Genomic DNA, 70,551 nt, shown 5'->3' on the forward strand with positions numbered 1-70,551 from the left:
CCCATGTGCCATAAACCACAGAGCCCATGCACTCTGGAGCCCGCATGCCACAACTACAGAGCCCACGCACCCTGGACCCCACCCGCCACAACTAAGACCCAACACAGCCAAAAATAAGAAATAATTTTTAATAAAATGAAATATAAGAAGCAAAAAATAACAGAACCAAAAAGAAAAGTAGGGCTTCCCTGGTGGCGCAGTGGTTGGGAGTCCGTTTGCCAATGCAGGGGACAAGGGTTCAAGCCCTGGTCCGGGAGGATTCCACATGCCGCAAAGCGGCTAAGCCTGTGCACCACAACTACTGAGCCTGCACTCTGGAGCCTGTGAGCCACAACTACTGAGCCCACGTGCCACAACTACTGAAGCTCGTGTGTCTAGAGCACATGCTCTGCAACGGGAGAGGTCACTGCAATAAGAAGACCGTGCACCACAGCGAGGAGTGGCCCCCGCACGCCGCAACTAGAGAAAGACCGCGCAGCTGCGAAGACCCATCACAGCCAAATATAAATAAATAAAATAAATAAATTTATTAAAAAAAAGAAAAGTAGACAAATCCACAATCATTGTTAGTGACTTGAACACACACACACGCCCCTCAGTAATTGACAGAACTAGTCAAAACTCAGGAAATAGAAGATCTGAATACACTATCAATTACATTGACATAATTGAATATTTATATAACACTATACCCATCAACTGCAAAATACGCATTCTTTTCAAATACAAATGAAATGTTCACGAAATCGACCACATGCTGGGCCGTAAAACAAAACTCAACAGTCTTAAAAAGACTGAAGTCTTATACAGTATGTTCTCTGATCACAATAAATTAAATAAGAAATTAACAAGAAAGCAAGAGAGGAGACTTCCCTGGTGGTCCAGTGGGTAACACTACAAGCTCCCAATGAAGGGGGCCTGGGTTCGATCCCTGGTCAGAGAACTAAGGTTCCACAAGCCACGTGATGTGGACAAAGAATAAAAATCATATAAAGAAAAAAAGACATTAAATTCCCTAGTACCTAAAAAATATCTACTTCATGGAGGATGCTTAATAAATGTTTAATGAATTTAAAAAGTAGGGCAAAATGAAGGATAGAATGAGAAGGTGTAACATACTTCTAATACCATTTACACCAACTAGGTTGGCAAAAGCTAAAGAAGTCGGACAGTACCAAGTGCTGGAGAGAATGAAAATCAATGGAAACTCTTACAGTTTGCTGATGAGAATATAAATTGATACAACCACTTTAGAAAACAATTTGGCATTAGCTTATAAAGTATAACATTCACATACCTTACCACCTGACAATTCAACTCCTAGGTGTGAATGCTAAGAAGCTCCTGCCCAAGTGCCCCAGGAGATAATTATAAGAATGTTAATAGTAGCTCTGCTCACTATAGCAAAAACTGGAAACATCTCAAATGTCCATCAATAGTAGAAAAGATAAGGCAATTATGGTATATCCACACAGTAAAATATTAACCCACAGTGAAAATGAATGAACCATAGTTGCTTGCAACAACATACATCTTAGAAACTTCGTGTTGAATGAAAAAGGAAAATCACAGAAAAAAATACAAACAATATGATACCATGCTTATGAAGCTCAAACACAAAGAAAATTAGGGGGCTTCCGTGGTGGTGCAGTGGTTGAGAGTCCGCCTGCCGATGCAGGGGACACGGGTTCGTGCCCCGGTCCGGGAAGATCCCACATGCCGTGGAGCAGCTGGACCCGTGAGCCATGGCCACTGAGCCTGCGTGTCCAGAGCCTGTGCTCCGCAATGGGAGAGGCCACAACAGTGAGAGGACCGCGTACCGAAAAAAAAAAAAAAAACACAAACAAAATTAAACAATATGTTGTTTAGGCATATACGTAATTTTTTAAATTATTTATTTATTTATTTTTGGCTGCGCCGGGTCTTAGTTGCAGCAGGTGGGATCTTCATTGCGGCACGCAGACTCTTCATTGCGGCATGCAGGTGGGATCTAGTTCCCCGACCAGGGATCAAATCCGGGCCCCTGTATTGGGAGCACGGAGTCTTACCCACTGGACCACCAGGGAAGTCCCTATAATTTTTTTAAAGCAAGGAAATTATAAATACAAAATTCAAAATAATGGTTAGGAAGAGATGGGGTAATAATGTTCTAACTCAGATTGGATGATGACTTCATGAGTGTTCATTATATTTTCATTCTTTATAATTTATATGTAATGTTTTATATGTATTAAATATGAACTTAAAATATTTTTTAAATAAGGAAAAAGCAATAGAAAGGGTGATAGAAGCATGGAGAAATGAGCTGTTTACTTCTTCCTAGAAGAGAGGAGAAGTTAAGGAGAATTTCATCTAGTAGGTGTGTCAGGGGTCCCCAGGTTCAGTGATTCACTAGAAGGTCTCACAGGACTCAGAGTATAATTGCACTCACAGCTATGATATATTATAGCCAAAAGATACAAATAAAAATCAGCGAAGGGAAAGGGGGCATGGGGCAAAGTCCAAAGGAAACCAGGCACAAGCATCCAAGAGTCCCTTCCCAGTGGAGTCACACAGAATATAATTAATTCCTCCAGCATGACTATAATACCACTTGTGAAGTGTTGTCTACCAGGGAAACTTGCCAGAGCCTAGAAATCCAGGGTTTTTATCAGGGGTTAGTCGTGTAGGCACTCTCTGCCTACCATGTACCAAAATTTCAGGCTCCCATAAGGAAAGAAGATGTTTAGCATAAACCATATTGCTAGCACAGTTTAGGCTCAGTGATCCACTCCTATATGTTAGGGTAGTTAGGAACCCTCCTGAAATCCAAATTCCCAGATGCTAGCCAAAGGCCAACCTTGAAAGCAGGACTTTCAAAGGATAGCACTCTCAGTCCTGCTTTTTCAACTTTTTTCTGCATAGTAAGTAATACTGTTGCTGATATTTGAGGTGAAACTTCAAGAAGTATGTCAAATGGACAAGGTAATATGGTGGAAGGGCATTAAAGGTAAAGAGGTATGAAAAGATGCCCCAGTCGGGGAACAAACCACAGCGCTGAGGTCCTTTCAATATGGGTGGAGCACAAGGCACTTGGGAAAATATCAGAAGAAGGAAGTGGAGAGGGAAAGAGTCAGACTATAATGGGCCTCTTACACCACAGTGGGACATTTTAACTTTGTCCTGCAAGCGATGGGGAGTCATTAAAGTACTGTAGGTGAGGGAGTATAGTACAACGCCTGGCTGAAACAGACTGCTTGTGTCCTCCCAAAATTAAGATGCTGAAATCCTAAACCCCACTGTGATGGTATTAAGAGGTGGGCCTGGGCTTCCCTGGTGGTGCAGTGGTTGAGAGTCCGCCTACCGATGCAGGGGACACGGGTTCGTGCCCCGGTCCGGGAGGATCCCACATGCCACGGAGCGGCTGGGCCCGTGAGCCATGGCTGCTGAGCCTGCGCGTCCCGAGCCTGTGCTCCGCAACAGGAGAGGCCACAACAGTGAGAGGCCCGTGTACCGTAAAAAAAAAAAAAAAATAGGTGGGCCCTTTGGGAGGTGAATAGGTGATGAGGGTGATACCCTCATTCATCGGATTAGTGCCCTTATAAAAGAGACCCTAAGAGAGCTCCCTCACCCTCTCTAACGTGTGAGGATGGAGGGAGATGGCTATCTATGAACCAGGAAAAAGGTCCCCACCAGACACCAGCGCTGCCAGCACTTCAATCTTGGACGTTCCAGCCTCCAGAACTATGAGAAATAAATGTTTGTTATTTAATCTACTCAATCTATGGTATTTTGTTATAGCAGCCTAAATGGATTAAGACACTGGCACAAAATGTAGTAGGTCCTAAGTAAATCCTGTTGATTTCATGTGACTTAAACTACTATGCCAGTTCAATATCTATACAGATTTCTTGGCAATTCTTCAGCAGAGATGGTGGAACTTCATCGATCATTTTAGGCCACTCTAGATTTTCTTAGATACATTAAACTAGACTACATCACTCTGATCCATAATCAAATGCACAGATTATTAACTGAAACTGGTTCTAGGAATTGTGGGATCTAAAACTGGTTCTAAAAAAGCAGGATTTAGGGGGCTTCCCTGGTGGTGCAGTGTGGTTAAGAATCCGCCTGCCAATGCAGGGGACACGGGTTCGAGCCCTGGTCTGAGAAGATCCCACATGCCGCAGGGGAACTGAGCCCATGCACCAAAACTACTGAGACTGCACTCTAGAGCCTGCGAGCCACAAGCTCGTGCTCCGCGACAAAAAAAGGCCACCGCAATGAGAAGCTCGCACATTGCAACAAAGAGTAGCCCCCACTCCCCACAATTAGAGAAAGCCCGCATGCAGCAACAAAGACCCAACACAGACAAAAATAAATAAATAAATAAAATAAATTTTTTTTAAAAAAGCAGGATTTAGGTGATAGGGTCTTCACCAAGATGGAGACTAAAACATAGTATCAATTTGTTAAATTACCAGGAAAATGTAGCTTTCAGAATAAACTGGTAACAACTACCACTTATTATGTGCCAGGCAAGGTGCTAAGTAGTTTATGGAGATTGTTTTCGTTAATCTTCACAACCACCATTTAAGATGGGTATCATTTTCTCATTTACAGATGAAGAAGCAGAGTCACAAATGTGAAATAATTTACCTACGGTCACAGAGGTCATGGGTGCAGAATGGAGCAGTTGATGTCAAGCTGAGTACCTCACAGCTTTAACTGACTGCCTGTTTTTTTTCTCAGAGGTTATTGGGGTTAATCCCCATCCTGCTTGCCTCAGACATCATCCGGGTCCAGAACATCATAGCCATCCGTTGCACCTCATATGGCTCTGAATATCCACCCCTCCTTCCCCAAGGCAACTTAGCAGGGCCTAAAATGGTTGAAATCCCTAGACTGCCACTAGAGTGATGAGAAGAAGCAGTCTTATCTGTTTACCCTAAATTGCCATACAGATATGCTCATTTTTTAAGTGGGCTATTACATAGAAAAAGTTGGGAAGCTCTACTTGAATCCAGTCTAATCCTCCTCCTCTCAAAATCCTCTGGAAATCCCAATCTATGATCAGCAAACTCCACTATACCCTCAATCTGTCCTTGGAAAGTCACTTTATTAAAACCTGGCATCCCCTGAAGACACTGCTTCCCTGTATGCAGCCCTGAAGACACTGTAATAAAAATGACCTAGCCTGAGAAATAGACTAGAATTGTAGCAAACGTGTACCCCCGCAGAGTGAAGGCAAGTCATTTTCTACAGGCAACTGTTTTCCACAATTTCCCTCAGGAGCACCCATGCTATTTTGGATTAATCTCAGGTTCGAATCGAATAACACTTGTTCATATCCTGTTAGTAAAACCTAATCTATGGCCACTTGTAACAGCTGGAGATGTGTTTGCAGAGCTGAGAAGTAGAAAGCATCATATGGGGTAACCCAGAAACCATCATGATCCCCACAACTGTGGCTTCTTTGTCCCACCCTATGCACACTAACCTTGGTTGTTGTATTACTCATGTTTTGTTTTGTTTTGTTTTAATTTTCTGTTTTATTTTATGACGCTTTGACATCTTGGGACCTTGCAGACCAGGATGGAACTGCCCCTCTCAGGGTTTGCTAATTCCTAGAGATAGAAAACCACCTGCCTTCAAGCACACCTTTCATATGCAAACCAACCAATCCAAACCAGTATCCCTAACCACCTCCTTTATGGACTCTCATACACCAAACCAATATTCTCACTACCCTAAATCACCCTAGGGCCAGGTACCAGAAAACCAGGGACCACTCCTATGGCCCAGAGCACTGTTGAAATTATTCAAACTAGTCAACCCAACCTCTTACCTTGCCTCACCCATTCCTTCCTGGGGAAACCACAATAAAGGCTCTGGGCAATGCTCTCCCCTCACACCTTCTGCCTCCTGACCAACCTTGGTGCTTCCCCATATGGCCCTGCATGGGCCTCTTGGGAACTGCACATAATAAAACTTTCAATGGCATTGAACTCCTGTGTCATCACTCAGTCACCTCTATAAATTAAGTCCTGGGCACAATCAAAACACTTGTCACTTCCATTACAGCAGTTAACATATACTCTCTGATATCATGTATAAGTAGATACTTTCATCTCCAGAATTTAATCTCCCTGAGAGTAGGAACCATATTTTACTAAAAAGCTCTGTAGGACTTGCCTGGTGGCGCAATGGTTAAGAATCCGCCTGCCAATGCAGAGGACACGGGTTCGAGCCCTGGTCTGCGAAGATCCCACATGCCAAGGAGCAACTACACCCATGTGCCACAACTACTGAGCCTGTGCTCTAGAGCCCACAAGCCACAACTACTGAGCCCGCATGCCACAACTACTGAGCCCACGTGCTGCAACTACTGAGCCCACGTGCTGCAACTACTGAAGCCTGCGCCTAGAACAACAAGAGAAGCCACCACAACGAGAAGCCCGCGCACCGCTACGAAGAGCAGCCCCGGCTCATCGCAACTAGAGAAAAGCCTGCGCACAGCAAAGAAGACCCAACACAGCCAAAAAAAAAAAAAAAAAAGGAATATAAAAAAATAAATAAAATTTTAAAAATAAATAACAAATAAAAAGCTCTGTAGTGTGGGTTTGCATGCCCAAGAACACACACACAATCACTGTTTATTCAACTGAAATGTTTGCTGAACTGTGGCCAATTTCTGTCCCTTCACAAAGCCATTTCCCTGGAATTGTTCTTCTCCCATAGCAACAATACACAGTAGAACATGTTGAGAAGTGGTTCTCATTTTCCACAGGGAAGAAATACAAAAGCCCCACAAATACAAGGCATCACCTGCACTGCTGGATCCCAATAAGGAGTCCAGGCCTGGACCAATATTAGAAGCATTTACACAAAGCAGAGAAATGGTGACACGGGCTGTTCAGACACTCAGTGCTGTAGCTCAGGACTCTGCCTCAGTGACACAGGGGACAAATCGTGACAGCATTCATTGGAGAATAAATGGAAGTTATTTTGAGCATCTAATTGGATTGGGAGTGGGGAACTGGGGATTATTTATTATTATTTCCAATAATGTATAGCATCTTAAGTATCCCATTCTCAAGATTTGCTCCACTGTGCTTAAAAAATACATATGCTTGAGTTCTGGGACTTTGACAAAAATGCCCTCTATCCCTTGGTATTTCTACCTGAACAATTCATGCTATGCAAATATGAATAACTAGAAATCTTCTTTAAGATAAATAAGTAACATATAGTCATCGGTTTTTAGGCTGGTCATCTGGTATTGGCAAAAAGACATGGATTTGCAGTCTGAAGACTGGTGTGTTCAAGCACACCAGTGACTGGGCTCTGTCACTAACTAGCTGTGTGACCCTGATAAAAACCTTCACCTCTCTGTCTTTATCGTCAAATAAGAATCTATCATAAGAGAACCACCCTGAGGATTAAACGTTATAATGTATGTTAGAGGTGCTTCATAAACTATAAAGCACTCACAAACATCAGTCATCTATTGCATTGGAAGCTCCAGAGCCTGGCATGAGGCCTGACACAGAGCTGGTGCTCAGTATTTGTAGTCTAAATGAGTAAATACCACTGATGAGCTGTGTGACCTCAGGCAAGAAAAATCTCTCTCCTCCTCCTCTGATACCACTGTCCCCCTTGTTCACTGGACTACAGCCATACTGTCCTTTTTCCTGTTCCTCCTATACAGCAAGCTCAGTCCTGCCTCAGAGCCTCTGCTATTTCCTCTGCCTGGAACACTCTTCCCCAGCTCTTTGCATGGCCATCCCCTTCTCATCAGTCAGGTCTTAGGTCAAATGTCATTTCTTCAGAGGCTTTCTCTTACCACCCTGACTAATGTTCCTCCCCTATCATTCACCCAATATATATTCCTGTTTTATTTTCTCCTCCTGTTGACTTGTTTATTACACTCTCCTTCACTAGAATAAAAAACACTCTACTAGAGATTCTCTGTCTGTCTTGTTTACCACTGTATTCCAATGCCTAAGACAACATCTAGCTCATAGAAAACTCTCAACAAGTGTTTGAATAAATGAGGTTGGAATAACTTAGTATCAAAAGTTTCATTCATTCAACAAATGTTTTGTATGTACCTATGAGGATTCAGGCTCTATTTCAATGTGCTGGGGATTCAGCTGAGAACAAAACAGACAAAAATTCCTGTTTTCTTGGGGCTTGCCTTCCAGTGGGGAAACAAACAATAAACAAGATAAAAAGCGAAGTACATACTATATCTGATAATAAGTGTTAAGGAGAAAAAAATAAATAAAGCAGTAAAGGAGGATATGAAGTGTGTTTGGAGGGGCATACAGAAATGCTAGACTGAGCCATGAGGCTATATGGGAGAAATACATTCCAGAAGGCCAGGGTAACTGGGACAGGAATGAAGGGATTGGAGGCTAACAAAATAGAGGATGACGTCAGGGAGGTTAAGAGAAGTCAGATTGTATAGGGCCCTGTTGGCTAACCCAAGGACTTTGTCTTTTACAAAGAGTAAGATAGGGGACCTCCCTGGTGGTGCAGTGGTTAAGAATCCGCCTGCTAATGCAGGGTACATGGGTTCGATCCCTGGTCCAGGGAGATCCCACATGCCACAGAGCAACTAAGCCCTTGTGCCACAACTACTGAGCCGGCGCTCTAGAGCTGGCGAGCCACAACTACTGAGCCCACAGGCCACAACTACTGAAGCCCACACACCTAGAGCCCATTCTCCACAACAAGAGAAGCCACCGAGGGCTTCCCTGGTGGCGCAGTGGTTAAGAATCCACCTGCCAATGCAGGGGACACTGGTCCGCGCCCTGGTCCGGGAAGAGCCCACATGCCGCGGAGCAACTAAGCCTGTGCGCCACAACTACTGAGCCTACAATCTACAGCCCACGAGCCACAACTACTGAAGCCCATATGCCTAGAGTCCGTGCTCCGCAACGAGAGACCACCTCAATGAGAAGCCCACGCACCGCAACGAAGAGTAGCCCCCCGCTCGCCACAACTAGAGAAAGCCCACGTGCAGCAACAAAGACCCAACGCAGCCAACAATAAATAAATTAAAAAAAAAAAAAAAAGAGTAAGATGGTAAAGTTTTGGAGAATCTGAGCACCGGGGTGTCATGATATGGCCTGTTATAAGAGGATCGCTGGGGCCGCTGTTTTGGGAATACCTTAAGGGTAAGCGAAGAGACCAGTAAGGATGCTACAATAACCACAGCCAAGACATAGTGGCTCCGGAAGACTGGGGAAGGAGCAGGTGCGGGGTTGGAAGATTAAATTTTGGCTTTTGACAGTTACTTTGGAGTGGAGTTTAGGGGGAGGTCTAGGCTGGGGGTCAGCAGCTGGAACTCAAATGGCAACAAATGTTGCCCTGCTAGTGAAATGAAGAAGATATTCCCACATAACAGAGCCTTCATGCGAAAGAAATGAGGTGTCAAATGCTGACCGGAGCAAGGTGAGAACCCTGAGCCAAGGACTGCACGAGCCTGTCCCGGAGGGAGGGGTATGCGGTGGAACCGGCGACCGACTTCCGAACCCACTGCACAAGCTCCGAAGTCCCAGCAGCGTCGACGAAAAAGCACGGCCAGGGTCAGAACCGCAACGCAGCCTGCAGTACTCAAACCTCGCGAGATTTGTTGGCCGGGCAAAGCTATCCTCCCACCCACATCTCGCGAGACCAAGGTTCATGAGCGGCTATAGCCGGTTAGGGTTTGTGGGGAAGATGGAGTATTCCGCGTTGGGCACCGCGGAGGCCGCGGACAGCGGCGCGGCCCGGCCGTACAACAACTCGGAGGAGCGGGAGGGCCGGGAACCCGACGGGCTGCGCTTCGACCGCGAGAGGGCGCGCCGCCTCTGGGAAGCAGTGTCCGGGGCCCAACCAGTGGGGAGGGAGGAAGGTGAGTCCGGGGACTTCAGAGGCAGGAAGACACTTGCCCGCCTGCTCCTTTCGCGGAGAGTGGCGGAAGCGCGGGGCGGGGACGCGGACCAACCCCCGGGTCTACGGTCACACCCTCTGGCGCCCGGCCCGCCCCCTGGCGTGATGCGACCCGGTACTCCCTGACTCGTGCACCTCACCAAGACCTGGGCGCGTTGTGCCAGCTCCCCTGAAAATCCTGGCTGTACGACACAAGAAGCGCGTGCAAATGGTCAAGGGCCTTCTCACGCTGTGGCCGCGTGGTTCTTTACCCCGCCTTACTCACCCGCGAGAGCTTACTTCTTCCTAAACTTGAGGACTGGAATCCTCCGGGCGTGCCGTCCACGCCGTTTCGGAGACCCTCAGAACCTTCCCCGCCAGCCTCGTAACCCCTTCACCATCCCAGTCTCCAGGTTCCCCCACCCCTAGTGTCTCTTGCCTCCCTTCTCTCATGCCCCACACTTCCGAGGGCTCTAGAAGGCCTTCTCCATACCTCAGTGTTCCTCCTGAACTTGGAGACTGAGCCCTGGCTTACCCCTGTTTCTTGGTGTCACCTGTTTCCACCACTTGAATCCCTTTTCTAATGTGGGAGCCAGAAGCCCGAGAGCCTGGCCGGGTATACTATGGCTCCAGCTTGTATCCCACGCTTGACCCAAGGTTGTGGAGAACAGGATATACAAGACTGTCTAGGGGGGCACTTCTGGGCTGAAGCTTCCCAGCTTGTTCTGCACTTGACCTAGCCCTGGGTAAGATGGAGATAGAAAGAGGAGGATGGAAAGAGCTGCTCTGACCCCGTTTTGTGACCCCTTTCACAGTCCTTAGCAGAGCTAGCTGCTTAACTCTAACCCAGAAGTACACAAACTGGGCTTTTGTGGTAATCCTGTCAGGTAATCTGCAGGGAAATCAGATTTCTCTAAAGGTTTGTTTGCTTGCTGAGCAGACTAATCTTGGAAAGTTAATATGTTGCTTGTGAACTGATTGTCCTGGGATAAAATGGAATTTTTGACCACATCCAAGGAAGATATGTTTAAATTTGGGGTGGTATACATACCTATACCCTGATGTATACTTCTCCAATTTAAAAACTAGTCTAGTCTGACTCCTAAATTAATAAGAGGCTCCTATCCCCCTCACTCTCATACTTTCAAACTTGTTTGGCACAAAGTTGCCTCTCCTCCACCCTCCACCGCCTGCAATTTTCCTTTCATTAATTTGACCAACATTCACTGACGCCTGCTCTGTTCCCAGGATTGGCTGGGCATCAGAGCTACAGAGTTGAGAATAATACTGGCCTTGCCCTGGAGGGGCTTGTAGTCTAATCCAGGAAGCAGACACCAAGACACTTGCAGTATAATGTAGTGGGTGCAGTGAAGTGGGAAGTCTAAGAGTTGAGGGTACACAAAGATGAAGCGCCCTTTGTCCTCAGGGGATACAGAAGGCATGCCTTGGACATTGAAGCAGAGAACACAGCAGCTGTGCTCTGGGAAGTGAACTGTTTATGTGTGTATGAAAGCCCACAGTCATTTAGAACCCAGTTCACTTCCCTGCTCTCCTCACTTTGTCCAATAATTTATTTGAGGTCTAGGTAGATACCTATAACACCAAGTCCTACTCACGTTGGTTTTTTATTTTCTCTTAGTTATAATTTTTGTTTTCTCATTGAGTTATAATTTACATACCATAAAATTCACCCATTGTAACTGTAAAATTCAATTAATTGTAGTAAAAGTATAGAGTTGTATAGCCCTAGTCCAGTTTAGAATATTTCCATCACTCCAATTTGTGCTCCTTTACATTAAATCCCCACTCTTACCTCCTGCCCTCGGCAACCACAAATCTGTTTTCTGTCTCTATAAATTTGCCTTTTCTGGACCTTTCAGTAAATGGAATCCTATAATATATAGTCTTTTTCATTTGGCTTCTCTCACTCAGCATGTTTTTGAGGTTCAGCCAAATTGTAGTGTGTATTAATACGTCATTCCTTTTTATTGCTGAATAGAATTCCATTGTATAAATCTTGCTTTTTTTATTCTCTAATAATCTCTGCCTTTTTTTTTTTTTTTTTTTGCGGTATGTGGGCCTCTCACTGTTGTGGCCTCTCCCGTTGCGAAGCACAGGCTCCGGACGCGCAGGCTCAGCAGCCGTGGCTCACAGGCCTAGCCGCTCCGCAGCATGTGGGATCTTCCCAGACTGGGGCACGAACCCGTGTCCCCTGCATCGGCAGGCGGACTCTCAACCACTGCGCCACCTGGGAAGCCCAATCTCTGCCTTTTGAGTGGGCTGTTTAAACTATTGACATTTAATTTAGTTGTTGATATGGCTAGACTTACTGTCCCTACTTCATGAACCTATGAAAATCAGCCCTCTATGTCACATTCTAGATCTCTCAGCCTCTGCCCCATATCCCTTCTGATTGTCTGTCTACAATATGGATACAAAATAAATCCTGCCAATCAGATGCCTTCTCGTAAGATTTGGAAGGCAGAAATGCAGTGAAGATCATATTTCTACAGCTATTGTTACTGTCAAGAAAGGTCGTGGAACTATAAGATCTTCTTACATCAGTGTTCCAGCATCCATTCTCCAGCTTCATATGTTAAGAGGCATGTTCAATGACAATGGAAGCTTCTTACTTCCAGCAAGGCTGCAGTGGAGGCCTCAGAGATTATAGCTCACCTGTTGGAACAGTTATGCATTGTTCCTAGAGACATTTCTGGAAGGCTCAACCTAGTACCTTCAGCCTTTCCAATGATTTTCTAAGCACCTAATTTCCTGTATCAAACCTGTCCCCTCTGGTAATTGGTAATTGGATTAGAGTTGTATGTGGATATCTGGGAAACAGGGATTCACATTCAGGCCACCTTCTCAGAATTCTGATAATTCATGTAAGTTCTTTTTCCCTCTGTGGACCTTAGCTTCCTGCAACCTCATGAATCTCTCACAGATTTTGTGAGTCAGAAATTCAAGAAAGGTTTGGCTGGACAGTTCTGACTCAAGGTCTCTTATGCAGTTGCAGTCAGGTAGTGGCTAGAGCTGAAACAGCAGTGGGATGGAACTTCTGGAGGCTGGCCGGGCATCTCTTTTTTCACATAGTCTCAGGGTCTCTCCATGTGATTTCATGCATGGAATAGTTAAGGCTTCCTCACAGCTTGGAAGAAAATCGCTTACATGGTAACTGAAGACTTTAAGAGCAAATATTCCCAATTTGGTTCATTTTTATAATTTCTATCTTGCATGTGTCTATATGTTGCTTAGTAGTCAACCAGTGATTCATTGAACACCTGGAGCCAGTAAAGGCCTCGGTTGGATCTGTAGGTAGGTAGGAAATTACATTCAAAGTTCAGGCCATTTTAAAGTCAGCCTTGGCTTTTACTTTCTGTCAGGGCCTTTTGCATCTCTTCTGTGCATGTGTACAACCTCAGAGTTGGCCAGGAGTATGTGGCTAACTTGGGCCCTCTTAGGTCCCCACTGCCACACAGTCTCAGCCACAAACATGACACAGCAAAGGCTATAGTAGAGCCTTTGGCCTTTCCTCCTCACCTACCTCTGAGACCATCACTTCCACCAATATTATCACTAGATAGGGGCGTTGCCCACCACTCCAAATCAAGTGATTTCCTCTTCCACAGGGAAGCTATTGGTTCTCACATCCTACCTCTTCCTGGTAGAACCTCTGCACTGACTGAGTGTGGGAGGGGATGAGAGCAGTCCCACAATACCGCTCCTCTCACCCGAAGTTCAGCAGATGTACAAGCATAAGTGCTTCCCAGATTGTTAAGTGCCTTTGGTCAATTTCCAGGGTACTGAAGGGATTGTTTTTGTCAGTTTTGTTCAGTGTTTTAGTTGCCTTGGGTGAAGAGGATCTCCTCACTCTGCTATAGCCAAAGTCCCACCTCATACTCATTTTATATTCAACTACACTTCCTCTGCCTGACTTCTAAATTTGGAGGGTCCAAGACTCAGTCCCAGGAGTCTCAATTTGTATCCCCAGCTCTGACCTTTCCCTCAAGCTCTAGGCCTGAATGTCTAGCTGACTACTTGATATCTCTACCCATGTATGTGATAGACCACTCATGTTTAATATAGCTGAAGGAAACGTCTTTAATTTCTCCTCCAAGGCTGTCTTCCTCCAGTTCTCATCTGTTAGTTTCTCAAATTCAAAACCTAGGAGTTAACCTTGAATGCTCTCCTACTTCACCCCCTACATCCAATCAAAGAAATTGGATGTCAGATCTACTTCTAGAACATAATTCCAAATCCATCCACTTTTCTCATCTCCATTGACAACCTGCCTAGTCCACATTTCTATCATCTATTGCCTAGAAGACTGCAACAGCCTCTTCCCTGTTCTTCCTGTTTCCATTCCTATTCCCATACAATCTGCTGACACAACGAATAGACTAATCTTTTCAAAACATAAGCCATATCTTGTCACCTCTCATTACACTAAGAATAAAATCTGTAGTTCATACCATGGTTTATGAGGCCTTATACTCATTCCACATGATCTGGTAGGCCTCAAACTCTCTTCAACTTTATTTCCTACCACTATTCTCTCATTCACCATACTCTATCCACACTGTCCTTCTCTTCATTCCTTGCATATGCCAAACTCATCCCTGCCTCAGAGACTTGACAGTGTCTCAGGCTGGAACAGTTTCCCCCAGACCTTCTTGTGGCTAACACCTCCCTAGCATGGTCTTCACTGACTATACTGCCCCAACATTCTCTACCACTTACTTTGTTTGCTTGTTTTCATAATATTTCTCACTCTCTGTCACTATCTTGCTTATTTATTTACTTTGTACTCTCTCTTATTTGTTGACATGGCCCCAGCACTAAACCCATTGCTGGCACGTAGAAGGCATTCTGAATACATAATTGTGAACTGTGTGAATGTATTCTCTGAGGCCAAAGAGGTGTATTTCATTTATTCAGCAGGTATTCACCAAGCCCCTCCTGTGGGTTAGGGATTTTATTTTTAATTTATTTTATTGAAGTATAGTTGATTTACAATGTGTTAATTTCTGCTGTATAGCAAAGTGATTCAGTTTCATATATATACATACATATACATGTATATTCTTTTTCATATTCTTTTCTATTATGGTTTATCACAGTATATTAAATATACTTCCCTGTGCTATACAGTAGGACCTTGTTGTTTAATCCATTCTATATATGATAGTTTGCATCTACTAATCCCAAACTCCCAATCCATCCCTCTCCCACCTCCCCCTTGGCAATGATGAGTCTGTTCTCTATGTCTGTGAGTCTGTTTCTGTTTTGTAGATAAGTTCATTTGTGTCATATGTTAGATTCCACATATAAGTGATATATGGTGTTTGTCTTTCTCTTTCTGACTTCACTTAGTATGATAATCTCTAGGTCCATCCGTGTTGCTGCAAATTACATTATTTCATTCTTTTTTATGGCTGAGTAGTATTCCATTGTATATATGTACCACATCTTCTTTATCCATTCATCTATCAATGAACATTTAGGTTGTTTCCATGTCATGGCTATTGTGAATAGTGCTGCTATGAACATAGGGGTGCATGTATCTTTTTGAATTATAGTTTTGGCTGGATATATGCCCAGGAGTGGGATTGCTGGATCATATGGCAACTCTATTTTTAGTTTTTTGAGGAACCTCCATACTGTTTTCCACAGTGGCTGCACCAATTTACATTCCCACCAACAGCATAGGAGGGTTCCCTTTTCTCCATACCGTCTCCAGCATTTGTTATTTGTAGACTTTTTAATGATGGCCATTCTGGGTCAGGCATTTTATTAGATACTGGGTATACAAAGTCATAAGTGACATGGTCCTTGCCCTGTTTAGTCTTTGGGAGTCAGATTCTGAATATCCTTGAAAGGAAACCCCGTTTCCTTTAATAAAACAAAATCCATCATCTCCATGCGAGGAGAGAATGGCTGGATCCTGACTCCTGGGTAGCATTTTCCCTTTATGGGCTTTGCATTCTGAGGAACCTCTCACCCTCCCTTTTAAAGCTCTGGCCCAGATGTGTTCACAGACCCACTTCTGTTGATTTCTCTGAGCATGGCTGAGGCAGCCACAGTCTTTCACAAAAATTACCAAACACTGTAGGAGAAAAATAGGGAAATAAACAAAAGACCCTCAGGGTCAGAAATATAGCCAGACAACAGCCCTTCTTCCCAAAAGGGCAGGCATAAATAAATAAGCTTTATATCTTGTGGAGTAGGGAGAGGCACCTTAAAAGTTCCCCCCCAAGAACCTCCCTCCAGAGAATCTTGCCCACTTTTTGGTCCAGAGTAGAAGATAAAACACATGAATTTGCCGTCCCCTCACGTTTTCTAGATTCTACCCCTGCCTCAGATTGTCGATGTCATGATAGAACTCATGCCTTGTGTGAGATTTTACTCCCTCCTCAAAAAGTAAAGCTTTGTTTTCCAGGCCCAACAATTAAGCACAGGTTAATACTATAGATTCCTATGGTGTGGAACTTGTGTGACACATTAGGTAATTTTTTTTTTTGGCTGCATTGGGTCTTTGTTGCTGTGAGCAGGCTTTCTCTGGTTGCGGCGAGTGGTGGCTACTCTTCGTTGCAGTGCACGGGCTTCTCATTGCGGTAACTTCTCTTGTTGCGCAACACAGGCTCTAAGCATGCAGGCTTCAGTAGTTGTGGCTCGTGGGCTCAGTAGTTGGGGTGCACGGGCTTAGTTGCTCCGTGGCATGCGGGATCTTCCCGGACCAGGGCTCGAACCTGTGTCCCGTGCACTGGCAGGCGGATTCTTAACCACTGCGCCACCAGGGAAGTCCCTTCTCACTGTTCTTGATCTGATTTTGAAATATCTAAAATTGCCTAACGGAATTCCATTTTGGCTGGCTCAGCTTTAACCTTGTTCCCAGAAGCATCTTTTCCCTTCCCGTCTTCCTCCACATGAAAGCGAAGGTTCTCCAGCAGGATGACAGACCCAGCAGCTAGGTCAACACAAGCTTTCTAGTCCTTCAAGAACAAAACATCCTTGCCCAGCAGAGATTTGAGTTCTACAGCAACTGGCTGCAGGGAGTACTTGTCAGGCATGGGGACACCATCAGTCCAGCCCAGATGGCTCATAAGAACAACTGACTTGGCTCCAGTGTCCAAGCAGAATTTGATGCTTGGAACGGCAGCCTTGATCCTCTGGTTGTTTGTTATCTTGTTGTTCTTCCTAGGAACATTGAAGTCCACTCTCATGATGACCCGCTACCCCTTCACGTCCAGCTTGTCCAGAGTCAGCTTGTTAGAAAGTGACATCTTGGCAATTCAGTGGCAACAAGAGGCCGGGGGAAGAGACTGGGGCAGTGACAGCAGCAGAGACTGCATTTGCCACTCTCTTAATGTTCTTTTTAGAGAGAACTGCAAGCCTCTCACACCAGTATCTGGCTAGAATTGTTTCATTTTTATTGTATTTATTTTTATTGGTATTTACTTAAGTTTATAATTTAAAGATTCCTTTGTAAAAGAATTTACTTAGTAAAGAAAGTTGGCATAGGGACTTCCCTGGTGGTCCAGTGGCCAAGACTCCACACTTCCACTGCAGGGGGCTTGGGTTCCATCCCTGGTCGGGGAACTAAGATCCCACATGCCATGTGGCACAGCCAAAAATAACTAAATAAATAATAATAATCATTTAAAAAGAAAGTTGGCGTACATAAAAGTATAAAGTAAGTTACAGGTGAGGTGGCACGAGAATATAGCGTGAGTCATGAAAGAAGTAGGGGAGGGGTGGCTGAGGTTTGCCGATTTAATAGTATGGCATTCCATTACTCAGTTCATGCGTTTGAGGCAGGGTTCAAAGACAGTGCTGTTGAGGCAGGTTTTTAACTCAAAGATTCTTTATTTTCCTCTCTGTAGTGGAACACATGATCCAGAAGAACCAGTGTCTCTTCACCAGCACCCAGTGTAAGGTTTGCTGCGCCTTGCTAATTTCTGAGTCCCAGAAGCTGGCACACTACCAGGTATGCCCTTGTACCTTTAGTACTGCTTTATTTTTCCAGACCCGGTGTCAAACCCTCACTTCTCCCTGGCTTGTGCAGTGAATTCCTTTTTAGCCACCCAGGTGTTGCCTCCATGCATGTTGGCTGTGACTTGAAGATTGACTTAATTTTTCTGAGTCTCATTTCTTCCATCCAAATCAGGATCATTATACTTACATGTTCCCATGCAGCTTGGTACAGTAGAAAGTACATGCTTTGGCTTTAAATAGACCTGTGTTTGAATCACATCTCTGCTATTCATCTTGGGCAAGAAACCTCACTATCTTCAGCCTCAGTTTCCTCATTTGTAAGATTGAGATGATGATAATTTTCTCATAAGTTATTGTGAAGATTAGATTTGACAGCATTTAAGTACTTTATACAGAGTAGGAACTCAATAAACTAGGTTTCTTCCCCCACCCTCTCCTCCTCAAAAGTGTCTGTGAGGATGAATCAGATGAAAATCTAGTGTTTTTGAGTGCCTTAGATATGAAATGGCATTTAGCTATCTTTGATCTTTTTCCTGGGTTCTTGCAGAGCAAAAAACATGCCAACAAAGTGAAGAGATACCTAGCAATCCATGGAATGGAGACATTAAAGGGGGACACGAAGAAGCTAGACTCAGATCAGGTAATACAGCTGCCATGTTGAGACTGCTCACTTCCTGATGAAGCCAGCAGGCAGGTTGGTGTGGTGGAAAGAACATGGGCTTTGAGTCAGACTGACTTGGCTTCAAATCCTGGCCCTGTCCTGTGATTTGGGCAAGTCTTATTACTTCTCTGAGCCTTGATTTCTTCCTCTATAATAATGAGGATGCTAATGTCAACTACCTTTCAGGATTTTTCCAAACTAAAATGAAGGAAGGTTTATTAAAGCACCCAACACAGAGCCTGGCACATAGTAGGGGCTCAGTAAATGGAGCCATTGTCAGTGGTTTGTTAGAGTAGGACAGCTGTCCATTCCCTACTCAAGAAGAAAAAGTGGAAGAAAGCCAGGTTGCTTGCTTTCTTGAGATCTGGGGGAAAGAGCTGAGTTCAATACTTGAATATTTGGAATAAACGAGTGGAATAAACACTTTTCCAGCATGTTTGCTTTTTGCCTTAGAAATACTGTGAGAATTATGCTGAAACAACCCCAGTCCCTCAGGTGTACCATTATTTTTGTTCCATAGCAGGCTGTGCAAATGTCATGGGATGAAAAGTCAGCAGACTAGGGCCCAATACTAGCTCTACAACTTAACTGGTTGGGTGACTTTGGACAGGTCACTTAACCTCTCTGTACTTCACCCATAAAATGGAGATAATAGTTCCTACCTCTTAAGGGTATTGTGAGGTAAAATTCCAATTCCTAGTGGATGCTCAATGAGTAAGAGCTTACACTACAAACTGTGCCTCCCTGTCATAGGGACCACAGGTTTGGAAGGGCCTTGCTTATCCCTTCTCCAAATTCACTGGCTCATCCCCTGGTTGCCCGTCTTGTGATTTAGAATCCAGAAAGACAAGATCAACTCTGTGACCCTGGGCAAGTCACTTCACCTCTTTATATATCTGATCCTTCTACTCTCGGAGTGGCCCAGTAGTTCTAATGAGATCATGGGCCCCTCCCCGTCCAACAAAGAGTTATCCAGCCCAAAATGACAATAGTACCAAGGTTGAAAAATGCTATATTAGAATGAATACTGTATTCAGAAATCAGACATAAGAGAGAGGCTGGGAACTCTTAATATAGACTTGAAGTACATTGTTTTCTAGCCTAATCATAATCATGAAATAAAACCCAATGATCTGCTTGTTCATCAAACCCTGAACATCTGCTGTGTGCCAGACTCCAGCAGAGTGCTAAGGACAGGAAACAAAGATGAATCCAACAGTCTTTGCCCAAATGTTGCACTTTAGTTCCCAGAAAAGTCTCCTAAGCTGTGACACTGTCAGTTTAGGGTGACAAGCGAGTGGTATGATAGAGGTCTATTTAATGCACTCCAGGAGTACAGAGGAAGAACAAGATTAGTTCTTCCTTCCTGGAATAATCACACAAAGTGGCTTGATAATTGTTTACTGAGTAATTTTCTTGAGTAAAAGTCTCTCAGAAGAGGTAATATTTAATCTGGGCCTTGAAGGCTAAGCAGACATATGCCAGGCAGTAAAGAAAGGAAGATCATTCTAGGCAGCAGGAATGGCCCAAGTAAAACAAGGAAGTAGCAGAGAACAAAATGGGGAATGGTGAGTAGAGCATGGGATGAAGTAGCTGGAAAAGAATCCAGAAAGGTAGGTTGGGGTTAGTGTGTGAAGGGGGCCTTGAATGCTCATTCTCCTATGGGCAGTGGGGAACCAGTGAAGATTTTCTGGCCGGGCAGTGGCGTGATCAGACCTGTGTTCTTTCTCCTAACCAGAAGAGCAGCAGAAGCAAAGACAAGAACCAGTGCTGCCCCATCTGTAACATGACCTTTTCCTCCCCTGTCGTGGCCCAGTCGCACTACCTGGGGAAGACCCACGCAAAGAACTTAAAGCTGAAGCAGCAATCCACTAAGGTGGAAGGTACTGGTTTTCCTGAGTGGTGCTATGTATCGGGACCCCTCCCGTCCTCAAGGCACCAATGCCAGGTGCTCCCAGAAATGCTCACTGGGGCCACAGACTTGAAGAGGTTGAACTGCTTTTGAGAGCCCTTAAAAATATCAAAGTAGACCCAGCTTCAGTGAAATGCATCCTTGGAGTTGTACTCACCTAACCTCCCTTTCTTTGGTTACATCAGTTTTTCTCTATAGAAGCTTCTTAGCCCTGAGCTTTTGTCCTTAAAAATAATTATAAGTCAGGAGTGCCAAAGTCCTCCAGGTTATGCACACCAGGAGAGCATTCCATCTCCTGCCTCTCTCACTTAGATTTTTCCCTCCTAGCATTCACCTGCCCTGTTGCCATGCATTCCAAGTTAAAAAGCTAAATCCTTGTCTTTTTCGTGTGCTCAGGTTATGCCCTGCTCACTTTAATCCTCAAAGCTGCCTGTTCTCCTCAAGACAGGGACTTGCCTTTCGAAGCTGAATACTTCAGTGCTGCCACTACTGCCCAGCAAACTGTATTTGCAACTGCCATGAATTCATTCCCAGTGCAGTGACTTCTAAAATAGCCCCCTTTATCTTGTCGCTACTGGGGCTCAGCCTTCACTTTCATCTCATTAACTAATGACTTTCTGGGATTTTAAACCTCTGCTAACTGCAGTTAGTCAAAACTGAAAGTTCTTTGATCTTTATTTTATTTTTTTCTTGGTAATTTTTGCTTCTATCTTTATTTTGGACCAAGAAGTAGACTATACTATCTATAATACTTGTCCTTTTTTGAATTGCTGTATTATAAAAACAAGACAGTGATGTTTTGGAAGACTTTGAAGAGAGGGTAAAAAAATCACTCATAATTATACTCTCTTATTACACCCCAATCTAGTATTCCTGCTATGAAACAAGAGATAAAGTCATGGATGCCCAAGTTTAAATCCTGCCACTGCTATTTACCATCTGTATGACTGAACTTCTTTGTGCCTGAGTTTTCTCACCTATAAAATGTTGATAATACTACTTCATAGGTTTTGAGGATGAAATAAGGTATACAAGGAACCTAGGATATAATAAATGCTCAGTAAAGGACAATTCTCTTTTTTTTTGGCCAAGTGGCCTGCAGGATCTTAGTTCCCCGACCAGGGATTGAACCCTGGCCCTGGTAGTGAAAGTGCCAAGTCCTAATCACTGGACTGCCAGGGAATTCCCGACAGTTCCTATTGTTAGTATTATCACCATCATCAAGATAGCCAGTGAATGGAATCCCCACATAAAATGCAGTAGTTGATCAGGCATCCACCACCTGGAGCACGTCACTGGCTTTGCTTATGGTTTGTTCGTCATTAAGTTATACTAGTACTAATTGCTTTTGTTTAAAGTCAGTGTTGGTACCATTTATGGTACCAAAAAGATTAAACATTAGACCAAGGGAAATTAGCTTAAGAACAGAACTTTATATGGTCACTTATCTTTAGGTTTATATGAGCTTAACTTTCTATGAATGGGAAAATTCCCTGGAATATGCCCGGTCCAAAGATTCCATATTCAAGGGTTTATGTTTTGTATTTACTTTTGGCCCTTGCCACATAACAGGTATGTTTTTATATAGTTATAATCATAGTGCATGTACCATTTGTATCCTGCTTTAACTTTTAATTTTGTAGTTTAAGCACATTTCCATGTTATTACATGAGTTTATAACTATATTTCTGAAATTAAACATTTTTCTAATGTAAAAGTAATACAAGCATGTTGTAGAAAATATGGAAAATATAGATAAATGGAAAGAAAAATACTCATAATTTTACCATTCAAAGATAACCACTGTTAACATTTTGGAGTACTGTTTCTCCTATAATCTTTTGTTATGTGTATGTGTGTATATCTGTGCGTATATGTGTTTTATGTATGTCTAGATTATGTACATAAACGTAAAATACTTTAACCTTATTGTTTTTATAAAAATAACGCATACTCATTATTGTTATTTCTAGTTCAAACAATGCAAAAGGTACAAAGAGGAAAGTAAAATACCACCCAAATCCTGCCACCAAGAGAGAAACACTGTTAATATGTTGGTAACATTTCAAAATACCAGTATACACATATAGATTGCACGTTATGTCTTTTAATAATGACATGATCGTATCATGTGTATAATTTTCTTTTATGCTCTTTTCACTTAATATAACATTTGTATTTCCCCATGTTATTAAAAACTTTTTCATAAACATTTTTAGTGACAATATCCCATCACAGCACATTTATTTAACCAGTCCTCTAATGGTGAACATTTACGTTTTCCCCCTCACCTTTATTAATGTTTGTAAATAACACTACAGCAAACATTCCTGTAGAATTCTCTTTCCATATTTCAAGTTGTTTCCTGAGAGAAGACTCCTGTAGCTCTCATTTTTACTGGATGTCTATTAAGTGGTTCCTCCAACTTTACTTAACCATTCACCTCTGATGCTTCTCTCCAGTATCTTTTAAAGAAAGACCCTTATGTTTCAGTGGTCATGATTATTTCTTTTCTGATGTCAAGAATCTACATTCATTGTAGAAAAGTTGGAAAAGACTGAAAAGCACACTTTTACTCAATGCTTTTGGTCTTTTTTCCACACATCACCAGTATGGTTTTTGTTGTTTTACAGAACCGAGGACATAAGAACCAGTTTGCTGTATAACCTGCTTTTTTTTTTTTAACTCAACACCACATACTGAATATTTTCTAATATTATTGAATATTCTACAACATGTACCTTACTTTTCCAGTGACTTGCTGAAACAATGGCTAAGGAAAATCAAATAGCCAGGGAAATTGAGATTTCCTATACTGGAAAACCATTGTGGGAAAAGCCAGCAAGTTACTTCTGGCTTGTTGAAAATCCTCAAAACTTCCCCCATTGAAGTAGTACAGAGATGAAAGAACATCTGTCAGTGAGTGCTGCTGAGCCCCACCTCTCCTCCACCATTGGTGGGGGTTCTAGACCACATTTTTAAAGCAGTGGTTACTAGATTGACACCATTCCAGCCACGTGGACTCATTAGTGAGTCATGACATCCACTTTATAAAGCAGCAGTGCAGCCTGCAGTCAGCATCAGGACATTTGTTGGCCCACGGGAGGCTTACATATATGCCCATACCAGGCTCTGATTAACTGAATTCATGGACCACAGCCAGGGATGTTTTCTGAAGGTGAACGCATGGACTGTAGCCTTCAGATCTCCCTGCCGCGCTCTGGCAGCCTGGCATAGAGGAGAGGGCATGGTCTTTAGGGTCACACAGGCCTGTATTCACTCATTAGCTGGGTGATCTTGGGTAAGTCATTTCACCCATCTGAGCCTCGGTTTTTCTCTGTATTGTGGCAAAATGACACCTACCTCATGGCATAGTTCTGAGGACCAAAAGAGAAAATATATATACAAATCTCATAACTAAATGTCAATGTCATCCTCCGCTCCCCCACTCAGCCTAGAAGGCAGTGTAGCCTAAAAGGCCCCCCTAGTATAGTGCCTTTTCTAAATGACCCTCCAGGCCCTCAGGCCCTTTCTACATCTGTGCATTGACTTCCAAATCTATAACTGGGATACTTTGAGGATGGGAGCAAAACACCCAAACTTCTTGTCCCATTTGCTGTGAAGTTCTGGGGAATTCTGAGGGATGAGAAGATTGCAAGCATGTACATATCTAATCTGTTGTAATTTGGCAACTTGATAGTAGATGTGCAGATCCCTCTCTAAATATAAGAAAATCAGGATTCATGTGCCTGAAGTAGTTAAAGCTGCCGAACAAAGTAGGCGGTCTTTGGGCTCCCCATATCTTCTCAATTAGAGAAGATTTTCACTGTGTGATTCACACAGGCAGTGCCACACCTGCAGGTGTGATTAACTAGTGACCCAGCCTTTCTTTGCATTCAGCATACGCGAAAACCTGGCACCTTCTGGGTTTTTTCATTGTTTCTGTTTGAACTCTCTCACCGCAGCTCTGTCGAAACGCCTTACAAACCCTTTCCTTGTGGCCTCCACCTTAGCCTTGCACCAGAATAGAGAGATGATAGACCCAGACAAGTTCTGCAGCCTCTGCCACGCGACTTTCAATGACCCTGTCATGGCTCAGCAACATTATATGGGCAAGAAACACAGGAAACAGGAGACCAAGCTCAAACTTATGGCACACTACGGGCGGCTGGCCGACCCTGCTGTCACGGACTCATCAGGTAAGGGGCTCAGCTCACACCCAGAGCTGGATCGGGGCTTGACTGCTGGGGTTCCCTGGACCACCAAGGCTATGCTTTTCCTCCTTAGGTCTTCTGAAGCAGGCACTGCAAACTCAAATGCCTGCAGAGGCTGGACAGGAAATTTCAATATGTGAAAGAGCCAGTAGGGGATATGATCAGCTGAGGGTATGTGCCTCTCCTAGACAGCTCCAGCCAGTTGTTACCATATCTTCCAGTTTTTCAAAAGAATCTAGAAGCCAGATTTGAATAAGAATTCTCCTGATTTTTAAATGTGCAACTAAATTTTTAAAAGTTTAAACCGTATGTGAGTCAAACCTGCCTGCAAGCCAGATTTGGGGCAAGGGCCACCAATCTGCAACCTCTGATTTAAACTCCCTGTCATCCACATTTCTTGTGTGAGGGCCTCAGCAGCCTCTGCCAGATTTTATAATGTCCTCAGAATCCCTCGTCTCCCAGCAGCTAAGGCCCACCTGTGTCCCTGGGATAGAGTGTTGAAGGAGACCACTCTGACTCAGAACATTAGCTACTGCCCTGACCTCCAGATACCAGTCAGCATCACAAGAGTGAGCATTCATAAAAAGTTAGGAGCCCTTCCCGTCACAGTAACTACTCACAGCTTATAGTAAGGGTGGGGAGGGGGAGGTTATTATTTTTTCTTTCAGTCAGCAAATATTTATTGAAAACCTGCTGCATTCCCTCATTGGGGTATAGTAGTGACCAAATCTGATACAGTCTCTGTCTTGTGGAGCCCACTTAAGCATTGGTGTGTGTCCCCAGGGCTTCTTCCCCAGGCCATGGAGATGCAGCACCAGACAGAGAGCACCATGGCATCCAGGTACAAGGAAGCTCTTGCTCAGAGCCGTCTGTGCTCTTCCCACAATCCTGGAGAGGTGAACACCCAGATGCCATAGATGTTCCAGACCACATATGGGCAAGGGGAACAATCATGCCTCTCTAACAACCCCCCAAACCCCAAAGCACCATACAACACAGGCCGTCCTTGGGCAATACTGACTGATGAGAAGGTGCAAAGTGGTGGCTATGCAGTAAGGGGGAGATTCCTTTAGCAGGGTGCCAAGGATCGCCTTTCCAAAGCCTTTGAAAGACCCTCTTTTAGAAACCTCTTCAAAATCAGAAAGGAATGACTAATGTTTATTTACTGGTCCTACATATAGGTAGTGCCTTTCCCTTTAACAGGATCAATTCCATATGCTGAGGCATCTGGAAACTTCAGAACCAAGCTCCTCAGAGCCCTGCTTCACGACATAGCATCCAGCTAGCACAACCCAGTGTTCTCTTGCAGCTAACCCTCTTTTGCTCCAGTTCCTGCCCCAGCTTTACTTGGTCCTGCCCTGGTCGTTCCCTCATTATCTCTTTTCCACTGGCAGGACTGAGGCACTGCAGTGTTTCAGGCTGCTTATCTTAACTTGTATCCATTCTTTTCTTTTATCTCGAGCCAAAGCCTCCTTCTTGTATTTACCCTCCTCCATTTGTCTAAGCTAAATTACCATATTTAATCCTAGAACTGTATCCTGGATCCTTTTTTCTGGCTTAAATCATTTGACTTCATTACAGATCAACTAAATTCTTTCATGAAAATCTAGGTGCGGGGAAAGGGTATCACATCCTACTTTGATATTAATATATACATTATAATTTGATCCCCACAGCATTCCTATAAAATAGTTGTGATTTTCCCACTTTACAAATAAAGAAGATGAGACTCAGAGTGACTGGCTCAGGTCATACAGCTGATATGACCTGATGTTAATAAGTGACAGCATCAGTAGGGGTCTGTAGCTCTGTCTGGTTCCAAAACGTACACTCCTTCTCCCTGCCTTCAGTTCTGAGTGTACTTGGCTGTAGGCTCTCCGAGTCCTGGATGTCAGCAGAGACACTGAGCTCTCTCTGACCCCCTTCTTACAAAGGTGGGATGTTGACCTAGGGTATGCAAGCAGTGACTTCTGCTGACAGGGGTTCTGCCCTAGCAAAGGATTTAGGTTGTTAGCAGCTTGGCTTTTCCCTGCTGGCTTCAGTCGACCCTTGTTCATTTGTTCTTTCAGACAGTCAGTCATCCTGCACTTACCAATGGCTGCTGTAGTCCAGGCCTTAGGCTAGATGCTCTCACACTTAATTACCTGACTTAATCCACACAACAACTCTGTTGTGCACATTTGATTATCACCATTTCACAAATGAGGACATTAGGATCAGAAAGATGAAATGATTTGTTCTGGGTCCCACACTAGGCTGTGGCAGCCAGCATTGAAACCCAAGTCAGGGTTCTGTGTTAGGTCCAGAGAATAGTTTCCATGGGGCTCCTGGCAAGTGTCTCATGACAAGTATGGGTCAAATGTGAGATGTATCTGATCCAGAGTGTCCAGATCTCTCCCGCCAGGGGTGGATGCAGCATCTACCAAGCAGATTAAACAAGTCTTGGAGTTTGCTTTATACTCCAAGCTCACGTTCCTCTCATTCTCTCAAGAATGTCAAAACTAAAACCTGCATATCATTCAGGTAGCCAAATCCTTCCAGCCGCCAGAGCTCTCAGCATCCCCTCTGGGTTACATAAACAAGACAGGTATTGTCCATATTCTTGTGGAGCTTAGAGTCTAGCAGAGAAAACAGGCATTGAGCAATGAACTACAAGTGTGGCAAGCTTTAGAAAAGGAAACAAACAGGATGCTATGAAGATAACTTAAGATGGGGGACCAGGGACAAGAGAGATAGTATGGGGCAACATGCTGCTGGGGAGATGAGCAAGTATCTAGTCATGGCATTGTGGGTCATGTTAGAGATTTGGACCTTTATCCTAAGAGCATTGGGAAGCTATTCACAGCTTCAGCATTATTAGATCATTCTAGTTACAAAGTGGAGAATGGCTTGCAATTAGGGAGGAAGGGTAGTGGAGAGAGACCAGCAGTGAGACTATTGCAATAATTCATACTGGAGAATATGGGAGGCTGGACTAAGATAGCAGTGGTAGAGGTAGACAGGAATAGATAGATTCAAGAGGTATGTAGGAAGTAGTATTGGCCATCCAGTGTGGGAGATGAAGGAAAGGGAACAGGCAAGGATGGTGCCCAGGTTTAGTCTGAAGCCATTAGGTGAATAACCAGGTTTTGGCAGCTTGAGTTTAAGATGCCCACGAGATATCAAAGTAGAGATGTTCAAGAGGCAATTGGATATATAGGTCTAGGCCTAAAAGAGAGGTCTGGGTTAGAGATATTGCCATTTTGGTAGGTCAGAAACTGTTAAATATTGGTAGTTTCATATGTTTTAAACTAATAAGTGGTCATTGAAGTCAGAGAAATGAAAGAGATCCCTTAGAGTTTAGAGAGAAAGGAGCAAAGGATCTAAGATTGAGCCCCCTGAAAATTCTGGCACATGCTACAAACCTGGATGAATCTTGAGGACATTCTGCACAGTGAAATAAGCCAGTCACAAAAAGACGAATCCTGTATGATTTCATTTGTATGAGATATCAAGAGTAATCACACTCACAGAAACAGAAAGAATGTGGTTTGCCAGGGATTAGGGGGAGGGAGAAATGGGGAGTCTAATGGGTGTAGGTTTTTAGTTTTACAAAATGACAGAGTTCTGGAGATTGGTTACACGACAATGTGAAGATACTTAACATGATGAAAACACAAATTTCTCTAACCCAGAACTGTCCTTTACAATTGCTGAATTGTACACTTAAAATGGATTAGATGGTAAATTTTCTGTTATTTGTATTCTACCACAATTTAAAATAATAAAAAGAAATTTAAAGAGAGAAAGAAAGAAAACCAAGATTGAGCCCTCTGGAACTGCCAGTATTAAATGGTGGAGGTCAAACATGAGACAGCAAAAGAAACTGAGAAGGAGCCACCAGAGAAGAAAAATCAAGAGTGCGGCATGCTGAAAGCCAAGGACGGGGAGACTTTGAAGAAGGAAGGAGTCACCAATTCTGTCAGGTGCTCTTGAGAGGTCAAATATGAAGAGGCCACATAAGCATTCATTTTGTCCATTAAATTCAGATACAGGGAAGCCTCCATTGGCCTCGGAAAGACTGCGTGTGTGTGCGTGTGTGTGTGTGTGTGTGAGTGTGTGTGTGTGTGTGTAGGGGGATAGGTTGCAAAGTAATTGAGAGACAAGGAAATGGAGAAGCAGTTGTAGACAGGGCTTTCAAAAGTCTTGGCAGTAAAGGGGAGGAGATACAGGTGCTTTTCCAAATAAACCAGATGTTTAAAAATCAACTCTAGTGACTTATACTTCATAAAATCACAGGGGTAAACCAGAGTATCAAACATGTAAAATGAAAATGGATTAGTGTGGGTACTGGACAAAGCTGGTTTTTTAGAAGCACCAATGAATTATTCACTTGCCCCAAATGATGATTTGAATCTAGCTTACAGATCAGTAAACTGTGTGCTGAGATGTACCTCGCACAGGAGAGTCCGGAGACCTGTGGTGCAGAGGGAAAAATGGGAGCTTCACAGACCAGAGGGCAAATCCCAGCTCTGACCCCAAGTCAACCACTTAACCTCCCTAAGCCTGTTTCCTGCTCTGAAAAATGGAGCTAATCACCTATCTTGCAGCACTATTGTAAAAATCCAAGGGCATAAGTATCCAGAATTTTGGCATGGTGCTTGGTGCTTAATAGATAAGAGTGGGCTGTTGTAATCTGGGCATCAGTGACCCTTAACTGGTAAGAGTGGGTGGTTGTCACCCCCACACCAGCTTCAGGTTCAACTCTGGACTTTGTGGGGAGGGTGATCCTGCTAGTCCATTATGCATCTTTTCCCTGTTAGTATTGAACCATTAATTCTGGCCTTCAGTGTCTAAAAAAAGACCTGAATTCTGATTGCAGTAATTTTCCCCTTAAATGCTTTAAAGGGATGTGTCTTCCAGGAAATACCTGAAGACACAAGAGAAACAGGTGTAGCTGGGAATGCCTGCTAGTTTATTGGATTAGAGGAGATCGTTGGTGTTCTCAGTAGCTGCAGCTGCCATGGAAGGCTGGTTAAAAGATACTCTCCACTTCTTTGCCAGCATCACGCATGGAACTCGTAAGAGTGATGATAAGCCAAAAGTTCACATTTGTTGGATACTTACTAGGTCCCAGTTGCTTTTATTTGAATCGTTACAATAACCTTATGAGGTTGATACTAGTATTAACCTCATTTTATAGGTAAGGAACCTAAGTCTCAGAGAAGCCCCACTTTTACAAATGAGGAAACCAAATCCCAGAGAGATTAAGTAACTGGCCTGTGGTCCTACAAGTAAGAAATGATAGAGCTGGGATTTGAACCTAGATGATCTCACTCCAGAGCTGTGAGACTTTAGGATGGCAGATGATTCAAAAGGTGTCAGAGGGGGGCTTCCCTGGTGGCGCGGTGGTTAGGAATCTGCCTGCTAATGCAGGGGACATGGGTTCAAGCCCTGGCCGGGGAGGATCCTACATGCCGCAGAGCAACTAAACCCATGCGCCACAACTACTGAGCCTGCGCTCTAGAGCCCGTGAGCCACAACTACGGAAGCCTGCGCGCCTAGAGCCCACGCTCCGCAACAAGAGCAACAAAGAGTAGACCCTGCTCGCCGCAACTAGAGAAAGCCCACGTGCAGCAACAAACACCCAATGCAGCCAAAAATAAATACATTTTTTTTTTTAAAAAAAGGTGTCAGAGGACTCTTGAAGTCATGTGTACAGTTGCCTGTCTCGTGCAGCTAGCACCTGGCATGCTGAATAAGTACAGCCTTGGCAGTCAGCCAAGCCTGCTTGCCATTTACTAACTCTGTGTTCTTGGACATGTAACCATGCCTTATTTTCCTCATCTATAAGAGAATAATGATAATCATTTTCACAGAATCATTATGAGCACCAATCAAAATTATATGAAGTGCATGGCCTATATCAGGCACTTGGTAAACAATGGCTGCTTTTTATTGTAAGTATGATGGTTGTGGTATAGTTGGTTTATTGTTGAGTAAAGCTGAGGATCAGAAAGGGGAAGGGATTTAGCCAAGGTCACGTGAATGCAGAGCCAGGAGTCCAGCCCCATATCTTGGTTCCTGGCCCATGCTCTCTCTGCTAGACCATGTGAAGAAAGGCCACTTTGTCACTGGAGCAGCCCTGGTAGTGAGACAGGGTGTCTGTGAGCCCCACGGTAGAGAGAGAGAGAGATTGATTTTGCTAACAGGCCTCATAAATTACTGTTACTGCAAGCCCAAAGAGAGTGGCACCTTCCCAGAGATCTCTCAGCTAAAGGCATCCTTAATGAGGCTACTTAGCACAGTCAAGGTGGAAAAGACCGTTACACCAAATGTCACCTCTTTGTTCTAGCAATCTTTTATTTACTCAACAGACAGCTACTCTGGACCAGGCTCAGTGCTGGGACTGAGGGCACAGAGGGGAACGAGGAGGTTCCCAGCCCCAGGCATACATGTGCCCCCTGAGCATTGAGGCCACTGGGATTCTTATCAGGGCCAATCACCTAACCTCACCCCACGCATCCATCCTCAGAAGGGCATTTGCACATGCTGTCGAAAGCAGCAGTCACCAGGTCCCTTCTTATTGGATAACTAAGCATCTTGACTTTTATGTGTGTTTCAGCCGGGAAGGGCTACGCCTGCAAGACATGTAAGATAGTGCTGAACTCCATAGAACAGTACCAAGCTCATGTCAGCGGCTTCAAACACAAGAACCAGTGAGTAATCATACTTTGAAATTCAAGAGCCTGCAGCAGGAGCTCAGGGCTTTGGAAGCAGAACAAAGCCAAGGTACTCCTTGGCTAAAAGGGAATCCTGGCAGTCTTTTCTGCCAGTCCACAGAAGCTCAATCCGTTAACAGAAAGTTCTTCTCCCATCAGCTTCTCCCCAGCCTTTAGACCTGTTGGGCTGAAGGTTTTAGTAGAAAAACATAAACAATTCCCTTGGTGGTCTCCTAGATTTTTTGGCTGTCAGCAGTCTGACTAGGGAAGCTCCCCTACCCCCACTCACCACTGGCCTGAAGACCTTAGTCTTCACTGCCATCAATTATGTGGCAAGAGCTCCCTCTACTGGTTATTACCAAATATGACCAGGTTCTTTCATCAAATATTGAACACCCTCTGAGCGGTAGCCAAGACAGACCCAGTCCCTACTCTTGTAACCTAACATTCTGATGGGAGGAGACAAACAGTAAGCATGTAAACAACCAATAATTACAAATTGTGATAAGTTCTTTGAAGGGACGAGATTAGCAGAGTCATCTGTTCATGATAATCTTGAAAATGACTAACGTTCTTTGTTTGAGCTCCTGGTCTGTTGCAGGCCACATGCCAAGCAAATTCTCTCAGGTAATCCTCACAACAATCCTGGGAAGAAGGGGTTACTACTCTGATTTTACAGATATGGCAACCACCGTTCAGAGTGGTATTATGAGGCAGAGCCATAGTTTACAGTGAGGCTTGTCTGGCTCACAGCATGCTGCTCCAGGGCATCATGCTGACAAGGGGGTTGTGGCGCCATATGATATAAACAGGTGAGGTCCTGCCGGGGAGGGCCCACATGGTTCTGTCCCTGCCTCTCAGAAGGGAACTGTGTAGTGTGGGCAGTGTGCCACAACATAACCTTCTGAGATAGGAATTATCCCCGTTTTACAGATGAGGAAACAGTTTCAGTCAGGCAAGTCTGCTAAAATGATTGCTTTGACTTTGGTGATTGGTTCTGCATTGCTTACAGAGCCGAATGAATAAAAGTGGTAGAAGTACAGAGTGTTGGGGTCAAAATATCCCTGGTCCTCTCTGCTCTGCCTGAAGTCTCCTCTCCCACACTGCAGCTTTATTGATAGATATGTCTTTAACTGGGAGGACTCTTGAGGCTCCTCTGAGATACGGACTTAAGACAAGCCCTAGAAACCTGGCCTGCATCTCACTCCTGTTTCAGCATACCTCCCTTGCAGCTTGGCTGGTGGCAATTTTGTCAGATAACGTGGAACCAGTCAGAGCCCTACCCTGGGACTACCCAGACTTGAAAATGCTAGTGTTGTTTACTGTTTTCTTCCTGCACTTCCCAGCTATGTGACCTTAGGTGAGTCAGTAAACCTCTTTGAGTCTCCAATTCCTTTTCTGTAAGATTATAGTACAATTTGTTGGACACCTAATTCAAGCTCGTTAATTTGCACCAGCAGCTCCAAATTAGGACCCCACACACACACTTTACAACCCAAGGAAACCGAATGTCAGGTAGATTAAGTAACTTTGCCCAAAATCTCATAGTTACTTGGAGTCAGACCCAGGATTCAAACCTCTGACTTCAAAGCCCATTCATTTTGCTCTGCTGTTTCCAAATGGAGCTCATTATCCTCACCTTATGGGATGATATAAGGGTTAGAGATAATATATGTGAAGTTCTAGTCCTGATAAGGGGAGCTGTTAGAGATAAGCTTTCACTCATTCAACAAAGATTTATTGTGTATCTATTATGTGCCAAGCCCTGTTTTGAGCACTGGGGCTACAGTAGGAACCAAGACTAATGCTGTTCCCTGATCCTTTGGATCCCCCTCTGGTGGTAGAAGCAGATCCTAAACAAATCCATAAACATATAAGACAATATCAGGTGGTGCTAGTGGGATAGTGATAGAAGAGCCACTTTACATTTCATTCCATGTGTTGGGGAGAATGGTCATTCTGTACCGTCCAGGTCCTGTAGGGCCCTGTAGGCAGAATAAATGATTTGGTATAGAGGAAACACATAGGCTGCAGTCCTGAATCTACCACACTTAAAAAAAACTTACTGTGAGCAGGTCACTTATACTTTCTGAACTTTAGTTTCCTCATAGGTAAAATGGGGGTGCTGGTCCCCCCCTTGCAGAATTAGCATGAGAATGAAATAGGATACTGGAAGCAAGACACCCGGCCTTGTGCCTAGCATGCAGTGGCCCTCAGTAAAGGAGAGCTGCCCTGCTTATTACTCCATGCCCTGGAAGAGCTGTACTACCGTTGGAATAAGCTACCTGGAATACCATCACAACCACTACAAACTAACCCTGTGCCTTTGTTCCTTCTCAAATTACAGGTCACCAAAAACAATGGCATCACCTCTGGGCCAGATTCCCATGCAAAGGCAACCCATTCATAAAGACTCAGCCACCTTGGAAAACTAGAGGTGTTTCTGTCCAGCACCCCAGGTTGAACCAGCCATGAGCCAACTTTCTGTGACTATGGTCAGCCCTTGGCTCCTTCTTCCTCCTTTCTTACACCTGGAGAATACACAGGCCTGAGGCAGGAGTGGACCACAGAGAGCGTCTGATTGGTCCAGGCAAATCCACCCCTGCTCCTCCCCTTTTTGGAACGGGCCCTGTAGGTCAGGATGAGGGAAGCAGAGATCTTGACAGGACTTGGGGTCTCCCAGAATGGTAGTTTGGAGGATGGCCTTTCCCCTTCCCCAGCTCCTCTGGGCTATATGTCATGAGGCCCCAGGCCTGTCTTTCCTTTGCAGGTCAGTTTTGGACCAGCCCCTGCAGCTGAAGAACTGAGCTCTCCCTGGGCTCTAGGTATCTCCAGTGAAACCTGGAGCTTTCACGCCAGACCTTGGCCTAGGCAGGAAAGGGCAGATGGAAGTGGCTGCCGCATGGAAACTTGGAGTTAATATGACATTCCCTCTCCCCCAAAAGAGTGCAAGCTTTCCTGAGCCTGGGATCAGATGCTGGCCAGTTATACAGATTTCTGCCGACTGTGAAGTCTCCTCCTAGAGCAATGACACAGTCCTGGCAGAGCATTGCTATTCCTCTTACCCCCCATTCTCCACAGTTCCTGAATGGTGCTAAGAATCTGCAGCAAGTGAGGACAAGCTAGAGCCGAAGGAGGCCTCAGTACCCAGTGGGATGGGTACTGGAAACCTCCAATAGAGGCCTTTCCCCTCCTCCATCAGAGGTGCTCTGACACAGGGTCATGTGGGAAGGTCCCCACATGCAAATTTCCTTGATGGTTTTGTACCCTTAAAAGGAAACTGCCTTGTGCCAGCCAGCTCAGAGGTTAATTGCTGCCCTTCAGCCCTGCTAGCCCTCTCCTTCCCCTTGTGCAGCAGACCATCTGCCCAGGTTGCTGTGGTGCTAGTCCTCCCCCATCATCCCCCAGGAGATTCTGGGGACCGAGGAGCAGGATGGGCCCCTAAGGGAAGAAAAGAGCTAGTGTAAGTTTCTGCAGTGAGGAAACAGACTTTTCCCTGACCCCACACCTAGATTTCTCTAACACTGCTGTGTTTTATGGCCTGGGACTTCACTGGGAGTGGACTTTACCTTGTAGCTTTCAAACAGGAATTCCAGGGAGAGTTACCATCTGAGGTCCCTCTTCACTGGGTCAAAGAAGCCTGCAGCTGCTCTCGTGATCTCCTCCCCACACTTCCTGTCCCTGCGCCTGTAAATGCCTTTATGTATCGTGTCGGGGGGGGGGGGTGCTTATGCTCTATCTCTTGGTCACTGAAGCATCTAAATAAACAATTTCTCCAATGAGCCAGACTACAACTTAACAGACCTGGGATTTGGATCTAGTATGTGTGTCTTTACCTTTACCCTCACCCTGCTCAGACTTCCCAGCACCCTAAATACTGATTTGAAGACTTGGGACAGAGACAGGCATCCAGTTGCTTGGCAGCTCTGTAGAAAACTTGCAGATGCCCTAAATTCAATACAAGCTCACCTGCTCATCCACCTCCCCCCTGTCCTGGAGGGCCTCATAGAGGTCTTTAGAAGGTTTAAGCTGGGAGTCTACTTTGTTCGAGATGCTCATGTGGCTGCTGTGTGGAGAAGGAATGCAGGGGAGCAGGAAAGGAGACAGACATACAGGGAGGCCAGAATGGCAGCTGTATCCAGGATGGCTCTCTCCAGGCTAACTCCTTCAGGGCAGAGACCTAGCCTCATTCATCTCCATTCCTCTAATGTACAAAGTGGTGTGTCACACAGTTTGTTGAATGAAAGAATGAATGAGGATGCATAAGAAGAGATGGCCTTTTCCCACTCAGCTAATACACAACAGTAGGTTTGTTCCATGGGACTTATCATAGCCCTGGTGATTCTTGGAAGAACCTTTTCCATGACCCAGAAATGAGCTGGGAAAGGAGTGCATGTGATGGAATCAGAAGCCCTTTGTACAACGTTTGTTCCAGACAGCCAAATTTGAGGAAGGTGCCCAGGCAGCCTCAGCTCCCATCCTTCACTCAGCAAGCCGTTCTTGGGCACCTGCTCTTCGCCAGCTGGGAAAGACCCTACACAGCTCTCAGCTTCTAAAGCCTAGACTGCCTTAGCAATTTCCCCAGAGTCCTTCTACCCCACCCAAGATGTCACAATCAGCCCCGTCTACCAGGCAAGGAAGTGAAGGACAGAGAGGTGAGTGAACTGCCATACTATGAGCCCTTGACCTGCAGGACCTCTTAGTCTAATTTTTTTTTTCTTTTTTTTTTTTTGGCCACGCTTCCCATGGCATGTGGGATCTTAGTTCCCCGACAGGGATCGAACCTGCGCCCCCCGCATTGGAAGGGCGTAGTCGTAACCACTGGACAGCCAGGGAAGTCCCAGGACCTCTTAGTCTGGATTCAGGAGTCCCTGCCAGCTGTGTGCCCAGCCCTGTTGGCCTGGGGATGCAGGAATGAACACTCTCTTGCCCTTGGGGAGCTGATACACTGTTAAAGATGATTATGGCAATAATTAGAGGGTTATACAGGGTGCTGTGGGAATGCATAAGATGCAGGCACTAACTTAGCCAAGGGTATGAAAAAACTGAAGAAGTTGGGAAACTAGCATTTGATCTGTATAACAGCATTTTGAGCTAGGTGATGACATTCCATTTTATAGGAAAGGAACAAAGCTCAAAGAGGTATACTGATTTGCCCAAGGTCTTGCTGCTAAGAAGCAACAACATAGTGGAATCTGGTTCTCTAGATTCCTAGTCAAGAGCCCTTTACAGACAAGGACAGAGTACTTCCCACATGACCCCTGGGCCTGCCTCACTCATCTGGCATGGCCATGGTCTCACAGAGCAAGTAGCCACTCGGCAGGGGCAGCAGCAGAACCCACAAAACAGACTGGACAGGGCTCAATGGTTATTCTATATTCCAAGCCCCACACACACCTCTCATAATTTTACCCAAGATTCCTGGTATATTAGACTCTAGTTATAACTGTAAGAAACTTAGGACTATCCTGGTGGCGCAGTGGTTAAGAATCTGCCTGTCAATGCAAGGGACACTGGTTCGAGCCCTGGTCCAGGAACATCCCACATGCTGCAGAGCAGCTAAGCCCGTGCGCCGCAACTACTGACCCTGCGCTCTAGAGCCCAGGAGCCACAACTACTGAGCCCGCGCACCACAACTGCTGAAGCCCACATGCCTAGTGCCTAGAACCCTTGCTCCGCAACAAGAGAAGCCACTGCAATGAGAAGCCCGTGTACCGCAACGAAGAGTAGCCCCCACTCGCTGCAACTAGAGAAAGCCCACGTGCAGCAACAAAGACCCAACACAGCCAAAAATAAATAAAAGAAAAAAAAGATAAACTCTAAAACAAAAAACATATACCAAAAAATAGGCCAAAAGCAGAGCACCAAAACTCAAAGAATATAGAAGAAGAAATATAGTGAATATAACAGAATCTAATAAAATTCAACTCAAAGCTACATATAAGAGACTGTGTTATAATAAAGTGATCCAGAATGGCTGAAAATGAATGGTCTAGAAGATAATGGTAATCACCTAAATCTGAATCTCTCCACATATCATCCCAGAAAAAACCACAAGACCAACAAGGACCAGAAATAACACCATCTATGACCAATGTCTTCAGCATTATGAGGAGACAAAACACCACAAACTTCAAATGACCAGTGAGCAGAGAAATAAACAACAAATTCTAACAGAGCTCCCACTGCTGCTGCAAGTCTGTGAGTACACAGAACAGAGAAAGGGAAGGCTTAAGAGACTCCATGAAAAATAAGAAAAAGATGAAAAATTTAAAGCACAGACAGAATCATCTTCAGAATTAGAATGTCCCATACCAAGTAGCCCCCACTCGCCGCAACTAGAGAAAGCCCGCGCATAGCAATGAAGACCCAACGCAGCCAAAAAAATTTTTTAATTAAAAAAAAAAAACTTAAAGCAGTTACCCAAAAAAGGAAATTTACTGATTCACCTAATGAAAAATCCTTGTACAGGGACGGCTTAGATTCAGGTTCTGACACCATCATCAGGAGGAATTTAATCTCACTCTGCTTTCCTGTGTGGCCTTTTTCCTGGGCAGACTTTCTCCAGAAGGTGGAGATGGCCACTGGCAGCTTCCGGTTTATATCCTGATAGATTGGTAACTGCAGTGGAAAGAACATCTTTCTCTTGGCTCCAACAAAAAATTCTGGAATTGACTCACTAGCTGGTTTGGATCTGTTCCCATCCCTAAACCAATCGCTGCAGCTAGGGGAAATGGTGCTCTGATTTGGGGCCTGGGAAGGAGTATCCTCCACCTAAGACACATTGACTGAAAGAGGGAGAGATGTGCATCCCTAAAAGAAGAAAGTGTGACACATTGACTGAAAGAGGGAGTGATGTGCATCCCTAAAAGAAGAAAGTGTGGAGCTCCTTCTGTACTAGGGGAGAAGAGTGGATGTGGGTGGGAAAAAATAACTGTTGTCAGCCGTACTCAGTGATTATCTTGACCATTTCTTTAATTTTTTGAGATACAGCATACATTCAGTAATGTGAGCCAATTTTTCGAGTACAGTTTGATGAGTATAGTGTATACACCTGGGCAGTCGCCCTCCAGATCAAGATATAAAACATTGTCAGTTCCACAAAAGGTTGCCTTGTTTCCCTTCCTAGTCAGTATCCCACAGAAATAAACACTGTCTTGACCTCTATCACCATAGATTAGTTTTGCTTGCTCTTGAATTTTATAAAAAGGGACTCATACATACATCCACTTTTGCTCAATATTATGTCTGTGAGATTCATCCATGTTGTGTGTATCAGAAGTTCATTTTTTTTTTTTAAAGTTCATTTCAGGGACTTCCCTGGTGGCACAGTGGTTAAGAATCTGTCTGCCAACGAACGGACACGGGTTTGATCCCTGGTCCGGGAAGATCCCACATGCCATGGAGCAACTAAGGCCGTGTGCCCCAACTACTGAGCCTGCGCTCTAGAGCCCGTGAGCCACAGCTACTGAGCCACGTGCCACAACTACTGAAGCCCACGTGCCTAGAGCCCGTGCTCCGCAACAAAAGAAGCCACCACAGCGAGAAGGCCGCACACCACAATGAAGAGTAGCCCCCGCTCGCCGCAACTAGAGAAAGCCCACGCACAGCAATGAAGACCCAGCGCAGCCAAAAAAAAGAAATAAAAAAGTTCATTTCTTTCATGCTGTATAGTGTGCCATTATATGAATATACCACAATTTATCCACTCTACTGTTAATGGACAATTAGGTTGTTTCTAGTTTTGAACTATTATAAATAAAGCTATTGTAAAAAATTTTGTATGCGTCATTTGGTGCGCGTGTGCACGCATATACCCAGGAGTGGAATTGCTGCATCATGGGGTAGGTATGTGTTTAGCTGGACTAGATAATGCTGAATACTTTTCCGAAGTGGTTCTACCAACTTACATTTCCACCTGCAATGTAGGAGAGTTTGTGCTCCACATCCTTGTCAGCTCTCGGTATTGTTGATCTTTCTAATTTTGACAATTCTGGTGGCACCCAGGAATTTGAATCCAAGGGTCTTGTCTTCATATCAGGGCTCCTCTTACTCTGAGCACCCCTGAGATCAGGTTTGAATTTCTGTAGGCTGGAATGTTCTCCAGTGTGGCCCAAGACCCACAATACACAATCCAGAAGGTAAACATCAGAGGAAGCTCCTGCCCATGGTTCTGTGTCCAAGGGAGTTCTCACAGAGGGAAAGGCATCAGCCCTGCAGAGGCAGCCCAGTGCAGTGGCAAAGAACTCAGGCTCTGGAATGGGGCAGCCAAGGTTCAGACCCCAGCTCTGCCACTGCTGGGCTGTGTGATCTTGGTTAATTGATCTGTGCCTCAGGGTAAAACATTAGTACTTACCTACCTTATAGGGTTACTGAGAGAATTAAAAGAATAGGTACATATGAAACAATTACAGTGACACATGAGAGATGCTATGTAAATGATGACTACTGTTTCTGTCATTGGCCTGGGAAGGTAAGTCTATAGGCAGATGTCATCTGGCTCAGCCCCCTGTATTAAGACTCAGTGATTTATGAAATGCCAGAACCTAATTCAGTCTGATTGAGGGAGGAAAAAAGGCAACATGTTGACCAAAGGCAGTTCTTCCCTGGGCTCCAGCAAGAAGTCATCTTCCACTGATACGGAACTTCAACTTATCTCAGGCACCCCAGGTGCTACAGCCAATGACACCTGAGGAGAAGATGAAATGGAATCGTGCAGGTAAAGCTCTTAGCTCAGAGCTGGATGCACAGCAAGTGTTGGCAAGCAACTGCCCCTCAATGCAGACACAGAACTGTGTATGTACCCATATAGCTGCCAGGAGGAATGTCATGGAGGACACTGGTCTGGGATTCTGGATCCCTGAGCATTGGTCTGAGCCCTGTCACCAGCTTCATGTGACCTGAGGCCTAGGTATTTTCTTGTGAACTAGAAATTGGAAGAAATCACAGTTCTCAGCCAAAGTCCTAAAGAGGTGGTGATGGGCAGGGGTTCTTCCCAGAGATGGTAAAGAAGAAAGACCTTCCCTCATAGCAGCCCCTGTCAAATGAGCTGCTCCAACCCCTAACCAGGCCTTCTGATGGGCAGTCAATAGTGTCAAAAGAATAGGAAAAAAATTTCTCCCTCTCACCATCTGTCCACCTAACAACCTCACCTACTCTGCCCTGTGCCAAGCCCATATTACAGAGAGGGCAGACACGGCCCTGCTCTGGCACTCCCAGTCTCGTTGTCCTCCATTAATGCCGCTTCGTCCATCCAGGAGCTTCAAAACCCTGAAGAAACCTTATGGTTCTGTAAATGGGTCAACTCTATAGTGCAATGACCCCACCAGCCACTAGGTGGAGAAAGCTCCTTTTTTTGGTGGGACAAAGTAAACCAGCCTCAGGACCCTACGGTTTGTTTGTTTGTTTATTTTATTTTGGCTGCATTGAGTCTTTGTTGCTGCGCGCGGGCTTTCTCTAGTTGCAGCGAGCGGGGGCTACTCTTCGTTGTGGTGCGCGGGCTTCTCACTGTTGTGGCTTCTTTTGTTGTGGTGCACGGGCTCTAGGCATGCAGGCTTCAGTAGTTGTGGCACGTGGGCTTAGTAGTTGTGGCTTGCGGGCTCTAGAGCTTAGGCTCAGTAGTTGTGGCACACGGGCTTAGTTGCTCCACGGCATGTGGGATCTTCCCGTGCTAGGGCTCAAACCTGTGTCCCCTGCATTGGCAGGCGCATTCTTAACCACTGCACCACCAGGGAAGCCCCAGGACCTGCTGTTTGAATTAATGCCAAAGAGCATAGGATGACTTTTCCTGAGCCCCTGTATTTGATATTTCATTTAGCTCTCAAGACTACTTGGAAAGGTTCAATTTAACAGGAGAAACTCAGAGGCAAAATCTTGCAAAGCTTACACAACTAAGACATAGCATGGCGAGATAATGACCCCCCATACTCCCAAGTCTTAGCATAACTTACCAGGTGTCCCTCTGGAACATACCTCTGAGGACTGTAATTTAGTCACCTGCCTGGGAGTACACCTGATGTCTAGCCAGTTTATCAGCATTTCTTTTACTCTTTTCACTTGAGTAATATCTCTGCTCCATTCTTAGACCCTGTGGTTCTGAGAGACTAAAACTACTCCCTGTTTGCAGGGATGAACCTGTGGCCCAGACCTGGGCAATCAGAATCATAAGTCTGGAGCTGTTAGTAGCCATCTTTGCCAACACATAAGGATAGTCTGCCTGATAATTAAGTCAGCACAGAGGAAAACAGAGCTGAGAGATGAGAAGAGACTGATTTTTAATGAGCACCTGGATCCAACCATGCCTGAAGCTAATACTCTTGGGACTTCTTAGTTATGGGTCAGTCAGTTTAAATTGACTTTCTATCATTACAACCAAGAGTTCTGCCTAATACACGCTCCAGCTCCCCTTATCAACCTAGAGATTTCTACTCATCCTGAGAAGCTTTTTCAACTCACCCCAAGGCTGAGTTGGCTGCCCTTCTGTGCTCCCAGATGCCCTGTGCCCCCTCTAGCATTACTTTTAATATTCTGTGTTATGATCTGTTTAATTCCCTGTCTCCTCTTTTAAACCAGGAACCCTCTGAGGTCAGGAACTGGGTCTTATGCATTACCCTGGGTCCCTGGTGCTCAGCATAGGACTGTGATTATCTTAATAACTGCTTGGTGATTGAGTAAATTAATGGATAAGTGAATAAAAGTGGATATGGGTTGGTGTGGACCATTGCTGGAATTTTCCACAAAATTTTTTTTTTTTTTTTTTTTTTGGCTGTGCTGGGTCTTGCTTGTGGCATGTGGTATCCAGTTCCCTGACCAGGGATCGAACCTGGGCCCCCTGCACTGGGAGCACAGAGACTTAGCTACTGGACACCAGGCAAGTCCCTACACAAAGACTTCTTGAAGGAGCTGAGTCTCTAGTGATTATCAGGGTCAAAGGAACCAGGCTGCTGGGTGGGAAGAAAGTGAAAGAACACAGAAGTTATGGGGTATAGTAGATTGTTTCAATATTGGTCTCTCATGATTCTTTGCCTCCCTGGGTCTGTGCCCTTTTGCAATGTGACTTTGTCACTCTAGGCATCGACATGGGGAGTCCATTTCCCAACCCCTTGAATCTAAGCTGGCCTCGAGACTTGCTTTGCTCAGAGAATGCAGTAATGTGACATTGTGCAACTTTCAAGGCTAGGACTTCGGCCTTGCAGCTTCCACTCCTGCCACCGTGCAAAGAAGTCTGGGCTAGACTGCGTGGAAGTGAGAGACCACGTGGAGAGAGAAGCCAGCAGTCTGTTCCACATATATGAAGGAGACCATCTTAGACTGTCCAGTCTAAGTGGAGTCACCAGCATAGGTGATCTCAGGAGGTACCAGCAGAACTGCCAGGCTGAGCCCAGCTAATCCACAGAATCATGAGGAATAATAATGTTTTAAATCACTAAGTTTTGGGATGGTTTATTGCACAGTAAAGGATCACAGAATCACCAAGTATCCATACCTTGTTTTGCCCTCCTCTATCTATTTATCTGTCTTCCTATAATAGGATTTTCCTGGAGGAGCCTCACCCTCAGCTCCTGTGGTCTGGGTGGGGATGACCTCTACCCTCCTGGCTTCTGCTAGAAGCTTTGGGAAAGAGTTGCCAAATAGGAGGGTCTTGAGCCCAGAGCTGTTGGTAACCTTCTTTGTCACCTCTTGGGGAGCATCTGCTGGAGAAAGGAGCCCTCAGGAAGAAAAGAGAAGAGAGAATGAGTCATGATCTAGCTGTTCCTGAAGACTGTCCACCCCTGGACTTTAAAATGCAAAAGCCAATCAATTCACTATTTTGCTTAAGCCCATTAGAGTTGGGATATCTGTAACTTGCACCTGAGGGCCAGGAAGTTGGATAGGAGCTGAGCAGTTCCTGGCAGAGGGCTGTTAGGGTAGGAGAGAGGTCTCTGGAGTGTATGGGAAAGGGAATTTATTTTTCTTCAGTGCCTACTATATGCCAGGATCCTGGAATGAGACACAGTCCCTGTCCTAGAGGACCTAATGGGTACAAGTGACTCATTACAATTGTGGTAAAATGCTGGGAAGGAAAATGCCCATACAGCCAGAGCATATAATAGGGGGACTGAGCCTGGACTGGGGGTGGGGCAAGGGAGATCTCCCTGAGGAAGTGACATTCACCCTGGATCCATGGCTGGATCCAGGCATACTTCATCTTTTGGCCCTCTTGTTTCCTCTGTTGGCTTCACTCACAGGCAGGCTTACTCAAACAGCTCTAGGCTTCCATATTCATACTTCAGTAACCTCTGAGAGTGTTAGTTTCCCATTAGTTCCAATAAAAGGCCCAGATTGGCTCTTACTGGCCCTGTTTGAGTCGCATGCATGCTCACCCCAACCCAGTCACAATAGGCTGGGATGGAATATTCTCATTGTCCAGGTCCAGGGGCACATGCCCATCACAGGAGCCAGCAAGAAGTGTTGGCTCTACCCAAACATCTCATGAATCCAGAGTAAGAGAGGGCCAGGACCTCGAAGAAAATTAAGAGGCTGTTTCCAAAGAGAAGAAAAGGGTTTAAATGTCCAGATCAGCATGGTCAGGAAATGTCTCAGAGAAGAAGGAATGCTTGAGAGGAGTTCAGAAAGCTGAATGGCAGGCATCTGGTGGGATAGCTGGAGGGAACCTGTTCAAGAGGGCTTGCCTGGAGCTCAGTGCCGCTGGAAAACAGAGAGGGGATATGGGACAGGAGAGAGCAGTAGACACCAGTTTTGAAGGGTCCTGAGTGCCAGGCTGAGGAGCTGGGGATGCCAGTGGGTGTTGGGGAGAGAGTAGTTGAAGCTGAGGAGTGACTTGGTTAGGTCTGTGTTTTAAATAAGTCGTTGTGGGGCTGATGAGGAAATTGGTGATACAGAGGCTATTATGTGCTTGCCCAATGCTCAGGCACTCCTTTTTAATAGACCCAGGTTTTGGGGGCTTCACTGGTGGTGCAGTGGTTAAGAATCGCCTGCCAATGCAGGGGACACAGGTTGGAGCCCTGGTCCGGGAAGATCGCACATGCCACGAAGTAACTAAGCCCATGCGCCACAACTACTGAGCCCACGTGCCACAACTACTGAAGCCGGTGCACCTAGAGCCTGTGCTCCGCAACAAGAGAAGCCACCACAGTGAGAAGCCCGCATACCGCAACAAAGAGTAGCCCCCACTCGCCGCAACTAGAGAAAGCCAGCGTGCAGCAATGAAGATCCAACGCAGCAAAAACTAGATAAAATAAAATTTTAAAATAATATTAAAAAAATAAAATAGACCCAGGTTTTGTTAGGGGAAACAATGTGTCCACCAGAATGAATGTATGTACTTCCCAGCCTCCTTTGCAGCTAGCCATGGCCATGTGTCACTGTCTGGTCAAAGAGATAACATCAGAAGTTTCTTGGTGCAGATTCAACTCTTTGGGTCTTCTTCCTAACTCCTGCCTGAACACAAATGTGATGGAAGGAGTTGAAGGTACCATTCTGCAACCATGAGGGAAAAGTCTAGAGAATTAAAGAGACCACAATCCTAATGACTTCAGAACCACCTTCACCCACCTCCAGACTTGGGGCCAAGTGGGGGATGAATAAACCCTCATTTTGTTTAAGCCCTTGTCATTTAGGTTTTCTATTATTTGTGTCGAAACAAAATCCTACATGGTCTAGGTGGTAATCAGGTAAGGTAGGAAAGAGTGAGGGTCCCTCTGGGACTTTTTTCCTAATTCCCTTCAGACCACCAACCCTCTAACCCTTCCTGCCCAGACTCTGCCACTTTCCAGCTATCCTGGCCTCCTCTTTTCTCCAAACAAATGTTCATTCCAAGACCTAGAGGGTGTACACCCAAGTCTATAAAGACCTGAGTCTGGCAAACCATGAAAACTCCCAGACACTCCGTGTCCTAATAAGCCAGGACACAGGCTCACAGTATCTGAGACCAGGAATGAGGGACGAGGGGTGTTGCTGAGATTCGGGGAAGTAGCAGGACTAGCCCAGAGACAGCCTCATATCCCTCGTAGCCCATTCCCTTCCATCGCACTTGGTCCAAGGGGGCCTTCCTGAGAGCACTCCCAGACTGCCAACATCAAGGGCAGGCTCCCTGCTTCCACCACCAAGGGCCTGGGCAGCCTGCAATTCCAGGCTTTGCTGTAGCCAGAGTAGAAATTGGATGTAGATTCTCCCACTGGGTGGGGAATGAGGAGATATGAGGGCTGGAGGAGAGGTGACCTTCACAGTCCCTCCCTTTTGGTCACAGGAGTGTATTTCCCATACCTTGGAGCGGGTCCTATCTAGGCCCATAGTTGCTAGTATTAGTATTGGCTACTCTTTCCTGAATACGGGCTGTGTGCATGACAGTTTAGACACATCGTTATCACACTGAGTCCTCACAGAAGAGCTGTTACTCCCATTTTATGGAAAATGAAACTGAGGCTTAATGTTAAGTGACTTATCCAAGGTCACAAAGGTTTCAGCATTCAAACCCTCATCTGTCTGGCTCTAACACCCAGCCTTTCACCACTCAGTTTCTCTCAGTGTCACCTCCATTTTGCAAGCCATGCCAGACCTCCCCAGAGCCTGTGGGAGAAACCAGAAGAGAAAAGGGTTGGAAAAAATGGCAAAGTAATAATAATCGTCAATTCTGAGCAGCAACTGTATGCTATTACTCTGTGTGCTTTTTCTATATTTTAAAACGTCCTCAAAATAAAAATTGCTTTAAAAGAAAGAAATGAAGGAAAGAAGCAGAAAGCGCAGGACTGGGTCAGAGGCTGGGGCCAGGCCTGTGCTGGAGTGGGGCCTGGTCAGGGGCTCAGGGCAGCCCTTCTGCACAAGAGCCCCAGTGTTCACTGGGCCCGGCTGCCATCCAAGAACAACAAGGTCGGCACCAGGCAGTGTCTACCCCCTCCCCACGACTCTGCTCCCAGGCAGGTGGGGGGCAGGGCCTGGCCTCAGGGGTCCCTCCTGGCCCAGCCTTGCAATCCAGGATTCCAGAGCCTGCCAACCCCTGCCTTGTGCCTGGTACTTCATAAGTGCCCCATCAATACTTGGCCAAATGGGCAGAGGGAGCAACACCCAGACAGACCTATCACCCACAAACACACTCACCTTCAGGTGAATCTCCACCTTTCTGGGCCACAGTTAAGGATGGGGGCAGAAAGTGGGCTGATGTGTTAGCACCAACCAGCCCAGCTCTGCGGAGAGTCACCCTGAGCTCTCCCTCCCCTTTTTGTTCCCAAAAGAGTAGGGTTCAAGTCTCACTTCCATTGTTCACTTGCTATGTGACTTAGGGCAAGTCATTCCATCTGCCTGATCTTCTGTTTTCTCACCAGCAAAAGGGAGCTAAGGATTCCTACCCCCATTTGGCTTGAGGGAAGGATAACACCTAGCCTAGCCTGTTTCCTGGCATACAGTGGGAACTCAGCCAAGGTGAGGACTTCTTCCTTACTGCCTGTTCTGGTGAAACCCATTCTCTTAATTCATTCATTTCCTCCAAAACCCCTGGGGAAAAAGAAGTAGGGGGACTTCCCTGGTGGCGCAGTGGTTAAGAATCCGCCTGCCAATGCCGGGGACACGGTGCGAGCCTTGGTCCGGGAAGATCCCACATGCTGCAGAGCACGTAAGCCCGTGTGCCACAACTATTGAGCCTGCGCTCTAGAGCCCACAAGGCACAACTACTGAAGCCTGTGCACCTAGAGCCCGTGCTCCACAAGAAGTGAAGCCACCACAATGAGAAGCCCACGCACTGCAACAAAGAGTAGCCCCCACTTGTCACAACTAGAGAAAGCCCGTGCACAGCAACAAAGACCCAACACAGCCAAAAATAAATTAATTAATTTAAAAAAAGAGGAAGTAGGGGTGAGCCCAATTTTCTGGATAAAGAAACTGAGGCAGAGACAGGATCACAGGATGGCAGGCTGCTGGGCCTCTGTTAGGAGTGTGGTGTGTGTGTGTGTGTGTGTGTGTGTGTGTGTGTGTGTGTGTGTTTGTGTGTGTTTGAAAGTCTTTGAGAGAGATTGCAAATGTAACTGGTGATAGATTGTTTGCAAGAGAGTGAGACCATGAAAGCAAGACAGGTTTGGATGTTTCTCCCAGACCCCCTCCGCATGTCTCCTTCTGTTCTCTGTTTACTTATCTATCTTTCCCCATTACAATGTCAGCCCCTTTATCCCGGAGACTTAGAACAGTGTATGCCGTATAATGAACCTTCAATAAACGTTTGGTAAATGAGTGAATGAATGAATGAATGACCTTGTGAGAGACGGTCAGACTCTGCAGAGGGTCAGAGTGAGAGGTTGTGTGTTTGGGAGGGGGGCTGGACAAATGTGTGCAGATGCGGGGGGTAGGGGCAGGATTGTCAGTCTAAAGGACTTGGGCATCTCAGGGGACAGAGATTGCACAACTTGGACTATGGAAGCCTTATTTTGCTTTTGGCTCAGGTAAACCTGGGAAGTGCCTGGAAGCTGAATGAAAGCTATGTGGCAGCTCACCCCACCCCGCCAATAACCACATTCACTGAGGAGCCAGCAGAGGACCAGCGGTGGGGAGCTGAGTCTCTCCAGGAGTCCGGGAGGTCTGGTGAGGCCCTCTCTGGGCAGGAGGCTCCCACTTGCTGGGCATCCCCAGTGCCAGGAGCCTCATCTTTCCAGGGTGCTCCAGTAAGGAAGGAGGAGAATCAGGACAGTTTTTAAAAGATAACAAACTATTTTCTTGGAACTCTGCTCAGTATTCTGTAATAATCTAAATGGGAAAAAAATTTGAAAAAGAATCAATACATGTATATGTATAACTGAGTCATTTTGCTGTACACTTGAAACTAACACAACTTTGTTAATCAGCTATGTTCCAATATAAAGTAAAAATAAATAAAATAAAATAAAAAATAGGGCTTCCCTGGTGGCGCAGTGGTTGAGAGTCCGCCTACCGATGCAGGGGACACGAGTTCATGCCCTAGTCCGGGAAGATCCCACATGCCGCGGAGCGAGCGACTGGGCCCATGAGCCATGACCTCTGAGCCTGCACGTCCGGAGCCTGTGCTCCGCAACGGGAGAGGCCACAACAGTGAGAGGCCTGGGCAAAAAAATAAATAAATAAAATAAATAAATAAATAAAATAAAATAAAAACTAAAAAGATAACCAACTATTTTCTGATTTATCTTTGGGAGGAGACCATTCTTTTGTTTGAGAAGGAAAAGGAAAAATATAACTTTAATGGGCCTTTTAGTTATGCAAAGGAAAAGCCTCTATCTTATTGGGAGTAAGGGCAGAGAGGGCTAGACTTCTCCGCATAACAAAGGAAAAGGAAGCTGCTTCCCCTAGGGCAGTGTCTCCACCAGCCAGAGCACTGACCAGGAGGCGTGCAAGAGACCCCAGTTGAAGGGTTTCCTTTCTCCTCCAGAAGCCTTCAGAGGAGCACGGGGCTTGGACTTAATGTGAGGGTTGGGTAGAGGTCAAGGGTCGGCAGAGATGTGGGTGCAGGTGAGACAGACCTGAGCCTAGAGGAGCGTGGTAGAGCTATTCCGGGTGCACCTATTGTGTACCAGGCACTTGAGATATAATGGTATGGCCTGCAAGCAGTTCCTGCCTTCTATTTACAGAATTAACTGTTTAGTTACAATTTTGGAACATGTGATGAGGAATTAACAAGTCCTAAATAATCACAGCTAACATTACAAAGCAAGTGCTATATGTCAGGTACTGTTCTAAAGGCTTACACATAAGAACATGTCTACTTTATTTTTTCTTTTTACTGAGGTATAGTTGCTATACAATCGAATATATATATATATATGCCACATCTTTTTTATCCATTCATCTGTTGATGGACGATGCTTAGGTTGCTTCCATATCTTGGCAATTGTAAATAATGCTGCTATGAACATTGGGGTGCATGTACCTTTTCAAATTAGTATTTTCATTTTTTTCCATATACACCCAGGAGTAGAATTGCTGGGTCATATGGTAGTTCTATTTTTAGTTTTTGAGAAATCTCCATACTGTTTTCCACAGTGGCTGCACCAATTTACATTCTCACCAACAGTGTGTGAGGGGAACATGTCTACTTTTTGCAACCACTTCTTGAGGATGATACTATCATTATACCTGTTTTACTGATGAGAAAATGAAGACACGGGGATGGAGTAACTTGACAAGGCCACGTGTGATGGTGCTGAGATTTGAGTCCTGCAATTAGTGATCTGAATCACTTCACTCTCTGCTTCTTTCTCCATGCTCACAGGAGAGAAGACGTGGAGGAGGAACTGGCAAGTTAAGAGGGCTTCTCTGGGGACATGAGCTGAGACCTAAGAATGAGGTGGAACTATCCAGACCTAGAGCGGAAAGCTCATCCCAGGAAGCGGAACCACATGTGCAAGGCCCAGAGGTAGGGTGGGAGCAAGGAAGAAGTGAATGAAGGCTTCATCTGGAGGCGTGGGCGGGGCCAGGTCATGCTAAGAATCTCTATAGGAAACTATTGGGAAGTTTTAAAGAGATGGTTGTGGTCGGTACAGCCAGAGTTGTATTTTAAATATCACTCTGAAGGTTGTGAGGAGAACGGATGGGGGTGGTGGCAGAGGGGGTGGTCTGTATGACGATTGCGCAGAAGACAGAGGAGCCAGGTTAAGCCAAGGTCTGCGGAGGTGGCAGCTCTGGGCTGCTGGGTCTTGTTCCCTGGGAGGTGAAAAGCAGGGGATGGAGCGATGGACTAGAACTTGGAAGCCAGGCCTGGGTGGGGCAAAAGAGGCGGAGTCTGAAGGGGTGTGCCAGCCGGGATTGGGCTGGCCTCCTAGGGTGCTCGGCGCATTTGGGTTTAAGGAGTAGCCTCCAGGTGAGCGAGACGCTGTGCCACCCGCTGTCAGGAGCTGGTCTGGGCCAGGCGGGACCAGAGATGGGCGGGGCGCTGGGCCTTTGCAGGCCAAGCAGCTGTCAGGATAGAGCTGGTCCAGGAGGGGCGGGGCCCGAAGTAGGTGAAACCCGAGGTGGGCGGGGCGTTGGGCCGCCCGCGGCCACGCCGCTGTCGCGGGTGCATTCCTGGCTCTCTGGCCGGGGGCTGAGCAGCTCCAGAGCGGAGTCTTCGGTCTCCCTGGGCGCGGGGGTAGGGGCTGGCGGGAGCTGGGACCGGGGCCACGGAGGACCCAGGTGAGTCGGAACCCTGTGCCGGGAGCGGGGCCATCTAGAGGTTCGAGGTGAGCCGGGACCCTGTGCAGGCCCAGGCCGCGCTCTCAGCCGCCAGGGGGCGAGCGGCGGCGGGGCTCCGGGAGCTGACCCCTCCCAGCACTGGGAACCTGAGCGTCCTCTCGGCGAGGGGGTGAAGGGGACGGTAAATCAGTAACCCGCAGCGCACACAAGGGCCTTTTGTCCCGCTCCGTCCAAAGAGCAACCTGGCCGCGGAGCTGGTTACTCATTGCCCACCGGGGCGGGGGCGGGCCAGCTGTCCCTGCAGCTCCCTTCAGGACCCGCTGACTGGCACTTCCCCTCAAGGTGGCCGGGTAGGGGTGGAGGAGGAAGAGCGCGCTGGTCCCTCTGCTGCTGGACCGTGTGCGCGCCCCGAATAGAAATGAGCAAGTTGAGGCTCCGAGAGGTGCAGTCATTTGCCCAGGCTCCCCAAGCGCTTGAGTGCGAGAGGCTGGAGAACACAGGACTACTTGATGCCAGAGTCAGGCCCTCCGACCCCACGTGCAGGGCAGTCAGTCGGTCAGCTGCGGGCAGGTGACCCGACTAAGGTTCTGAGGTCAGGGTAGCCTGGGAGTGGGAATAAAATCCCTGGGCCTCTCACTCCACTCCCAACCCAGAGAACTGCCCTCCCTGCAGAGCAGAGCAGAGTGAGGGGATTTCACAGAGACGGGGCAATGGAAACCGGGGGTGGGCACAGAGACAGTGGCATCTGAACCAGCTGGAGAAGTGGGGGCAGAGAGGTATGGGCAAGAGAGAAGACATGCCCGGTTTGGAAAGCCAACGGCTTCCCAGTGCTGAAGAAGCTGACTGTGCAGCCAATGAGATTGACAAAGGCAGGGAGGGAGGCCTTGGATGCTGGATAAACAGTGTGGACTGGATCCTGCTGCACACAGGCAGCCATTAAGGGCTTGTAAGCTGGTGGGTGTTGGGGGGTGGGGGGCGGAACATGGCAGACTTGTAATTTTTAAAACACTGCTGGAGAACCCAGGGAGACATTTGCAAAGGCCCAAGCTAGAGATGACCATAGCGTGCTCTGGGTTCAGGCAGGGAAGGTGAGATGGACTAGAGGGGGATTGGACAGGTTGTGCTCCAGCTGTAGGGGCAACCCAGGGAAGAAGCAGTTCAAAGGGGGAGATAATGGCTTTGGCCAGGACAGGCTAAGTGTCCCCTGCCTCAGAACCAGAGCTGGACAGGGGGACAGTGGCTGAGGAGAGAGTGTGCAGTGGAATTCCCGGGCAAGGTGGATCCAGAGACACCAGTGCCACCTGACTGTTACCCAGCCCCAGGTGACAGCCAGTAAGCCCCTGGGACTACACTAGTCACCCTCTTCCCCTGCCAGCTGAGGCTCAGTTTTGAGTGTTCCTTTCAGAGGATGGAGACATCGTTGGTGGCATTTGGAGGAGGGTAACTAGATGGGGTGGGAGTGTACATCACACCTGACAGGAACAGCACCCTCAGCGGAGGTGACTGGCCGAGAGCTGAACAAGGGTGACAGTCATGGGGACGGGGAAGGGGAAGAAAACATTCCAACATTCTGTGTGCCCAGCCCTACATACACTCTCTTTTCTCCTCAAAGCAGTCCTGTGAGGACAGCAGCCCAGAGAAGGACAGGGACTTGCAAGTTGGTAAGAGTCAGGATTTGAAGTTGACTCTGTCAGACACTGGAGTCTACATTCTTTACAAGAGCTTGTGTGCCTCTGACGGAGCTGTGGGGACACAAAAAAACAGAGGTAACCCCAGAATGCAATTCTGGTTCAGAATGAGGAAGAGCTTTTGCTTGCCGTAGAATGTACTGCCTTGTTAGTAGTGAGCACCCTGCCACTGCGGGTATCCAAAGCTGGTCATGGAAATGTCAGCAATGCTGTAAGGAGTGGGGGTCAGATCAGATAACATCCAGATGCTGAAGTTTGGCCTTGTATTATATTTCAGATTTTTTTTTTCAGTAATAAATTCATTTATTCAGCAAAAAATAAATTATGTGTGCTGAGAGAGAGCAGAATACGTGTCTCCATTCTCTGCTTCCTTCCAAGGAAAGAATCCCAAGCCTGCCCTTTTTGTGAACTTGTGCCGGGGTCTCAGCAGGACCCAAGGAGAGCAGGAAGCCCAGCCCCGGCTCCGCACCACACAACCTACTGTGGGGAGGCCTTGGGCTCTGACAACAGCAGAGCTGGTTCTAGTCTCTGCCCTGACGCTGCCTAGCAGCGGCTTGAACAAGTCGGCATTTCTTGTCTGTTTCCCCATCTGTAAGATAGCGGCGTAGCGCCAACAAAGGTGCACGTCTAGCAGGAGTTCTTCGCCCTTTCTGTTTCAGGAAGGCAGTCAGTGGGAGGCCCAGCCTGGGTCCCTGCAAGCAGCAGGAAGGAGATGCGGCTGCTGTTGGCCCTGTTGGGGGTCCTGCTGGGGGCACCTGGGGCTCCAGCTTTGTCCCTTGAGGCCTCTGAGGAAGCAGAGCTGGGTATGGCCTCTAAGATGGGAGAGGGTGGCAGGGGTGGGAAGAGTGGGCATCAGGAGGGGGCTGCTGGCTGAGCAAGGCTGGAGAGGATCCTGGCCCAGGCTCTGAGGAGGTGGCGGCAGGGCAGGACCAACCACTGAGACTCAGTGTCTGGCTCCCAGCAAGCATCCACCTATCTCTGTGTCCACAAGAGAGACTGGACTTGCAGGGTGCAGGGCCCTGAGGTGGGCCGCAGAGCTGGTGGTGAGCCCCTTGGCTGTGTGTGTGGGTGTGTGCTGTGCACTGGGTGTGTGGCTTGGGAGGCCCAGCCAGCATGTGTGGTGTGTGCACTGGGAGTGTGATGTGCCCCAGAGGTGTAGGCGTGTGCCCTGTGTGTGGCACCTGTAGCATGTGCCTTGTGTGTGTATGTGTTTCTTGGGACAGTGGCATGTCCTGTCCAGCATGTGTGCCATGCACCATGTGTGTGATATGCACCAGAGGCATGGCATTTGCCCTGCACATACCGTCTGTGGTTGTGCATGTGGTTGTGTGTATGTGGAAGAGCAGCGGTGTCCAGCATGTGTCGAGGGGTTGCTCCTGCCATGAGTGTGCAGCATGTTCTCTGTATGCAGGGGGCTGACTCAGCTCACTGACCTCTGCCCTCGGCCCACAGAGCCCTGCCTGGCCCCCAGCCCAGAGCAGCAAGAGCAGGAGCTGACTGTGGCGCTTGGGCAGCCTGTGCGGTTATGCTGTGGGTGGGCTGAGCGCAGTGGCCACTGGTACAAGGAGGGCAGTCGCCTGGCACCTGCTGGCCGGGTACGAGGCTGGAGAGGCCGCTTGGAGATCGCCAGCTTCCTACCCGAAGACGCTGGCCGATACCTCTGCCTGACACGAGGCTCCATGCTTGTCTTGTACAATGTCACCTTGGTTGTGGATGGTAAGGGGGTCTGGCAGTGGCTAAGGGGTCCCTGGGGAGAGAAACTCTGTCCTGGGCCTCAACTGCCTCCCTCTGTCCCTGACATAGACTCCATGACCTCCAGCAACGGTGATGAGGACCCCAAGACCCACAGAGGCCCCTCAAATGAGCACATTTACCCCCAGCAAGGTCAGTGTGACTCCTCAAGGACTTATTCCCCTGTCTTCCAGCTGGTCACTGAGAAGAGATCTGTGTGTAAACAGGTGGTCCTCCTGAGGGCACTGAGTTCTCCCTTCCCCTCCCCGCCAGCACCCTACTGGACACACCCCCAGCGCATGGAGAAGAAACTGCACGCAGTGCCTGCCGGGAACACCATCAAGTTCCGCTGTCCAGCTGCAGGCAACCCCATGCCCACCATCCGCTGGCTCAAGGATGGACAGGACTTCCATGGGGAGCATCGCATTGGAGGCATTCGGGTGAGTCTCCGGGTTCCCCCACCAGTCCCCTCAAGTCAAACCCACAGTTCTTTCTCTACTGAGAAAGGCAGCTGCAGGGCCCCAGAAGGAGCACTAGACTGTGGACTTGGACAGCTCTGGTTCAAGTTCCCACTCTGCCACTCTCTGGCAAGTGACTTAACCTCTCGACCTTAGCAACTCCATGTGTAAAGTGGGAAGGATCACTGACCAGCAGGTATTAATATGTTTTAGCAGCTCATTCTCATAAGACCCTACAGGGTCAGTTCCAGGCTGTAGTCTCAGAGGAAGCTGAGACTCAGAGAGGGCAAAAACTGGTTCAAGGTGGCACAGCTCAGAAGAAGTAGAGCTAAAACTCAAGGACTTGAACTCACGGCTCAGATACTTCTTGGGGCCTTCTCCTTTGTTCCAAGGTCCCTAGCCTTGGCGTGGCCTCCCCAGGGCCTAGAGAGCTTGAGAAGACCCCCGCGGGCAGAATATAGCCTCCTCATGCTCTGGTCCCCTGGATGGGCATGGTTCGGTGGCCCCTCATGGACATTTCTCCTGCTCCCAGCTGCGCCACCAGCACTGGAGCCTGGTGATGGAAAGCGTGGTGCCCTCGGACCGTGGCACATACACCTGCCTTGTGGAGAACTCTTTGGGCAGCATCCGCTACAGCTATCTGCTGGACGTGCTGGGTGAGCGGGCGGGCGGGCGGGCGGGCGGGCAAGGCAGTGTCAGGGTGGGAGCCCTGACTCTGCCCTCAGGTGGGACCCAGTCTGGCAGGCAAGATGGACTTTTAGATGACTCACTCAAGCTACTCAAATTATCCAGGTGGGTCCAAGAGAAGCCCAGGGGATAATGTGGGCTTGGAGGAGCAGGGTTGGGCTGAGGAGAAACATGGGAAAGACATCCAGGCAGAGGGCACAGGCTGAGTAAAGGCCCTAGGCATAAAGAACACAATGCATTTGTGGGGACGTGTATGCCTAGAGTGTGGCATTCAAGCAGAGAGCCAGGCCTGGAGGGTTTTTGAGTGCTAGGCTGAGAAGTTGTCCTTGACCCCAAAGGCAATGGGGAGCCATGGAAGGTTTAAACAGTGTAAGAAGGGGATGAACAAGGTCTGAGCTGAGTATCAGGAAGGTCCCTCCCTTGAGCTGGGGGGGAGGCTGGAGGCAGGTGACCAGGGTGCTTCTGTGGGTGCCTGGTCAGGGCTGACGGCCCGGCCCCGCCCCAGAGCGGTCCCCGCACCGGCCCATCCTGCAGGCGGGGCTCCCAGCCAACACCACAGCTGTAGCGGGCAGCGACGTGGAGCTGCTCTGCAAGGTGTACAGCGACGCCCAGCCCCACATCCAGTGGCTGAAGCACATTGTCATCAACGGCAGCAGCTTCGGTGCCGATGGCTTCCCCTATGTGCAAGTCTTAAAGGTCCAGTCCCTGCCAGCACCTGACTCTACCATTCTCCCACGGGTGGTAGGGAATGGTCCCCAGCTCCCTTCCTGGCCGCAGTGTGGCCCCAGGCCCTTCTGTGACCCCTGAATGTGTCCGCCTTCCCCAGACAGCAGACATCAATAGCTCGGAGGTGGAGGTCCTATACCTTCGGAATGTGTCTGCTGAGGATGCAGGCGAGTACACCTGCCTGGCGGGCAATTCCATCGGCCTTTCCTACCAGTCAGCCTGGCTCACGGTGCTGACAGGTGAGCTCCTGAGGGGCCAGGAGAGGCTGCGGGATGCTGCTGTGGTTCCACAGTGGGCTGTGACCTGTTGGGTAGATAGTCTTCCTTGGCCTGTGGGGTCTGGATTTGGGATGTGGTGTGTGGATTTGTGTGTTTGATTCTGCTTGTAGCAGTCCCTCTATGCGTGTCCACATGTGACCGTCCGTGTGACTCTCTGGGGTGTTGGTATGAGGGACGGAGTGTAAATGCAGTTTTCTTGGTGTGTGTCCCTATGTATGTTGGGAGCTATGAGGGCCTCAGTTAGAGGGAATGGGGCCAGCCATCTGATCACTGACTGGTCAGTTTCTGTCTGTCTGTATGTCTCCCTGTGGGCAGAGGAGGATCTCATGTGGTCGGCAACAGCGCCTGAGGCCAGGTACACGGACATCATCCTGTACACATCAGGCTCTCTGGCTTTGATGGTGCTCCTGCTTCTGGCCGGGCTGTATCGCAGGCAGGTGCTCCTCGGCCGGCACCCCCGGCAGCCTGCCACTGTGCAGAAATTGTCCCGCTTCCCTCTGGCCCGACAGGTACCAACCATGCTGTCCCCCACCTCTGTGTCCCCGTAGTGAGGCTCCGGGCCTGCTTTCCTGCCTCAGCTTGGCTTCAGCAGACAGACCAAGTCTCTCACTTTGCAGTTCTCCCTGGAGTCAGGCTCCTCAGCCAAGTCAAGCTCATCCCTGGTGCGGGGTGTCCGTCTCTCCTCCAGCGGCCCCCCATTGCTTGCGGGCCTCGTGAATCTAGACCTACCTCTCGACCCACTGTGGGAGTTCCCCCGGGACAGGTATGCGGTGCTGAGTGAGGGTGGGGATCAGACTCTGGGCAGGAATGATGCCCTGATGGCTGAGGCCTCATCTCTCTCATCTCCAGGCTGGTCCTGGGAAAGCCCCTGGGCGAGGGCTGCTTCGGGCAGGTGGTGTGCGCAGAGGCCTTTGGTATGGACCCCATCCGGCCTGACCAAGCCAGCACTGTGGCCGTCAAGATGCTTAAGGGTGAGTGTGGCAGCCTAGGGGAGATCCAGTGGCCTTGGGAGTAACAGACGGGGCTCTCAGTGCTAGCGGGTGAGCACTGAGGGCCAAGAGAGGCCACCCAATCCCACCCGAGGGCCTGGGGCCCAACTCTGCTACTGACCCTGGCAAGTCATTTCTGAGCTTCAGTTTCCTTACGTGTCACGTGGAGTAAATAATAGTCCCTGCCTCCCAGCCCAAGGTTTGTGGGAAGTGCCTGGTGCCTAAAGTCTTAACCATGGGGATGATGATGACTACAAGGGTTTAGGGTGATGGGTCTGATACCCCGTGTCAGCCTTGGCCTCAAATAACCTTGTCAGCCTTGAAGGCCTCCGCCTCATTCCCCCACGATTCCCCCGCAAATTGCACCCTCAGCCTCCCCCGGGCCCTGTCGCCCCGTGTTCACCACCGTCTCGGAGAACAGCCCAGGCAGCAACCCCAAGGGGCTCAGAGCACACCTGGGACCCACCATCGGGGCCTCTTGCTGCTGTTCCCCAGCCCCCTCTTCAAGAGCAGCCCAAACCGCTGTTCTGCTTCCCCCGGCCCCTCCTCTCTGCACAGCTGGGGCCACCTGGCACTTTCTGGGAGGCAGGGATTGAGAAATGTGCATTGTGAGGTCTGGTGGGGAGGGTATGTCATTGGCCCAGGGCCACAGGTCAGCCCCAGGGGCTCAGCCCCTGGTCCTTAGCCTTCTCAAAAGAAGCTGGAGCCAGTGTCTTCCTGGCCTCCCCGTCTGCACCCCACTGGCAGCTCCCTGAATTCCCAGGCCAGATGGACGCCAGGCCTTGGTCAGACAGACCTCAGGTCTCCAGCCCACTTCCCGCCCCCAGGAGTTCTCACCCCATTCAGGGAGTAACACCAAGCCCTCCAGACAGAGCTTCCTTCCTGTTCAGAGCTCTTCCCTCTCTCTCCTGTTTCCTGGTCCCACTCACTGGCAGGCCTACCACTTTTTTTTTTTTTTTTAATTAATTTATTTATTTATTTATTTTTGGCTGTGTTGGGTCTTCGTTTCTGTGCGAGGGCTCTCTCCAGTTGCGGCAAGCGGGGGCCACTGTTCATCGCAGTGCGCGGGCCTCTCACTGTCGCGGCCTCTCCCGTTGCGGAGCACAGGCTCCAGACACGCAGGCTCAGTAGTTGTGGCTCATGGGCTTAGTTGCTTCGCGGCATGTGGGATCTTCCCAGACCAGAGCTCAAACCTGTGTCCCCTGCATTGGCAGGCAGATTCCCAACCACTGCGCCACCAGGGAAGCCCAGGCCTACCACTTTTAGATCCTTGATCTTGTTGCATCCTTGCAACTGCTATGAGAGTAGGGCACGATCCATTGTCCCGTTTCATACAAGATAATCCTGAGGTTCAGAGAGGTTAAGAGATTGTTTCAAGGCCACACAGCCTAGCAGGAATTCAGGCCCAGACCTTCCTGACTCATGAGTCCAGGGCGCCGTGTCCTGTCCCCAACCCAAAGTCTCGCTTATGTAGTCACCCTGGCTGTCATCCTTACAGACAATGCCTCCGACAAGGATTTGGCAGACCTGGTCTCTGAGATGGAGGTGATGAAGCTGATTGGCCGACACAAGAACATTATCAACCTGCTGGGTGTCTGCACCCAGGAAGGTGGGGTGGGGCAGGGCTAGGGACGGGGACGGTTGGGATGCAGAGCCACAGCCTCAGTAGCTTCCCTGTCCCCCCTTGCCTCTGTAGGGCCCCTGTACGTGATTGTGGAGTGTGCCGCCAAGGGAAACCTGCGGGAGTTCCTGCGGGCCCGCCGCCCCCCAGGCCCTGACCTCACCCCTGACGGGCCTCGGAGCAGCGAGGGGCCACTCTCCTTCCCTGCCCTGGTCTCCTGCGCCTACCAGGTGGCCCGGGGCATGCAGTACCTGGAGTCGCGGAAGGTACAGGCAGCGGGCAGCACTCTGGACCACTCCAACTGCCCCATCCCCACACTTTCATGCCCTGCATTAAATGCCCCAACTTCTCCCTCCCCTTTTTCATTAGCCTGTGTCCCTGAGTCCTTCTGTAACCCCTCAGTCCTTCTGTACACAGTTGAAACTGCATATCCCCATTCCTTCCTCACATACTCCCTACCACACAGGTAGGAAGAGGCAGTGCAGGAGAGAGGGTGTGGGCCCTGAAGTTAGTTGGCTTAGGTGTCCTCTCTGTGACTCTTGACTTCCTCTTCTGTAAAATGGGTGGATGATCCCTACCCCGAGGGTTACTGTGAGGTCCTGTGTGCCCAGCTTCCTGCTCTGTCCTCATAAACCTAAGACCCCTGCCCTGCCCCCCAGTGCATCCACCGGGATCTGGCTGCCCGCAATGTGCTGGTGACCGAGGACAACGTGATGAAGATCGCTGACTTTGGGCTGGCCCGCGGCATCCACCACATTGACTACTACAAGAAAACTAGCAACGTAAGGGAGGCAGGGCAGAACTCAGTAGGGGCGGGGCACCGGGACCTGTGGGACTTTGCAGCAATGTGCCCTCTTCTCCCCTCCAGGGCCGCCTGCCTGTCAAGTGGATGGCACCTGAGGCCTTGTTTGACAGAGTCTACACACACCAGAGTGACGTGTGGGTCCTAGAAGCTGGGGCCCGGGGTGTCTGCAGGCGATCACAGAAAGGGCAAAGCTCTTGCCCCGGGTCGCACAGCCCTGGGACCTGAATGGGACTAGACTCTAAAAGAAACCCTAATCCTGACCCCCATGGTGGATCATAGCTGTGGGGTCCCCCATCCTAGTCCCAGGGGTAGGGAGTGAAGCTGTGCCCTGCTGAGCCTGGGTTCTGCCTCCAGGTGGTCATTTGGGATCCTGCTGTGGGAGATCTTTACCCTCGGGGGCTCCCCATACCCTGGCATCCCAGTGGAGGAGCTGTTCTCGCTGCTACGAGAGGGGCATCGGATGGACCGGCCCCCACACTGCCCCCCAGAGCTGTGAGGCCTCACCCCACTCTCCCCCGCTTTCCAGTCCTTACCCTCTGCCCTGACCTTGACCTCAGGGCCTGGCCATAGAGAGTGGTTAGCACTAACACTGTCACCACCTCCTCCTCAGCCCAGCAGGGAGGTCCTGGCCTGGTACCCTTCCACTGAATGGCCTCACTTACCCCACATCAAACCCTACCCCTTCCTCACATCCCCCCACCCAGGGCCATGAGGTCCCCGCTCACCCAGGCCTGAGGCTCCTTCTGACCCTCCCCCACGCCTCTCCCAGGTACGGGCTGATGCGTGAGTGCTGGCACGCAGCACCCTCTCAGAGGCCCACTTTCAAGCAGCTGGTGGAGGCACTGGACAAGGTCCTGCTGGCCGTCTCTGAGGAGGTACTGTGCCCCTATTGTCCCATGACCCCCCTGTGCCCACTGCCCTCTGGGCCCTGTCCCACCTGACCACCAGGGCTGACCAGCACTGTTCCCCATAGTACCTCGACCTCCGCCTGACCTTTGGACCCTACTCCCCTGCTGGCGGGGACGCCAGCAGCACCTGCTCCTCCAGCGACTCTGTCTTCAGCCACGACCCCCTGCCCCTGGGGCCCAGCCCCTTCTCCTTCCCTGGGGTGCAGACATGAGAGCGGCACAAAGTTGTATGGGCAGGCCGGCCATCAGCCTTGGGCCTCCTGGCTGAGCTGCAAGCTGGTGGTGCTTGACCTTGGCACCCCCAGGCCCTGACCTAAAGGTACTGTCCCAGATCTCTGGTTCTGCTTTGGGGAGGTCTGTCTTTGGTCCTGGGGTCCCCAGTTGAGACTCCTGCTCTGGCCTCTGGGTCTCAAGCCAGAGTTCAACCCCAGTCTCAAGGCCTTGCCCTTGCCTTGGAGTCATGGCCCCAGTGTTCTAATGGCTTGTTAAGGTTCTGCTTGGCCTCCTGGGCCTGGGCACTCGGTCCTTGTTCCAGGGCTTTGGTTGGTCCTGGCTGTAGGGCTGTCCTAAATCTCCCCACTTCCCTACACCAAGAAAGGTCTTGGGCCTCTGAACCCCATGTCCCCAGGCCTCCCCTGCCTCCCCTCTGCTGCTTATCCCAGCATCTCGGCGGAAGGAGCACTGGCCCCTTTGCTAGCTGAGAGGCTGGAAGCCTGCCAAAACACAGAAGCAAATGGCCTTTTATAAATTATTTTTTTTTGCAATAAACCACTGTGTGCCTGCCTGGTGTCTTCCCTGCAGCGGGTGGAGGGGGAACAGGGTGGAGAGATCCCCGAGCTGGGAGTTTTGCCTGGGTGACACAGACTGAGAGCTCCATGCCCGGCCCTGGGTTTTCATCCACCTCCAGCTGCGTCAGGGTGGACCCAGGAGCCTGTGTGAACCTCTGTCTTAGTCTGTCTGTCTTACCAGCACCATCTTGTATATGTGATAGTGTGAACGAGTGCTAACGGACAGAGGAGTCCACACGGCACCATCCACTTGGCAGGACTCCTGTACCCTCTGCATATGCGTGTGTGTGTGTGTGCGTACCCTGGGACTGTCCCCAAGGGAGCTGGCAGCACCCCTCCCCCATCTGCTCAGCATTAACCAAGCTGACCGTTAACACAGCGTGAAAGCCTGAAACTCAGCTTCGAGGCTGCTGCCCGCTCCCACGCTCTGCGGCTTAGGCTGGGGGCTTGTGGGGGCTGTGCCCGCCCCGCCCCACCCTGGCCAGTCTCCCAGGCAACAGCTGGTTGCCGCCTGGCTGGGCTGCAGCTGTCTCTGCCTGCCTGGTCCTCGCCTGGGGAGGCCATCATGGCCCTGTTCTCAAACACCCTCTGGGGGGTGGAGGGATCAGCTTCCCAGGGCTCTGAGCCTGGAACCTTCTCCAGCTCCATCCCAGTGGTTACTGCTGCTCTTCAGCCCCTGAATCACAAGGAAGAGGTACCAGACCCAGTGCCTGGTGCTCTCTTCTGCCCTGCCCTGCTGGAACAGGGGTGCCCATCCAGGACACATCATTTGTGGAAGCTGCCTGGATTGCCCCCATGGCCTCTCAGCGGGTGGTGGCTGAAAGTACATACAGGGTCAGAAGGGACTGGATATAAGGATTTGGGACTGGGGCCACCCTGGAAGACTGAGCAGCAGCTCATGGCCATGCTTCTCTTCCTACTCCAGGTCTCCTGACACACCCATTGTGCCCTCTTTGCTTCACTGTGTACCAAATTGAACTACTCATTTTCCCCCCAAAACTGTACCTCCTCCAGGATGCCCCATCTCAGAGGAAGCACCAGGCCTAAACCCAGGGAGTCATCCCTGACCACTTCCTTTCCTTTAAGAGCCCTGTTCCCTAATGGATGGAGAGAACACTGGACTTGGAGCCAGGAAGTTCAAAGCCTGCCACTTCCAGTGTCCCAAGGCCAGTGCTCTCACTTCTTTGATTGTCACTTTCTTTGCCTATATGAACAGGGTGCTCCTGCCTTGCCTACCTCCCAGGGCTTAGGGTTTAGGATGAAATAGGTCTTGGATGAGCACATGTTTAGGGAAGGACGACCTGAAGAGTTCACATGGGTCATGCCAAGTGTTTTGCTAAGAACAGGTGCTTGGGGCTTCCCTGGTGATGCAGTGGTTAAGAATCCGCCTGCCAATGCAGAGGACACGGGTCTGAGCCCTGGCCTGGGAAGATCCCACATGCCGCGGAGCAGCTAAGCCCGTGCGCCACAACTACTGAAGCCCGTGTGCCTAGAGCCCATGCTCTGCAACAAGAGAAGCCACCGCAATGAGAAGCCCGTGCACTGCAACGGAGACCCAACACAGCCAAAAATAATTTAATTAATTAATTAATTAATTTAGAAAAACCAAACAGGTGCTTGGCCTTTGCGGCGGCCCTGAGTGTCCGCCTCCCCACCCAAGGTCTCCTCCATCCCCTTCCCTCCCATTCCCTTGCAGGTGGCTCTACAGGCAGCTTCCAAAAGCAGCTCTTGGCTTATGCTCCCCCTGCACTCAAGAACCCCCTCTGGCTCCCTGGAGTCCCCCAAACTTTCTGACTGAGCCCCGGTCCCCACTGGGGTCACTGGCCAGTGACTGTGTTCTTCACCAGCCTAGCCCATCACAGGAGAGGCAGATCCCTCACAGCCTGCCTGGGGAGGAAAAGGGTTGGGAGGCTACAGCAGTGTGTAAGGACAAGAGGGTGACAAATGAGAACCCCCACTTTCCACTTTCCCAGTGTGAGCCCACTGCTGTGCCAGGCTCAGCCACCCACCACTCTCCCTCACCACAGCCTCGCCAGATAAAGATTTGTATCCCCAGTTTAATGGTAGAGAAACAGGATGTGATGGGCACAGGGTCACAAGGGTTAGGGTCTAAGGAAGGAGATGAGTTGATCTCCCCACCCCAGGTTCCCGGCAGGTCCTGTATACATGGGAGATTCATCAGAGTGACAGGAGCAGCTGCCGCCTGGTAGATCCTGGGGTCCAAGAGGGGCTCAGCTGCCCACCCTGTGCCCCCTCCCTGCTAGCATCCCTGGCAGGCACGTGCTTACTGGGGCCTTTCCACATTCCTCACAGCCCATGTCAGAATGAGACAGATGCTACTAATTCCCCCGTGCAAGCTTTGCTGCTCCATCTCCCCTCCCCCAGGCCTGCTCTGGGCATCATGGCAGCATGTGGAGCCTGACCCCCTTGGTCTGCCTGGGTTCTGAGCAGCTTCCTAGCTAGTGACACCTGCCTCAGGAGCCTTTCCGAAAAGCACTGGGTCACCTCCGGACTCTACCACTTGCTGGCTGCTTGTGTCACTCAAGGCTCTGGTGGGAGCAACAGATAGACAGCCACTCAGATGTCAGAAGCCAGAGCCAAGGGGCAAGAGGCTGCTGGGAGGGAATCAGCGCCTGGGAGGGAGGGGCAAGCTGGCCACAGTGTGTGTGTGTTGCTGTGACTGAAGTTACCCTCTCTGAGCCTGAAACACAGGAATGACAACATGCCTTGAGGAGTGGTTGTAAATGTTCAGTCAAAAATGGCTGTTGCATGGGGATTAGGAGGGAATGGCCCCCAGGCCTGGGTTGCCATGATCTCATGCCCTTTTCGTGGTAGCACTTCCCAGGAAGGCATTCTTGTCCCCATTGCCCAGATGAGGACACTGAGGCTCAGGAGGAAGTGACTGGCCCAAGGTTACATGGGGGCAAATGGGAGAGTTGGTGCTTGGGACCAGGTGCCTATCCCACTGCGAGGATCATTCCCAGAGCCCTGGTGGCCCAGCCATTCTGAGGACCAGGAGAAGCTCTGGATTTCCATGGAGAAGAGGATACCTGTTAATGGAATATCCATGCACACTGGTGGATGGTCATTCATGACACCCGAGCACAGAGTTGCTTGGTCCAGCACTTTGCGCTCCAGCCCTATGGCCTCCATCCCTGCCACCTCAGGGGCCTCACATGGGCTGTTCCTTCTGGGGGACACTCCTCTTCACCCCCTCACCTGGCTAAGCCCCACGTGCCCTTTAGATCTCACTTAAACCTCATTTCTGGGGTCAGCCTCCCAAGGGCCCCTTCCAAGTTGGGTGCCCCCTTCATGCTGAGCCCTCCTATTCAGAGGCTCTCATTGCTATAGAGAAGGATGCCCACAAGAGTCTCCTCCCCACAAAGTGTGATCCCCAGGAAGCAACCACTGTTTTGGTAGTTTTTGTGTTTTTAAAATAAATTTATTTACTTTATTTATTTTTGCCCGCGTTGGGTCTTCGTTGCTGTGCACAGGCTTTCTCTAGTTGTGGCGAGCGGGGGCTGCTCTTCGTTGCGGTGCTCAGGATTCCCATTGCGGTGGCTTCTCTTGTTGGGAGCACGGGCTCTAGGCGCGCGGGCTTCAGTAGTTGTGGCACGCAGGCTCAGTAGTTGTGGCTCGCGGGCTCTAGAGCGCAGGCTCAGTAGTTGTGGTGCACAGACTTAGTTGCTCCGCGGCATGTTGGATCTGCCCGGACCAGGCCTCGAACCTGTGTCCCCTGCATTGACAGGCGATTCTTAACCACTGAACCACCAGGGAAGCCCGCTTTGGTAGTTTTTTAATCAGTAGTTCTAAAATTTTAGCATGTATCAGAATTACCTGGAGAGGTTGGATCGCTGGGTCCCACCCCAGAATTTTGTATTTGGTAGGTTTGAGGTAAAGCCTGGAAATCTGCATTTCTAGCAAGTTCCCAGGGGATGCAGATGCTGGGCTGGGGCCACACTTTGAGAACACTTTTTTTTTTTTTTTCCGTACACGGGCCTCTCACTGTTGTGGCCTCTCCCGTTGCGGAGCACAGGCTCCGGACGCGCAGGCTCAACGGCCATGGCTCATGGGCCCAGCCGCTCCGCGGCATGTGGGATCCTCCCAGACCAGGGCACGAACCCGTGTCCCCTGCATCGGCAGGCGGACTCTCAACCACTGCGCCACCAGGGAAGCCCTGAGAACCACTTTTTAAAGAGGCATTCCGTGTTCATGGTTTAAATAATTGAAACAAAAACTTCAATGGCACAAAAAGTTTTCAGTGAAAAACTACCCCCTTGTACCTACTCTCTCTGCTCCCCAGGGAAAACTGCCCCCATTTTCCAAGTCGTCTTGCATTGCTCCCCTTCACCTGCCCATGTTCATGTAGCCCTTGATCCAGGTTAGCGGTTACTGTCCTTGCCCTCCCAACTCCCACTCAGGGCAGCACCAGGCAGAAGTGAGGCAAAGTAAAGAGTTGAACAAAGGGAGGGATGGAGGAGACCCACTCTCAGGTACAGACACACTCAGGTGTGCGCTGCCACTGCCCGCCCCTTCCCACACTCCGGAACCCTAACTGGGAGCCCCCCTCCCACCCTGCCACCTGCTGTTGGATTTAGCCTAATCCCAGAGTATGTGTGTGAGGCAGCTGCAGCTCTCTCTGGGGGGAGAGGGCCCCCCTCCAGAGGAAATCTCCTTTTATTCTCTTGCTACCGAAATCTGACCTTCATCGGCACCTGGGCCCCAAGGCTGGGGCCTGTCCGCAAGAAGTGGCTAAGGAGATGGCGTGAAATTGCCAACAGCTGAACTCACCCTGCCTCTCCCTGCTTCCTCTCCTACCCAGTCGCAGCTCACATGCCACAGCACCAGGCCCTTCCAGGCCCCCTAGTGCCAACCTCATGTTCTTGTGCTGGTACTTGGGGCCCAGCCTGACCTGGCCCTAATGATCGCACCCGCTAACCCTGCGGCATATGGCTGTGGGCTTCTCGCAGCTTTTGAACCTCCAGACCATCCTTGTTCCCTTCAGGGCTTGGCTCAGCTATCACCTCCTCCAGGAAGCCCACGCTAATCTCACAGCACTGCCTAGGCATTCTGCCTCTATGCACAACTGGAATGACCCATTTATGGCTCTCTCTGTCTCACTCAGGGCAGGGGCCTCATGGGCTCCCCCTTTAAGTCAGGTCCAGTGCAGGGCAGGCCCACAAAGTTTTGTCAAACGACTGAATGACCTGGTAAGGGCGATGATAAGGCTCCTGGTCAGGGAGGCCCTTTCCTTTAACAGCTGAGACCCCTAGGAAATCAGGTCCCAGGAGAGGAGGGTTGGCTCAAAAGGCTGAGATGGCCAGACCCATATTGGACAGCACAGCTCTACAACCTTGTAAAAGGGGTAGCCCTTGGATCCTGGGGGACTGAGATTATTATAATTGCTGGGGGACCCACTGCATGTGCTGAGGAAAGCTTCACCTCACATAGCTGAGCTTCTGCCTCTATGGTGTGGCCCCTTCCAAGCCACCCCCTGAAGGCAGACAGGCTAGAAATAAATGATGGATAGCATGGAATTCTCTAGAGCAGCACTGTTCAGGAGAACCGTCTGCAGTGATGGAAATATTCTCTATCTGTGCTGTCCAATATGGTAGCCACTGGCCATGCATGGCTATTGAGCACTTGAAATGTGGCTTGTGTGACTGAGGGATTATTTTATTGTAATTAATTTAAATATAAGTTTAAGGAGCTGTGTATTGACAGGACAGCTCTAGAGCCTTCACAAAGGGGCTCTAAGTGTTCTGTTGGGGAATTTGCTCTGCGTTACACTACTGAGGGGAAAAATTCAAGATGAAGCAGCACACGCATGTCCCTGTGAAACATGTACCTGCAGTTGTAGGGATGCAATCGCTTGGGAAGGGTGGGCAGGTGGTCACCATGGCTGCTTCTGGGGAGGGGAACTAGGTGGCTGGGGTCAAGGAGGGAGGAGACCTTTGTTTCTTTTGATTTTTGTACCTGATACGTGTATTATTTATCTACAAAAATTGAAATTTGAAATTTTTTTGAAAAAAAAAAAAAAGCGGTAATTCCCTGGCAGTCCTGTGGTTAGGATTCTGTGCTTTCACTGCTGTGGGCCCAGTTCCGATCCCTGGTTGGGGAACTAAGATCCTGCAAGTTGCACGGCGTAGCCAAAAAAATAAATTAATTAAAAGAAAAGAAAAGTAAAAATACCAGAGGAGAAAAGTATCCCCTCTGAGTACACACCAGTTTCCAAGGCTGCCTGGCCCAAACCTCAGGCTGCCCCAGAGCCAGTTTCAGAGTTTCCAGGGCCCAGCACCCTCCTACACAGCCACACTGTCCTCCTGCCACTTCACACACCAGCCCAGGCTGAACCCAGGCCCACGGGACGAAGCCTGAACTGACCCCTGCCCACTCCCCAAACTCCTCGCATACCCCTCCCCCATCGATTCTCCACCTCCAGTGGCCTTCTTTCTGTTTTTCCACCACCCCAAGTTCATGAGAACCTCCGGGCCTTTTACTTGCGGGTCTCTGCTTGGAATGCTAGTCCACTGGTGTTTCTGGCTAGCTGTCAGAACAAAGGTCATCAGGACTTCCCTGGTGGTCCAGTGGTAAAGAATCCGCCTTCCAATGCAGGGGACGTGGGTTCGATCCCTGGTCAGGAAACTAAGATCTCACATGCCGTGGGGCAACTAAGCCTGCGCACCACAACTACTGAGCTCTTGAGCCTCAACTGGAGAGCCTGTGTGCCACAGCTACAGAGCCCACATGCCCTGGAGCCTGTGTGCTACAGCTAGAGAAGAGAAAACCTGCATGCCACAACTAGAGAGTAGCCTGCATGCCTCAACGAAGAGCTTGCACACCGCAACGAAATATTCCACATGCCTCATCGAAGATCCTGCGTGCCGCAACTAAGACCCGACACAGCCAAAAATAAATAAATAAATAAACAATTTTTTTTTTTAAAAGTCAAACACAAAAAAAGTGATATAGGGCTTCCCTGGTGGCGCAGTGGTTGAGAATCCGCCTGCCAATGCAGGGGACACGGGTTCGAGCCCTAGTCCGGGAAGATCCCACATGCTGCAGAGCAACTAAGCCCGTGCACCACAACTACGGAGCCTGCGCTCTAGAGCCTGAGAGCCACAACTACTGAGCCCGCGTGCCGCAGCTACTGAAGCTTACGTGCCTAGAGCTCGTGCTTCGCAACAAGAGAAGCCACCGCAGTGAGAAGCCCGTACACTGCAACGAAGAGTAGCCCGGCTCGCCTCAACCAGAGAAAGCCCACGTGCAGCAACAAAGACCCAATGCAGCCAAAAATAAATAAAATAAAAATAAATACTTTTAAAAGTGATATAAATTATTAAAGAAAAAAAGAATGAAAGTCATCTCCTAAGAGTGGACTCTCCTGACCGCTCTGGCCAAAGTACCCGCCCCCCCGTTATTCCATATTTCAGCCCCTTGTTTGTTTTCTTCTGTAATTATCTTATTTGCTCACTCTTTACTGGCTGCCACCTCACTAGAAGACGGGCTCTGAGAAGCCGAGGGACTGTCCCATTCACAGTTGTACCTGAATGTCGACAACGGGGCCTGGCGCATGGTAAGTGCTCCCTAAATGTTCACAGAATGAATACCTGTTGAATGAATTTCTCAGATTCAAAATTTAAATTCCAGGCTGGTGAGCTGATCTCAAAGAGGCTTCCCAGCCCCTTTAGGAGCTAAGACAGTGCCCCCCAAAGTACACACATAGTCTTGGACCACAGTGATGAGCCCTACAGTGTCCACCGAGGGATGGTCGACCCTCCTCTCACCCTCTGATGTGGGGCTGGGAACCCCAAGAGGGCTCAGAACCATCACTGCCCTTACAGCACCTAGGCTCAGGGTGTCTGCCTATAAGCCAGCATTCTCCCACACTGTGTCAGGACAGCATGGGGCACCTAAGGAGGGCCTGCAAATCCACAAGGAAAAGACACCTCAAAATACTACAGGGACTTCCCAGGTGGTCCAGAGGTTAAGACTCTGTGCTTCCACTGACCGGGTTCGATCCCTGGTCAGAGAACTAAGATCCCAGCAGCCACATGGTGTGGCCAAAAATTAAAAAAAAAAAAAAATTTTTATGGTGAGGGTATGATGAGGTGATTGAATGACAAGGAAATCAGAGGTTAGCAAGCTTATGAAGAGACCCTGAAACTCAAGAATTATGCAAGAGATGCTCTCATTTTGCACTTATCAGACTGGTAAAAGTTAGCAAGCTAGAGAATGCCAGGTGTTGACAGGGATATGGGGGGCCCACCTGGACTGTGGGTGCAGCTATCCCAGAGCCACCTGGGAGCTTTCAGCTAATTGTATAAACGAATGTTCTATGATCTAGCAATTTTTCCCTGAATATATACCACCCCCTTCCCCAAATCCTCACACAGGACCACATGGGGAAGTTTGGAGGAGGGGTTGGAGGCAATCTGGAGTCCATCACTGGGAGATGGATGGATTACATGTGCAGAAGACCCAGTGGATGCGCAGCCATGTGAAGGGACCTCAGAAGCCTAGTGCTGAGTGGAAAGGGTAAGAAATGTAGTGAGCTCAAAAGCATAAGGCCATTTGCACAAAAGAAATGATGACACAGAGAACACACATGTTAAAGAACACACACAAAACCATTAGCAAGGCTGCCTGGGGCGCAGGGAGATAAGAGTGGGGAATGAGGCCCAAAGGGAATTGAAAAGCAAACAAAGGAATGAAGCCCGGAAATGAAGCCCAGGAGCAATGTACACCCAGGGCGGGGGTCAGTGATGCTTTCCAGAGGAGGTGACGTGGGTGACCAAGCTGAAGAAGAAACCACAGAAGAGGGCTGGAAGGCACAGTAAATCAACAAACGTTTATTGAGCACCTACTATATACCAGGTGCCATTCTAGTCAGTGGTTATACCCTGTGATGAAGACAAGCCCCTGCCCTGAGGAGCTGGAAATCTAGAGGTGGGGACAGACGTTAAATAAACACCCATGGGCTTCCCTGGTGGCACAGTGGTTGAAAGTCCACCTGCCGATGCAGGGGACACGGGTTCGTGCCTCGGTCCAGGAAGATCCCACATGCCGCGGAGCGGCTGGGCCCTTGAGCCATGGCCGCTGAGCCTGTGTGTCCAGAGCCTGTGCTCCGCAACGGAAGAGGCCACAACAGTGAGAGGCCCGCATACCGAAAAAAACAAAAAAAACACCCAGGAAAGCGTTGACTGTAATTAACACAGACTCTGAAGATCGATTGGCTGCAGCTGTGAATGTCCACCATGGGGACTGATCCTGGTCCGACCCAGGGAAGGGCTCCATGAGGAAGTGTTATATGAGTTGAAGGAGGGGAGCATTTGGCCTTGTGATGACTGTACGGAAAAGCACT

General features: G+C 48.5%; 2 protein-coding genes across 6 annotated transcripts; both read left to right on the forward strand.

Moving 5' to 3' along the window:
- Window positions 1–9,674: 9,674 nt before the first annotated feature.
- ZNF346 (zinc finger protein 346) lies at window positions 9,675–36,102 on the forward strand. Its single transcript, XM_029219017.1, has 7 exons — window positions 9,675–9,883; window positions 17,784–17,887; window positions 18,443–18,535; window positions 20,295–20,439; window positions 24,434–24,667; window positions 31,287–31,380; window positions 33,731–36,102. Exons 1-7 carry the CDS (start codon window positions 9,709–9,711, stop codon window positions 33,816–33,818), a joined length of 933 nt encoding a protein of 310 aa, XP_029074850.1. The 5' UTR covers window positions 9,675–9,708; the 3' UTR covers window positions 33,819–36,102.
- A 14,294-nt stretch (window positions 36,103–50,396) lies between these two features.
- Window positions 50,397–61,194, forward strand: FGFR4 (fibroblast growth factor receptor 4). Of its 5 annotated transcripts, none has more exons than XM_029217696.1 (19): window positions 50,417–50,508; window positions 52,121–52,274; window positions 52,856–52,999; window positions 53,649–53,912; window positions 54,000–54,080; window positions 54,201–54,367; window positions 54,918–55,041; window positions 55,578–55,768; window positions 55,899–56,037; window positions 56,392–56,585; window positions 56,694–56,839; window positions 56,926–57,047; window positions 58,564–58,674; window positions 58,762–58,952; window positions 59,346–59,468; window positions 59,555–59,625; window positions 59,846–59,983; window positions 60,261–60,366; window positions 60,465–61,192. In XM_029217696.1, exons 3-19 carry the CDS (start codon window positions 52,909–52,911, stop codon window positions 60,609–60,611), a joined length of 2,406 nt encoding a protein of 801 aa, XP_029073529.1. In that variant the 5' UTR covers window positions 50,417–50,508; window positions 52,121–52,274; window positions 52,856–52,908; the 3' UTR covers window positions 60,612–61,192. The 5 variants fall into 5 exon arrangements, with proteins under 5 accessions (XP_029073527.1, XP_029073529.1, XP_029073531.1 ...); XM_029217697.1 differs by having other exon boundaries at window positions 50,488–50,508; window positions 52,124–52,274; XM_029217695.1 differs by having other exon boundaries at window positions 50,490–50,508; window positions 52,124–52,169; window positions 60,465–61,193.
- Window positions 61,195–70,551: the final 9,357 nt, after the last annotated feature.

This window comes from Monodon monoceros, unplaced genomic scaffold (assembly GCF_005190385.1).
Source record: "Monodon monoceros isolate NGI ecotype Baffin Bay Population unplaced genomic scaffold, NGI_Narwhal_1 Super_Scaffold_12, whole genome shotgun sequence".
Taxonomy (NCBI): Eukaryota; Metazoa; Chordata; class Mammalia; order Artiodactyla; family Monodontidae; genus Monodon; species Monodon monoceros.

What these genes read in the sequence shown, in the direction of transcription:
- ZNF346 (XM_029219017.1), top strand. Translation starts at nt 9,709, where the DNA reads ATGGAGTATTCCGCGTTGGGCACCGCGGAGGCCGCGGACAGCGGCGCG. An exon ending in AGAAGCTGGCACACTACCAG is followed by an intron (nt 17,888 to 18,442) that starts GTATGCCCTTGT and finishes GGGTTCTTGCAG; the next exon opens with AGCAAAAAACATGCCAACAA. An exon ending in TGCTGTCACGGACTCATCAG is followed by an intron (nt 24,668 to 31,286) that starts GTAAGGGGCTCA and finishes TGTGTGTTTCAG; the next exon opens with CCGGGAAGGGCTACGCCTGC.
- FGFR4 (XM_029217694.1), top strand. Translation starts at nt 52,909, where the DNA reads ATGCGGCTGCTGTTGGCCCTGTTGGGGGTCCTGCTGGGGGCACCTGGG. An exon ending in TGTCACCTTGGTTGTGGATG is followed by an intron (nt 53,913 to 53,999) that starts GTAAGGGGGTCT and finishes TCCCTGACATAG; the next exon opens with ACTCCATGACCTCCAGCAAC. An exon ending in ACTACAAGAAAACTAGCAAC is followed by an intron (nt 59,469 to 59,554) that starts GTAAGGGAGGCA and finishes TCTCCCCTCCAG; the next exon opens with GGCCGCCTGCCTGTCAAGTG.